Here is a 57,234-nt window from a genome sequence, read left to right as displayed (position 1 = left end):
GAATAGTTATACTCTTTCTGTTTTTCCTAGTTCCTGTTTTTGTTTTTTTTTTTTTCCAAAGCAATTATAAGCAAAATGAGGCTGGGGGAAGGGGGTAGAAGGATGAGAAACACTTTTTAGAGCCTACCACAAGAGAATCTGAGCAGCACACCAGGTCTCAGCCTAGAATCCTGCAGCCCATTTTGGTAATCTCTTACCTGAAGCTGAATGAAAGGACAGGTTCTTCAGTTCACAGGATAGGAGGTGGCTGAGAGACCTCCACATTTGTGACAGTTCAGCCGAAGGGTCCTTACAGGAAGGTTTTGACATTTCTTTCAAACATTAGAACCCTATCTATTGCAAAACAACCGTGAGTTCCAAGCCCTAACCTGGGATGTGCTCAACTGCTCTCTTTCAGCAAGGAGAATGTGTCCCTACTCAGCTGTTATTCCAGCAGAGGTTTGTGGCAGGTGACAGCTGTGTTCCAGGCTGTTCAACACCTGTCCCAGGACACCTCTCTCCTTCGTGCCATGCAAGGAAATGAGCTATAGTCTGCACAGAAGTGATATAACCAAACTCTCATCTTCTTCTTGCAAAAATCAGGTCACTGACCCGATCAAGGATTTCTAAGTCTCTTCAGGAAAGGGATAATTTGCCCTCAAAATTGGTCAATATCTCCTTATGAAAGGCTGCTTGCTGTACATCTATAAAATGAGGACTGCCACTGCGTATAGGACGTACGACAAAGAACCTTGCAGGCTGAGTCCACTAATGGCTTTAAATGAGGTATGAGACCCAAGTTTGATCTCTGAGAACCGACAGCCAAAGCTAATTCCACATCCAGTGCTCTCAGTGCTCAAAACCCAAAATGTCCAGGCTTTGCACATTTCAGCAAGCATTTCAAATTTAATAGGCAGCACGTGACATTTCATTGAGATTTTGGTGCTACTGCAATTTTCATTTGTTAGGAGGTTTATGAGATATTACAAAACAGAAGCACAAACATACATTTGGAAACTCAGCAGACCTAATCCAAGCCATGAATATGGGTTTTCTTCTTCCTTTTCCCTCTCCCCCACCAAAGTGGAATCATAGAATTGATGTCACTGATGCACTAGAACTACAACAAAATGAGCTGATAATGAGGAACCTTATTTGTAACATACTGTAATGCAAATAGTTTCTTGTCTCTGATTTGCTTTGCCCCTTATTTTGCTGTTGCTTTTTTTCCCACCAAAAATAGTAGGCAGGGTTACAGTATTTTGAAAGGTATAATAATCCAAAACATTTATTTACAGAGCACTGATGATGATAGCAATACACTGAAGGGGTATGACAAATGTATTACATTACTCTGTACAAAGCCCTGGAGATGTTCCTATTTGTTTGGAGACTTGTTATCATTTTCATCACTGAAAATGCCATAGAAGTCTCAGGTACATTCAGATAGGTTTCTCCTTGCAAATCAGCAGGAAAACAGACCTGACAAAGCAATGGGCAGAAGAAAAAGAAACGGGAGACAGCAGTCTCGCAAGGAAGCAGTACAAAATGCTTTCTAGGCTCTTTGTTACAAAGGACAAAAGAAAGAATTCAAACCCAAAGATGTCAGGCATCAGCAATAACAAACACAGGCAGCATCTAGGGTATTAAAAAACGTCCTCATTTATCCACTACTCCTCAACAACATTTCTCCCTATCCCTGGGGTTCACTGGAGCTGCTTCATGCTTGTTGTGCTTGGATGGCTGCCGAGAGACATTCAGTGTTGTTGCAATGCTTTGTTTATCTGGTTTGCTGGTAACATTTTACAACTCTTATCACGCTGTTCAATCCAGCTACAACTGTCTAAACCTTGTCTTCTCTAAACCAGCTGAGGTCAGAAAGGGAAAGAAAGCACAGCACATGTAGCCACTGCAGTTAGCCAGTTTAGCAAACACAGACATTAAGCAGGGATTCCGTTGTATCAGCCTGTAGGTTTAGCAAATCCCTCAGCATTTCAAAACAGCAGGAGAAACGCTATTAGAATTCAATTTATTTTTCCAGAGTTCCTTAAATCATAGACTCCGCATTCTTAGGATGGCTTCTGCCACGGATTGGGACTGCGTGCTTTTACTTTTTTTTGTTATTATTTCCTTCTATGAGTTAAGAATTGTCAGCCAGGTACAATTGGCAATTAAAAAAAAAGAGTTACAAAAATACAGGTTTCTACATTCAAACATCTGAAAACAGCTGCCCTGGGGGACTACAGAGCCTCTGCTACCCAATATGCTTTCAAATAGCAATATCATCTTTCCCAAAGCACAGCTGATTAACTTCACGTTACTAAAAGAATTATGCAAATTAGCAAAGTTAAAAAAAAAATAATAGCACCCATAGGTAAAGTCCACCTGTCTTCAAGAAAGCATTCAGTGTATGGCCAGATCCGTTCACCTTTCATACATTTAATGCTTTGGCTCTTGCTAAGTATATTAACCTGAATCATGTCCCAATTTTTTTCAGTAAATTTCTTAAGCGAACATTTGAGAAACATCTGTGACCGTTATTCCGAATAATTTAAGCAAGAAATTATTCATTTGCATTTCAGTCAGCAAATTGGCCGTGCCTGGAGACTGAGCTTCTTTTCATTCTTGCAGTCAGCCACGTGCATGTGGCACACGATGGGCTGCTTTGAAAGGACCGTAAGATCATAGAATCATAGAATAACCTGGGTTGAAAAGGACAACAATGCTCATCTAGTTTCAACCCCCCTGCTATGTGCTGGATCACCAACCAGCAGACCAGGCTGCCCAGAGCCACATCCAGCCTGGCCTTGAATGCCTCCAGGGATGGGGCATCCACAGCCTCCTTGGGCAACCTGTTCCAGTGCTTCACCACCTTCTGTGTGAAGAACTTCCTCCTAATATCTAACCTAAACCCCTCAAAGCAAAAGCACATACTTTTTATAATGCTGAAGCACCTTGCAGGGGGATGGATTCTTTTTTTTTTTTTCTTTTTTTTCTTTTTTTTTTCTTTTTTTTCAGATCTTGAGGCACATTCTTACCCTCTTAAGCACACACAAACCCTAATGCTTCAGGTCTAGGCAGTGCACACAGGGGCCTATGGGGCAATGCTTCTAAAAACGACCAGCATAGTGACAGCACACACATCCTTCTGTCATTCTCAAGATGGGTGAACCAGTAACCTTGAGTAAGAAGGTTATATTTCTCAATTTATCTATTTACTCCATCTCAAGAACCAAAGCAGAAGGTCACACACCGTTCATCTGATCCTCCTGTCTTATGCCTCGTAAGTTGAGTACAGCAGCAGTACAAAATAGCCACTTCTTTTGTTTATACCTTCTCAGGCCTAAGAGGTTCAATAAATCCTATCCTTAGCTGTTTGGAATTTACAACTTTTGTTACCAACTTCATGATTTATCCTGGGAGATGGCCACCTGCTTTTCTTAAGATCAGGCAACACACATGCAAACAAAATAAGCTTTTGTTTTCTACAGTGCAACAGATCCACACACACTGAACATTCACTCATTTGCTTCTTTTTTTATCCCAGCTTCTTCCTGTTGAACTTCTGTTTAGCTTGTACCTGAGTCCTGAGCTTCAGCAACGTATTGGCACCCTGAAGTATTCCTGCCCACTCATCAAGCTTCTCAGTTACATGGAAAACTATACTACTAAATAGGCAGCTTCCCATCTCCACAGTATTGAATGAAAAAAAGCAACCTGCAGTTTCACAGCCAAGGTATTCTTAGCACATCATTTGACAGAAATGACATAACGGTTCACTACTAAACATCCTAATAGATGGTTTTGTACACGCAGATCTGAATTTGCAGGTGACCGCCTAATTGACCGCTCGTTTCCCTTCTCCTTCTGCGCCGTTTCTTCCTGCTCTTGAGCCTGTTGAAGCCAAGCCTCTCTGTTGCCTTCAAGCTTTCAGGAGCGCTTGACGAAGGTGTTACAAATGAACTTCAAATGAATTCATAACCCACACTGGAGTAAAAACCCAGGCTTCTAGCTGTTCTGTGACACCCTGGCTTGGAGGCACTGGTCCTGTGCAGCAGCACAAGATGTCTGTTTGCACAAGGCAGCTCAAAGGGAGCTGCACTCATCTCATGCAAAAACCAGGCAGCAATACCTGGGCTTTGTGCTATCATGCCATCTATCTCAGCACCATAAAGTACATGACCTTCCTGAGCTGTAAGTGCCTGGGGCCCTTTTTCTAATCCTCTTGGCCTCTATTACACAAGAGCATGTGCTGTGTGCTTACCCTCCACCCCTGAGCATGGCAACACTTCTCCATGCTCATACATGCAGGGTCCCAGTACATTCCCACAACTCTCCGTCTCATTGTCATGCTTAGGTTCCTCAGGATGGTACAAATGAGGAGGGGGAAAACAGGCTTCTGTAGATCTGAAGAGGACTGTGGGAAGGATAGGAAGTTTTCTTTTTTTTTTTTTTGGCTGTGGATCTAATCTAGTCTCTGTGTATTGCTTTAGATGTATAGGAACTTGTAAGCACAAAAATTATAGGATTTACTTACAGCTAAAATGAGAAATTTATTGAAGCATTAGGAAACACTTGAAAAAAAAAGAATGCATTTATTAAGCCTTAAATTTCACTAAACTTTGAAGGTAATATTTTTCATTAAAGATGCTCAAGGCAACTTCAGAAACGTCTGCAAAATCATTCGACTCGAGGACGAAGCAAGCAGCTTTGTTTGTTGACACAAGCATGCAAGAGGCAAAGTGACAAAGAGAAAGAACAGAACAGCCCCAGCTGTCAAGCCCACGGATAGCATACAGCATGGGAAAGGTCACTAAAACATGCTGTAAATCCACTGCAGCACTGCCAGGCCATCTCACCCTGCTGAAGCTCAGGCACAAAAACGTTGCCTCCAGGGCCAGCTGATACTTAACAGCCTCCTGGATGACACCAGAACTCATTTGCTCCCAAGCCATCTTTTCTTCCCTCCATCCCTACTTTGCCCTCATCCAAACACAGGAAAAGTCTGGAAAAAGACGAATCTCAAGCCACGCTTTTATGAGCAACCAGGAAAAGGAAATTGGGTATTAATTTTTTTCTTTCATTTTAGCCCCATTATAAATGTACCAAAATCAGTCCAAAGTCAGCCACCCTTGTTTCAGAAGACCTATGACAAAGGTGGCCCAGGGCTCATGGCTCACGGCATTACCATGACTGGGAGGGCAGAGCCAGGTCCCCATCACTGCAATGCATGTCAAGTCAAGGCCAGCAGCCCCTCACTTCCATGAGCACGAAGTGTACTTAATACTTTTAAATCATCTGATTAATCAGATAGAAAAATCTGTTGCATGGCTGGGTAGTCTTCAGCTCTAATTTCATATTCCATGGTAGTTAAATGTGAAAATCCTTTTATCATTTACTACAACCCACACTTAACACTTTGCCTTAAACACTAAGACTCGAATTTCAGCCAACCCCTCATAAAAAAAAAACAGCAACTCTGCCAAATTCCCATCCACGTTCTTTGATAGCAAAGTAACAAAGGTACCATAATTCATTCGATATCATTCTTTTCCTGCTAATGTTTTATTCAGACCGAGCTTCATTAATAAAGATGAAACTTTGGATTCATGATTGCTCCATGTTCACAAAACATTCAGGCTCCTTTACATTGTGGTTAAGCATGAAGAATTACTGAGCACAATTTCCTAAAAGAAATCCCACATACCAAAATTGCATATTTTGAATTTTTAAAATTCACTGAACCAAATTTCACAGAGTGAATCCCAAAGTCTGTTTGCCAGGAAAGCACAAGCCAAAAATGGAAGTCGGGGCCTTCTGGGATAACAAAGAAGTTGGACCCCAACGCGCACATTCTTCCCATTAAACAAGCCATTAGATACACATTCACAGAGTAATTTGTTCTAAAAAAAAATGCAGGTAATTTCCTGCATTGTAATTTCCCACAACCACTTTCAGTCTAATTTTTGGCTGCTCAGACAGCACTGGAGTCACAGTTAAGTCTCTTTTTTGTTTGGTGGAACTCAGCAGTGACTTTGACTTCTTACTGGACAGCAGGCAACAAAAATTAGCCCAGAACTCAATGATTTTCACACAAGTCCAAATGTCTCCACAGGAAAAAAAACATACAAAGACAAGGATGCTTTTTTAAAAAACAAAAAAGAACAAAACTGATCCAAACTCTGTTTATAGCAGTACTTTTCAATGCCAGGAATTGGACCGTGGAACGCAGGATGACTATTGACATACTTGAGAAGCATTTTTAACACTGCACATGACAACAAACTATTCAGTTCTCTTCTGTATAAGTCAGCAGAAACGCGGGGTGATCCGACACGACGTGGCAGCTGCAAATTTAAAATGAGAGTCACAGTCTAAAGCCAGAACAAAAACATCTCTTGAACTTCTGTTAAAAAGAAGGAATTAACGTATACACCGCACACGCAGACAAAAATCTTGAGGTTTTCCTTATTGCTCTTACACAAGGCCGTAAGCAGGTAAATGGCTGGATCAGAAATTAGGTCAAACATGCATTTCAGCAGGCATGAAAGTACAGGAAATTCATACTAACAAAACAATGCACTGCATTACGTAACACGGGATGGTATTCTGCTAATACAGCACGTCATTAACACCAGATAAACTCCACTTCTGCCTGTTGTATAACGTGTTATGCACTGTGGTATTTTAACCTAATTTCTGGTTGCTCCTTCACACCGCACTCTCCATGTGGGGATGAAGAGGGGCAGTTTTCAAGACAACTTCTCTGCAGTGCAGAGAAACCTTGGCCTCAAGAGCTCCAAGGGCAGCACAAGGTTCTCAGAGCACCTCCCAGCTATGCTATGTACTCCTGGTATAAGCATGAATTGCTACAGGGGATAAGGCAGCAGAGGGCTGTATTTAGTCACTTCCTCAAGAGTCTATGAAGGCAAGAGTTCTTGGTGAACTGGCTTTTCTTTACATAATAAGCAGTGTAGCGTGGATGTCACCAGAAACCTGGCTGCTGACTGGGAACAAGAGATTAACACGTTCACAGACGCATTCTGGAATTCCTGTCATTCTTTACTGCAACCAAACCAAATGTGCTGCTGAGAGATGTCGATGCATTACAATTCTCATAAGTTCAAGGCATACTGCACATCACCTTGCACAAAAAAAGACACTGAATTTGTTATCTGAGGACAATGTTGTTGTTTTTTTTCTCTGCTATGAATATATATGACAGTTCCTCTCCAAATATGACCACAGGTATACCGTAACAATTAAGCACCATATGTTTATGCTATCCTGCGATTAACAGAAATTAAGGAAGAAAATGGTGGTGTGGGAATGAGGAGGGAAAGAAATCCAGCACTAAGTCAGAGGTATGTTCTTGAAATTTCTAGTTGAGAATGTTTACTGTGAGCCAGAAACAAAATCAGAAAACCACCACCATCTACAAGGCCAACCTTGGCACTGTACAGTCAAAATTGTGTTCTCCGTTGTTATAATACAAACTTGAACAATCTCTAACTAATTACTAGGGAGAGCACTGGGCAGACAAGTCACTCTTCGGGGAGATTACACATAGGCAACTGCTCATACTTTGCACTTGCAAAAAGAACCAGTGCTAATCAATAGAATTTTCTGTCTTAGTAAAGGCCTGCTATGTGCCTCTCAATCCGATCCTTAAATCTTCCAGATTTCAGCATTCACACTTAGCAATTCACACAGAGCTCCATTTAAGCTACAAACAGTACTAACTAAATCTAGCGGAGCAAGGCGCTGCTGAAATGCAGGTTCAGGAATTTGGCTCATTCTGAGTAGAGAACTGCAAATAAGTGGGAGATTAGGACATTCATAGGTGGATAGGGATATTTCCTGTGCTTTTTCTTCATATCTGTCATAACAAAGACCAACATTCATATGAAATGTGGCAAAAGGTCTGCATTATGCTCACCTATGCATTTTAACACCAGGTTGTACATGCAGTACAACCAGCATAGCCACACTGAATTATGAGGGACAGCACAACCCAGGAGAGGGTTCGGCTGACCTGTGTTCTTCTTCCAGCTCTGTCACTGCCTCTTACACAAACTGCACAGAAGGGTCCATGGTCTGTTGGCATGGTGAGGCTTCCTTACAGCAACTTCTTTTTCACACCACCCATGGGTGTGCAGCTGTATCTCCTATGAGATAGGGAGGCAAAATAGGTGTATATTTTTCTAAAAAAAAGTAAGAAAACCCAACCTCTAGAAGAAGAAAAGGAAGAACAATTTGCTGCCATTGTCCTTGCAGGAAGGAGTCCTAGGACTTCTCATGACCCACTTCTTCACTAATGGCCATGAAGGCCAGGTCTGCAGGAAGCCCACTTGCCAGATCAGAGGTAAAACAGTATGACTGATGTTCACCATTCAGAGCCATTCTTCATGTGAAGTAGGTTAGGCAGAAATGTTTGGCTGCGTTGTTAAGTGCTCCTCCTAGGCTCACTTTGCTTCCCTGCTCAGAACCTCCTTCAAATAGAAGATTCTGGAAGTGTCACTTCCCCATAGCTGAAAACAGTGGGGAAAATCAGACATAGAGGCAAAAAACCACACACCACAGAACCAAATGACTGCTTGTAAAATGTTTCCTTTTAAAAACTATTGTACAACCTCCTAACTTAGTTTAATTAATGTGCAGCTTAAAACATAGAAAATGTCTTACCAACTAAATGATTTCTGTTTTACAAGTCTCCCCCTCCCCCCCAGTTAAAAAATAATATGTGTGGGTTGGTATCGAACACTTTTCACAGAGTCACAGGCCAGTTTTCCTTCAATTCTACGTGGAGCAGTTCTGATTTTCAGCTACCGCGGTTAGAGAAGAGCTCATACTGCATACTTTACAGTACAACCAGCGACACAGATGTCTTTAATCTCATAACACAATAAAAACTGCCATAAATTACAGTCCCTTTGATAAAATGATTATGGTGACGCATGCAGTCCTTCTCATTGCCATTACCATCTGGACATTACTGGACATAGGTTTCTCCACTGGTGCCGAGGGCTGTGGCCAGGCTGGTGCACCACCATCTGGGAACAAAGTGTCCTGCAGTCATCGGCCAAAGTTTCGGTGAATTGTCTCACTCGATACCACCACCACCACCAACCCAACCCCTGGGTGAGCAACCCTGGGGCAGCCCCACACCCCTCAGCCGCATGAGATCACCGTGAAGCGCTTGGAAATGCATGACATGTTGTGGAGGACGATGCCCAGGAGAAAGACCAAGACGCAGGCCACCAGGATCACAGTGCAAACCCCCGACCAGGTGGAGCTTTTCACCACGCCTCTGCGGTCAGGATCCTCCGCACCTGCCTCTGCAGGAAGGCCACCCTGCAGCGGCTGCTGCTCGGCCGGGATCGTCACCACCGCCAGGGACTTCTGCTGGCTGCCGGGCAGGAGGCGACAGCCGACGTCTCCCGGCAGCATAGCCCTCTCCTTGGAGAGCGGCAGGGGCAGCATGTAGCACCCATTGCTGGGGAGTTTGATGAAGACAGGGGTGTGCTCAGAGGTGTGGGGGATGGCGATGACGGCGATCACCTCAGGGTCATCGGGCAGCTGTGACACGGAGTAGCCTGGCGGCAGCTTGGTGATGCCGCGGCACCAGGGACACCGCAGGTCCTTCTGGCTGGTCCTCATCTGCTGCAGGCACACCGAGCAGCACGTGTGCTTGCAGTCCAGCAGCTTGGGCCGCCTACGCGGGCTGTAGTAGTTGAAGCAAATCTGGCATTCCAGCAGGGAGTCCTGGGACAGCGTCTCCATGGTGGCTGGCACGGCGCAGCGAGGCACCGCCAGCCTGGTGGGGGTCTGGCCACAGTGTCCCACGGCCACCTTCAACCGCTTCTTCTCAAGAAGGCTGGCAAAAGCACAGGGAAACCTCCAGCTCTTCAGCACCTGAGGCAAACAGAAACGTGAAACAGTTGGTTACTGACAGGAACGTGAGGAAACACAAGCCTGGCTACAGGTGAGTGAAAACTAGAGCTGAATTTGTAAGGTGGCAAGAGAAACAAATCTGCAACTCTGAACAAGCAGGTATTATTCTGTTTACCAAACCGGTTGTGATAGCCAACATTCACCCTCTTCTTTCAGTTATAAAATCACTATCAACCCTTCAGACTTCTACTCATATTTATGCCCATGAAAGAGCCACGAAGCAGGTCCTTCAGCATCCACCTCATATTTTCAGAACTTTCTTCCAGCCCTTTCTGCACTATAACAATTATTCTCATTTTGCCCTCTAAAAACCTGATGATTTTTAGCTATTTGGCCCAACCACTAAGTCTGCATGCAAGGTGGAAGGAAAAAAAAAACATTTAAACAGATGCATTTCCACAGGCTCCTGAAGTTCAAATGCATACATGAATGAGCAACCACCTAACTACATCGAAACACCCACACTTATGCGCAACAGAAAGGAAGGGCAAGTTCTTCAGTTAAATTAACTGTGGGCTAGGTTAGACGAACAGCTTGTGAAATAAACCTCATCCCTGACAAAGGCATCCCCCGAGGTGAAAGGCTCTGCTGAGAACCCAGGACTGCAGCACATCATGGAGAATGCACAGCACTGAAAGCAAGCTGCTGTTGACCCTGTTCTTAGCCAGTCATTAAAAAAGGATTCCTTGCACTTCCCCACTTATTCCTTACAGCTATGCAAAAAGAGGCAGCTGTGTTTACTTCCACAGCAAGTTGTTTAGCCTTGTTTGATTTCAGCCACTCCAACGCATGGTAAATACGAAGGAGAGATATTTTTACAACTTTTTGCTCCGCCTTCCTCACTCTATTTGAAGAAGTATCAGATCAAATTTGCATCCAGATAATGCAGGAAAACAAACCCAAAATATTTGCGTGGGGACCTTTGATCGTCTCTTATCACAACGTTATATGCAACAGAGTTAACACCACAGCTGTTGGATGATTTTTTTCCCTTCCACAGTATTATTTCTTGTTCTTTCCTCCAGGTCATAGCAACTGGGGGGCAACATGATAATCAATAGGTGACACCAGAACAGAAATAACGTCGTTCAAGAATACAAACCAGGCATAAACATGGGGTATGCAATGCAGGGTAGGCCTCTGGACTACAACGTCCCACATCCTGCCAATATTTGAACTGGGAAAACAAAATACACGTCATCTCTTCAGATGCTAATGACTTGTCACTGGTTGGCAGTGCTGGCCCTGCTGCTGATTTTGTAACAGCAGTAGATTTTGGCTCACAAAATGCTTCAACAAACATGCAGTGACAACCCTGACTCAGGAGGCAGCAGGGACTGAGGTTATGAAAACTGGAGCTTGTGAGAAAAGCCATGTTCCAGCCATGGGAATGAGCCTTTTGGGATACTCTGTCTAAGACCCTGGCCAGTGTGAAGCCTGCACAGGACTGGGACAAGATGCCCAAGCACCAGCTGTACATTGCACAAGGCATTAACAGATACCCCACATGCAGAAGGAACCACACACTGCCATGGAGGAGACTCTGCATTCACAGCTCATGTGCAGGCTACAACCAAGAGAAAGGAGCAGAAAATGAGGAAAGGACTGATCTTTTGCATCACTATCTCCACATCCCTAAGGCAAAGGCAGGCACAAGGAAGACTGGAAGAAAGAATCTTCAAAAGACTGGTATGCACCTGAAGAAGGAAAATGGAAGAGCCAGGTACCTCCCAGCTGAGAAAGAGTAAGAGGGAAAGGCCAGATTAGAAACAAATTACAGGAACTCAGGAAGGGATCGCCCAAGTCACCAGACCCAGTTTTCAGCCAACCACATGTGATCCAGCAATTTTATACAAATTCTTCACAGTCATGCATTCTCTCTGACAAATGAGCTCAAACATTAAAAGATGCAACTCCAAAGTCCTAGGGATAGCCCTAGGTATATGCAAAACTGTTAAAAAAAAAAACTGTATAATAATACTGCAACACTATTATGAGAGGTAGAATATTATTATGAGACCAGTGAAATTCTCTGACCTGACTTAATTGTCACCTGTAACCACTTCTCTCCTGTTACAGCGCTCAAGTAAAACTAGTTTCTATTGATCTTCAAGCAATTGAGATCATTCTCGTTTTTTTCTGACCACCTATCCTTGCTCAGGAGTTATTTATTCATATGCTATCGAGCCCTTCATCCCTGTTGCAGTGACATTCTTAAGGCAGAAGATCAGTGCTAGAAGAGAAAGAAGGAAGATATTCAGAACTGAAAAATGAAATTAAAGTCACCTCCAAGCAGAGAGTGTCCAAGAAAAATGAAAACATTCATTCCAGCAAAAAGACCTTGGCTGGTCTGAATGCTAAGTAATGGTGTGAGGCATTTATCCAAGAGATCCAAGTTACAAAGCACTGGTGGTACAAACAAAAAGAAACAGAGTGGAGTCAGATTGGAAGGTATGATGGGACCTAGGACCTGCATGATGTTTGGGCTCAACGATCCTTGCAGGTCTCTTCCAGCTTGGGATATTCTATGATTCTTCGATATATCTGCAGAACACACTGTGACCATGACAGCTCCATTTTGATCTGGTGTTAAATCAAAGAAACAGTCGCTTCCAACCGTATCTTAGAGTTACATATTTAATTACAAATACTGTTGTGAAGAGCAAGGCTGCATGGTGCATATGCCTATTTCAAATCACAACATTTCTTTCCCCCAACGCCTCAAGTAACAACCAGAGATATATTTTGACTGATCAGTGGTGACATCCTGTAAGCGGAGACTAGTATGATTCGTTCAGAACATGTCTAAGGACAAGTTAAATGGCAGTCACAGCCACAAAACCCATTGGTCTTTGCAGATGCTGATGAGGTTGCCTTTCCCACAGCTCACATATTTAGTTTGGTGAGTGAAATGCAACTTCACTCCCAACCACAATGAAGGACATAGAAGAAAGTCAAGCCATCACCTACAGTAAGAATTAAAGCACACGGTAACTATCTGCTTCGTTCCACCACGTGCGGTTAGAAAGGAAAAAGCCACACAAACTCTCTTGGTACTTCTCTACCACTTTATTTCAACATCTAAGCAAAGAGTTAATGCTGCAGTAACCTCCTGGATGGAAGGCTGAGCTGTCAGGTCTGTGATCAACAGCTCTGTGCTAGCTGGAGGTACTGAGCTATCACAAGTGGGCACCTTGCTCAGAGCTTACTCAGATGCACTCTTTCTGGTGCTTTGAGCCCAAAATCCAAGAGGCAGCCAGGCTTTGTGTTTGTCACACAGTGGCAGCCACAGGGGCTGCTGGTGCAGGAAAACTGTGGGGAAAAAAAATTCAGGAAAGATTCTGTGGGGCTTTAAGAGAGACAGCGTTATGTATGGATGGATATGGGCATGCATGTGCAAGGAAAGGCTGGGGAACATGACATTCACTGAGAAAGGCAAGTGCAACTGCAATTAGTAACTCTGCCTGGTGTAAATCTGACAGCAACCAGAGCTCTTCAGTGCTGAGATCTATCTAGTAATACAAACAAAAATTAACAGAGTATGAAAAATGCTCCAAAATTCAAGTATCAGACAGGTGCAGCAGCAGCAAGGAAGTGAGAGGAGACAGACCTGTAAAGCAGCATCAGGAAACTCCCCTGCCTACCCCTTCATCCTTACTGCAGCCAATTTCCAAAGGGCTGCTGATGGCCAGTGCAAGGAGAGATTAACACACAGTGATAGAGACTGCTCTCAGGAGAAGAGAGACAGGGAAGAACCTGAGAAAATGATGAACTGCAGGTGGCTCAGAGCATGACAGCTTGCCCACCCTGCAGATTGGGGCTGCCCTCTGAGGAGTCTTAAAGATTTGAGAAAATACCAGATGACTCGAGAGCAACACAGACACAAAGCTTTGGAGAATAAACCATGGCTCTCAGCTGTTTGTCATTCATGCCATCTGCTCTGCCAATACCTTGTCAGAGGCTGAGGCTGGGTCTCAAACTCTTTTTTTGGGTGATGCCAGGCATGCTGTAGCGCTTGCCTCCTGTTTCCCAAGATATCAAAGGGGGAAAGGGCATTTGTTGCAGTTCTCTGCTTCTGAACTCAACGCAGAGAGGTACTGCACAAGGCGTACAAAAGAAGGTTTCTTCAGCTAATGCAACACAGCTACAGGGAGAGGAAAGAGAAAGCAAAGAGGTTTGATTAAAATTAGGTTTGCTGCAAAGAATGTTTGCACAAACACCAACTATAAAGCGACCAGAAAAGGCAGTTATTTTTGGAAGCCGGTGCAAAGACGGACATTAAACATCCACTGGATGTGAGATGGACTAGTTCATGAACACAACAATGACAAATCACTGCCTGTTAACACAGTATAAGGACAGCCTCAATGACTAAGCAATGAAAAGCACAGTCTTGAAGGGATGCTGCCTCTACCAGAGAATGAAGAACTATCTTCACACATATTTCTAACTTATTAAGGCTCCAAATTACACCAGCATGAAAGCCACAAAAAGATACTTAATAATGCCCATGGAAATTTAATACAATTCAAAGAAGGTTAAATATTGCATCATGTTGTTAAAGACTGGCTCCAGGGCACGCTGGTGTAGTTAGCTGATCACTGAAAGCCTCGAAAACTTTGCACATACTTATGCATGTGTTTAGGCACGCCGTGCTTGCTGCATGGCAAGGTTACTAACAGACATCTAGCAAGGCAGCGCGCTGATGAAACTTCACCTTTCTCAAGGAAGGTTCATTACACAAACTCCCCAAACTCATTAAGAATTCTGTGACAGTATTACTGTCTATGATTTATGACGAAGGGTTCAGGTGCACTTAGGCTGGAAAGGAGAGGGAGGGGCAGCACAGAGGGGAACTAATTGTAAAAACCCTCTGCCCACAGACATGGAAAGAAATGCCTGCTACAGTCACTTAGAACTGACTGTGAAAAAAAAAAAGTGAATAGAAAGAACATAATTAATATCTGGTTGCATTTCTGCTACAAAACTCAATATCTATGGATGTTTTCAGCAGATTTGTGTTTATACAAAATGTGTTAGGACTGTTGCAAGTACCTAGGACATACTACCTGATTCTCTTTGAATATCCTTCACTAAACGATTCCATTTATTTTTAGGCTGTTCTGTAGCACTAATTACCATAGAAACTGAAACAGCACAAAGATTAATTAATTTATTCAGCACAACACCCTTGTTAAGAGAGAAGTATTATCATTATTATACCCTTTCATCATCTAAGAAAAGAAGCACAGAGAGATGAAGTAGTTGGTCCAAGGTCATGCAAACACCCCCCAGGTTGCCTCAAAGCTCCTGGATAATTTCATCCCAGCTCCACTTCTCACCTCATGAGCCAGCTAGCAGGGGTGGAAGACTCTAGACAGATTCTTTTTTTGCAACGGAGAAACAAGGCTCAGAAAATCACCTGATTCCCCTAATTGCTCCTATGTGGCAGCATCTCCATGTCCTGTCCAAGATTTTCTGTTCATTGAACATACCAACTATTCCACAGACCATGAAAAATATGAAAGCCTGTAATGCAAAAGTTAAAGCATCTCCGCAGACATCATGCAAACTGCAACAGAGACAACACCTGCATTTTGAGGAACATAAAGTTAACAATAAAACAAACAAATTTAATCCAATTTTCTCTTGGGAATTACTTATTTGCCAGGCATCTTCTGCCTAAGATGGACAGCCTACACCCACTATCCTTTCCATTCTGTTATTCACAGTTGTACAGAAATACTGCAGAGCAAAAGCATTTTAATTTGACCAAATCCTTAGCCAGCGCATGCTGGCATTGATCCTTTAGCTTTACTCCAACCCTTGCCAAGATGACAACTAGGCATACGTACTCCCGGATGTGAAGAGCCACAGAAAATAATGCTGAATGAAACTGTGAAATATGAGCCCGCAACATCCTATGTACTTGTGCCAGGGGAACCTGCTCTGGATGATCTCAATAGCAAAGACTAAACAGGACAGCAGCTGGCCTCCCTCTCTGGCACTGAGCACTCAGAAGTGGATCACAGAGCCTGGCTGCTAGGTGTCAACGCATTGCATTCACTTCAGGAATTGCCACCAGCCAGCCCTTTCAACAGAAAGCAAAGACATAAAAGCCACCACACTACTGTAACCAGTTGCAGAAGTTTGCATTTTCGGAGCAAAACCACAACAGCTGAAAATATCAGCCTTTAGTGTTTTCATATAAACAGAGAGAGACTCATTTGCTGTACAGTGCTCCATCTCACCTTACAAGCTCTGCTGCTCCCTCCTTTTATCTGCAAACTTTGACATGCTCACATTCCCCAGCTCCAAAGACCTTATTTTGGTCAAATATGATCAGGATAAGCTGCACTTTGTTCCAATAGCAAACACTACTCATCACCCATAATATGCCTTGTCAGCAAATGATGAGTACAGTTTTTTACTGCTGAGTCAAAACACTACAGTCACGCTCACCAGAAAGTTTCATGCAGTGTTTTACCAGAGGAAAGGCTATTTGAAATCAAAATATTCCTGACTATTTCAGGCACATTTCTTCTGCCCACCCAGCCCTTCAGTAGCCCTCCTTCCTTGCAGTTGAACGTGGGGACCAGACCATGGAGCCTGGCCCGCACCTCACCAGCTCAGAGCTTCCAGGTTAGCAGCTTTTTAACAAGGTGACAAGCCAAGCTGCTCCAGAGCCATAGGTCCCTGAAACTCCCAGCCTGGAAGAGCACAAGAAATCCCTGTATGCACAGATGCCCAGCCAGAAAGGTCTCGTGAGGTACTCCTCCTCATTTCTGCTGTCTGGAAGTTCTCTTCCTGCATGAGGAGTACATTGACAGGATGAGACCTGACCCTGGTCATGAAATACCTCAAACCTGGAAATTCTCCTGCAGAGGATACTAAAGTGTTCCCTTTCAATTTGAAAATGAACAAAAACTCCAGGGCTCAAAGCATCTCAAGTGACAGTGCTCATTTTTGCATTTCATTCTCACTGTAACTCTGGCAGGGCCATTAGCACTTTATCAGTTTTCTTGGCTGCTCTTAATTATGCCTGACACACTGGTAAACCCTAGGGTGAGAGGAATTAAAAGCCAGGTTTCTCCACCACCAAGTGACAAATCCATTTGCCACTCAAGCTGACATCAAGAGGAATGGGGGCGGGGGCCCAGAAGAAAAGCAATCTTCTCCTCATTCCCTAACTAAAAGCCACAGGGTTAGTCATCGATGGCCAGGACACATGGAACAGATGGTTGGCAAGGACAGATTTAAAGTATCTTCCCTAATTTAAAGCGATGTCACAAATTAAGCCACAAAGGCCAAATTCCACAACCTCACAGCTATACGCAAGCAAAGAGCAAAGCTTCTCTGTGGACATTAAACTTGTTCTAAGTAACAGTTTTTATTCACAGTGCAGCAGCATCTTTCCAAAAAAGATTTTCATTTGTGGCTACGTGATGAGATTCTGTGGTATTCAAAATGTGGAGGGAGAGAGACCACAAAGCAACTGATCACTTAAAATGACAAATTTGTTCTCCCATTACAGCTTTATGCTTCATCTGCCATTGATAGAATTTGCCTGATACCTGAAGAGAAACTTAATTAAAACATTCTTCCATCCCTCCCTCCCCTGAGAATCTGCTATTAGCCTTACAAAATACCACCATCCAAAAAAAAAAAAAAAAAGTAATTTTAAATAAAACTCAAATGCTTCTCACTGATACAGGTCAGTGGGCGCCTGACTGGAAATCAGCTTGAGGTAGTGTATTAAGGCAGTCAACTATTACAGAAGTGAATGGTGCAGCTCTCCAAGTAATTTTTGATAAAATCAGGTCAAAATCTGCCCGCATATTGGCCCAAACAGAGGAAGACAGAAAAGAATCAATATTAGCATTTCATATGCTGTTTATATAATATGAAATCTAGAAACCCCATTTCACGCTTACCTCAAGCAACTCTGCTCTGTGTTTCTGTCTCATACACAGGACCCACAAAGTGTGACTTCCTGAGGAAGCGATGCTGAGACCCGCACTGCTCAGCAGCCCCAGCCATGGTGCTGCTCCCGAGGGCAGGGCTGGACTGTGTTTTGTGAGGGTGTGGGTAGGGGAGGTTTCTCCCTTTGCTTCGGCAAATAACAGAAAAAAAGCAAGACATCTAAGGGAATCAAAACAATACACCCTTTTACATTGAAAAGGATGGGATTAAGCAATTGGAAAACATCGCATTAGAAGCCTCGTAATAAAAAGGAAGTTCTCTTCTGTCCCACAGACCCCAAAGAAACAGAGAAGGGTTTGAGGGAGACAGCACTGAGAGGGGAGCTTTATGCCTTTTTACCTTTCTCCTGAAATGTATTGAGCAAGGGAGTAAAGTCCCCCCTTTACCAAGAGAAAAGGTGCAGCAGATGTCATAACACAGAAGAATGACTTCCAAGAGCTTATCTTCACAAGAGAGCAGCCGATAGCCAGCAAGCACGGCTTCTCAAGGTCAGCCACAAAACGCCATTTCCTAATGCAGACAAATTGTGATCTCCATGCATTCGCAGCCTCTGATAAGTGTTACAACTGTCCCAGGTCACAGCACTGGTCATTCTAGTTTGCAGACTACACCAGAAGGAACTGGAACCAATCCAAAGACTTCTCTTTTATTAGAAACTAATCATTCACCCCATAGCACTCCTGGCAGCTAATAATACTAATACCACATTCACTGTCTGAGTTTTGGGAACAGTCCAACACTCACTGCAAATACGGATCACAAGCAGAGGTAGGCCAAGCCCAAGCAGCCTACATATTCATGGTTTCCTATTTCTAGGTGATCTGTTTTCCTGGTATATATCAGGAATATGTATATATATATATATCAGGCATATATTTACTCTTGTAAAGTCCTCCCTAAAAGATCTGGCATACTAAAGAGAATGAATAACTTTTTCCAATAGTTTTCCAAGCTGCATGTTCTTCTTCCTATAACTACAAACACTCCACGAGGTCTGGAGCAGCCAAGTAATGAAGTGAATGATCTGACATTAGCCACTGAAGTTAATGGGATGACAAACGCTCTTGAGGTCAGTCGTACATTTACATATTTACCACGCTATCCATCAGTATAAGTAATACAGAGAACTGGCGTCAGCAGCCACAGGCAGACCACTAAATCTCTAAGTGGCAGAAGCCTTCACTCCTTCTTTACCACCCTGAAAATGGGCAACCCGGGAAAACACAACCCAATCTTCCCACAACAGCTGCAACTAACCTGACTGGTTGCATGTAAAGATTCAAAGCCCTGGCCCCACCAGGGAATATTTCTGAGTAGCAGGGAGGAAACACTGATGCCAGGAAAGGTTCCTGGCTCTCCCCTTCATGCCAATAGACATGGGCATGGCTGTGGGAGAAAGATTTTCATGGATGGTCTTCTAGGATGAAGCCTAGAATAAGGTGAGAGAATCTGTATGTAGTCTCGCTTTGCCTCATGTGAACCAGCACAGTTTGCAAGATGAGTCACCTTGCAGCTAAGCAGTAAGGTACCCTAGAAGCCAACCACCATAACTCAGGTAGCAACTGGGCCTGTCACACAACCCTCTGAGGTGGGCTGAGCTCCCCAGAGACTGAGCACAAAGCTGCAGAGCTGCCAGGCTCTCTGCTCTGACAGTTATGCCACAATGGAGACTGGCCATCAGCCACTCAAACGCTCAGGCATGGGAAAATAAACTCTTCTTGCTCGTGCTACTCAAAATCTGTTTGCTTTCCTTCACAGAGATGGTAGGTATTCAATCCCAAGAGCCATTCACCTTCTGTAGCTGCAAGGAGTTTATCAGACCTGCCAAGCTCTGTCAGGTTGTATTTCGTTCTTTACAGAGAGTTTTGAAGTTCAGGCTAGACATCACCCATCATACTTCTGCCAGTCAAAGTCTGGCTGCTTTAGAGACACTCTGGTGTGAAAAACACTCCACTTGGCAGCACTTATCTAACAGTATACAGCATTTACTGCATGAAGGAGTGCAGATGCTGAGGAAGGACGGTGTTATGCTACATTAGAGCAAAAAATCAAAATGAAGCAAACTGTTTTGCTGCTTAATTTAGGGCCTAATTCTGCAGAATTATCTTTGAGAACAAGCAGAACACAAGCTTTGAGAAGATAACGAGCACAATATTGCTAATGCTCAAGACTTCATCACAATCCTGATTGTACAGAGCAACGCCGAGTCCCTTAGGCTCATGATTATCAACAATCAGCTCGGTATTCAGCAAAAAGCTTGAAAACATCAACTTCAGAAGCCCCAGACTCTGATTAGCTAGAACACTCAGAACTTCAGTCTCTATCTTGCAAACCAGTCTCGTGATTCCCTGGGACTCAGAATCTGAGTTACAGCTAACTAAAGAAATGCAGTTTCAAATTGAACAAATTCATCGGTGGTTTCAGATCAAATTAAGCAAATACTTTCTCCCTGGGCAAAAACAGTAATTTTCATTAACATGTCAACTCATTTCAGCTTTCATTTCATTTGACTGTTTTCCTTCATAGGAAAAAAATTTTTACCTAGGTAAAGCAAAGGGCAAACAAAACTTTTTGCACTGACTCTGGAATAACTTTTTCTTGCTGTTGTCAGCCACTGAATGAGACAGAAGTACCATTTACTCACACCACCCTACTGCTGAATGCAAATATGTAAGTCAGACAATACACCATGTCTTCTTTTTCCTTCCCAGCCTAGGGAATGCGAATGAGATAAACACACCCAACTGTTAAGCAGTAGTTTCATAACTGCACATTTGCAAAGAATCCTTCATTCTGGCTCAAAAATAAAAACCACAACATGGGGCATTTTCATCATTCCCTGATGTGATCAAAGCCTGAAGACTTCTCTGTTTGATGGGATTACTGGTTTTAGAGGTGTTTCTTACAGAAGAGCTAGAGGATCTTGATTTGGAAAGGCAGGTAGTTCAGAGTCACGCTCATCCCAGGAGTCTCAAAAGCACATCCTAAAAAGTTATTAACAGCTAATGAACACATATCAGAGAAGCTTCACCACATACATCCAATACATATTACACGCAGCATCACACAGAACAGCACTTCTAGCCAAAAAGGTGCCACTTGGACTGGTGGAAGAAAGGAGGAAAGGCCAGAAGCCTGTTTTCTCACTCTGTAAAGTGCAGCATTGGAGATGTGGTGTAAGAAGACATGTATCTGTGCAGAATTAAAGTAAATTCCATTCAGTTAAGATCTTAATTCTATTTTGTTAAAGCAATACCTGCGTGCCGTACAGTGGTGTATGAAACACTGGAAATGTCAATGCCTACAGCCAAAGCAATGCCACAGGAACCATGCGACTTACATCAGTTGAGGTGTAAGACTGAAACTCAATGTGACAAAGCAGATGCGAGACATGTTTCTTCTCAATTATGGAATCAAGTCACATTTAGGATGAAAAATACTTCAGCTCTGAACCCAGGTTTGTATCGTGCCACAAACCACAACATCCCTTGCTTTCTAGCCAAAAGAATTTCAGATCTATTTAGTTCACTGACACCACTGTTACTTTTTACAGTTGAGTCAGCATTGTCCTAACTTTTGCTTAAGTAACTTCATTTGTCAAGTGCCTTCATTCTAATGATTACTCCTTTAAAAATCAAACATGTGCTCTTTTTTATGTCTCATATCTTGTCAAAAAACAGCATCTACTGGGAAAATCATTTTCTGAACTTTAAACCACTCCTTCATATAGTATTCTGGAATTTAAGCAGTGCAACTTGTGCTGGATTCTTTTGCACTGAGTTTGCAGAACACCTGACAGGGTGAGCTCCTTGCCAATATGCAGCATGACAACTTAAAAAAAACAATGTAGGCATCAATACAAATAGTTAATACTGTTATTACTACTAACACCCACGAGCTCTGACGTGAGCTCTCATCTCCTAGAGCAGCTGCTTCTAGAAAACAGAGCTAAGAGAGCAAGAGCCAGCAGGTGGCACTCCAGAATACTCAGCACGGAGCAGCAAGGCTTGCAGGACCAAGCAAGCCCGTTCAAATCAGCTGTGCCAGCGGCTTCTAGTTCGGTTTGGATTAAAAACCATCTCCCTTTCTCACTCCCAAAGAGCAGAAACAAATGCTTCCAGCCCCATCTTTGAACACCATGACTGTGCTGGATAAGAGGAATCATGTCTGAAAGCATAGGGCACAGCACATCCAAAGTGGTGGGCTCATGGCTTGCCCCATAAAGGGGAGAGCTCCCTTTGGGCAGGCTGAGACACTTACCCATGCTGTGCATGGAGAACTGGCAGCCTTCTTCTGTGTCCTACTGTTCTCCTGAACTCCTTCAAACAAGCTGAAATAATGCTGCCTTTTGCTGCTTTAAAACAGCAACAACAAACAACACACCCTAATGATTAAGAAACCATTCTCCCTCCTGTTTATTTTTAGCTTCCCCTACACATACAAAAACATCCACAGCCTTGCCTGCACAGCTATGAAGCATCTCCACAGATGGCTCCTGGAGGCACAGCGTCGATTCCCACCCTCCTCAGAGCCCTCTGCCTCACCCCATCGCTCACACTCCTCCTGCAGCAAATTCAGTCAAACTGACACTTCTTCCAATTAAATGCTGACTGGCAGGAAAGCCTCTGTCTAGTATCCCTCATCAGCCAGAAGAAATAAATCCAACTCAAAGAGCTGTGGCTCGCTCGGTCTTTGAGGATCTCATCTAACTGTAAGAGCAATTAGTTTGTTTTGCTCCTGGTTGAAAAGCTCCCAGTCAGTCTGTCTTAAAAACAAGGCCCTTTAAAACACCACAGAACTAGGGGAGGACAGGAGGACGTGGTACCTTTTAACCTGGGAAGATCGTGCTTTTCTTTTAGAAAGTGAAATTTTAAAGCCAGTTGTTTTGTCCAGCTCTAGGTATCAAGCGTAGCAGTTCATTTTTAGAGACCTAATGAAATGACTCAGTTGACAAATATACCATTTCTACACCATCCTCCCCTGAAAAAGTTTAGAGTCAAAACATTAAAGGTCATACAACTGGGTGGGAAAAAAGCCTGTGTTTTTATCGGAAGTCCTCATGAATTTCTAAAAACTATACAAATACTGAAGATATTCATCCCTCATGCAAAAAAAGCAGACATTTTTACCACTTATACTTTCTTTATAGGCAAATCTGTACCATGGGATCCTTCTATTTATGCAGAAGTAGGAGAAAAGTCTGTCAGAAAGTAATTACTTTTCCTCTCCTGTATTTGTCAGTGGATCTCTAGCACCCTCCCCCACAGTCTGACCCCAGACATACACAGACACAAAACTTGAAAACTTTAAGGTCATCTCTGTGGGTACGAGCAACGCATAAACCAAACAAAACCAGGCAAAACAATGTGTCCTCCTTGAAGAGCATCCCCAATCAATGCCACGTGATATTCACTGTGTTTCTGGAAATTCATACATACCTAGAATTAACTCATTTCCAGCAAGCAGTAACACATACCATTTTTCTTGCTGGTCACCAATATTATCCAGCTAAAGAAGCAGGATTCAGCTCAAGGTCCACGTATCACACACACACCACACAGTCTGCAAGTATCTTTTGCCACACTAGAATGGGCTGATGACAAAGGAAGAGGAATAGGGCAACTGTTCTTGCTTACTCTGCCTTCCTAGCAGCTATCCCAGTGTGGATTTGCTTCATAAAATATTAATCTGTAGAAAAGTCAGCCATGAAGCAGAGCTGTAACCCATACCAATTTTAAACACGGAGCAGCAATGAAGCGTGTAACTGTCTGGTGATTATCATGAGACATCAGAAGTACTTCCAAGTTAGCAAGCGTTGCAGTTGTTGCTGTAAGAACTTACTTGATCTCCGTTTCCATGGCTCTCCCCAAGCAGATGGATGTTCCACTTGACATTCCACCCACCTGATGTGGAAGCAGAACTCAGGGGTGCCCAGGCTTCTCTATGCTCTCTTTTCGGTACAACAAACTGCATTCTCTAATGAGCAACCTCTCTTGACAGAGGAGACTGCAATTAACGTGGACTCTTGGGAGCTTTCATGTTCCCAAGCAGCAGAACATAGGCAAATGGTGGCAAGCGGGTTCAGCAAGGCACACAGAATTCCCTGGTGCTGACTGCAGTCAATAGAGATAAAAACAGCCAATCTTTTTGAAAGCTCTGAATTTAAATTAAGAAGAAAATATCATATATTTAATGGAGCTGAGGGACTAAAGAGGGAAGAAATATCAGAACAAAAGCTTCTTGCTTTAAAGAATATCATTCTATCCACCTATATTCTTTTCACAAACAAGCTCAGATTTTGCAAGTAGACTTTCGGACTCCTTAGAATGAGAGCGGTGCAAGTGCAAAACACAGCTGCTTAGCTGGGAGTAGTGCAGCTGTAATGGAATTAAGCTGAAGACCTTTAAGAAAAAAAAAAACATTTTTTCATTCCTTTATGTCTGATTGCATAAGGCCTCTAAAGAATGCAGTAAAGGTCATCAAAATGCACGGTCCTTTCTTGATAGAAAAATGCCACTGTATATTTTTTAAAATCACACAAAAGAAGTGAGCGCTAAGTGCCAGAAACCAAGACCTTTAAAATTCCAACTCAGCATGATATTATGATTTATAATTGTGCATGTATAGGTTACAGCCACCTCTGTATTTCCCTTCATTTAAAAAAAGCAACAGTTTTATAATCTTATTAAAGGACAAAGTTGTAGATTCTTATCACTTCATTAAATTGCCAGTGCATGATCTTTAATTTTTTTGTTCCTGTTTCATAGCCACTCATTAACATAAAAAGATAAGAACTTATCCAATGGGCCAGAGTGAGTTTCAGCCAGTAGAAAAGAGTGCAGTGGAGGAAAGTAACCCAAGCATTGGGAAAGATGAGTCAGGCTCCTGAAAACACAGAGTGAGGTTTTGTTTGCTTTCTTAAAGGGAAGGAGTCATGTTTTCAAACTTTTCTCTATGATAATAATGGCTGTATTTTAAGAGATGTGAGGTTCTGAAAGAAACCCATGATTATCGACACATAGGCTTTGACGAAAAAGTAGCAACACATCTACCGGAGTTACAATGGGATTCTTCAAGGACTACAACAGTAATATTCCTGTAGTCGTGTGGTCATGCTTCCATTGCTGTTCACCACCCATGTTTGGGTCATGCAGGCTCCAAACAACTGGACATAAAGATGAAAGTAATGTCACAAAATGGTACCGTTCCTTTACATAACTTCTTACCAGCGTAAGACTGTTAGCAGCCCCCTACAGCCCCCTACCCACTCTTTCTTGGGCCAAGGATGTGGCTGCATCAAAGAAGAGAAGATGCAGACTCTGAACCAAGACTCCGAAGTGGAAGATGGTGTGAGGATATTTCCCTAAAACTATTTCTGAAGATGGGCATTATTTCCTCTTAACATTTCCTTATATAAAATGTTTTTCACTGGATTATTTTGCCCATTTACAAGCATATTCAGGAACACCAGTATGATTTGGTTTTGTATTTTACATATATACATTTATTATTATTTTCATACAACTTAAATAATCACACAGATTCAGCAGGAAGATAAACAGTCTACTTAAAGCCTCATTTCTATGATTCTTTCAAGTCTGAGTCCAGTCCTGGCAGCCTTTCTTTGTGACAGTCATCCCCACACACGAAGCAACTGTACAGCACTGGGCTAAGCCTCTTTCACAGTAATTGTTCTCAAGAGGAGATCTGGGCTAGGCTTTTACCACACATCCTCCCAGTGGAGAACAGGTGATCCCACAAGCAGCTCCGCTTGCAGCAAACACGATGTATGTGACAGGCTCTGTTTGAGAAGAATGCTTCACCCTTCCCAACCTCTAGAGAAAGAAGAGGGAGGCTAAATCTCAAACAACTCAGCAAAAGCTTTCAGAAAAGGCAACCACTAGATTTTTATAACGACCTCAAAATTATCCTGATGCGTCCTAGACTTCTTGATCAACTGACACTCCCATTCAACTTCTACTACTTGTGTGGTTTTGGGGTTTTTTCAATGGTAGTAGCACAGAGAGAGTGGCAGGTTCCAAGACGTTTTAAGAGGTTTCTGAAAGACAGAAGATACTGAAACTGAGAGAATGAGGAGATCAAGTTGCTGTACACCTCAAGACTTTTAAAAGGGTCATTTTTTTGAAGGGGAGTTGCTGATTAGCCAACTGTAACGGCAGTAAGTGGCCTTGTAAAAATAACTGACTACTTACTAAAAGCAAATTTGGGAGCAATACTACTTGAGTAATTTCTTACCAAGTGGCTATTATGGACCAGCTTTTATCTTCTAGACATGTTTAAATTTCATACATTGCCTACTCTAATAGACTGAATATATACCAGTAGGCCACAATTACAGCAACCACAGTATTTCTGTTGATTTCTATTTTGGCAAGGTAATCTACCTTGTTAAAAGAAAAATCTGAAGTTTAATATGTAGTTTGAGCACATTCCCTTTGCCAATCTCATTCTGTTCAATATGTAGAAATGTTTCTGCTAGACTAGCAAAAGGAGTCTTCAGGCAAATCAAACCACCATCTCCTGCTCACTCTACTTAGACCTTAAAAGAAATTCCATTATTCTGCTGTCACGTTTGTTATTGTAAGTGCCTAAAAAAATGGTATTTTACTCTTGAAAATTAAGCCAAAGTTCTGATTTAAAATTAGTCAAAAGTGAGTTTTAAGGAAAACACGGATTTTCAAATGAATGCCTTATTGAAGGAAATGAATAACTATATTACCTGTACTAAAGAAAGAATTGCCTTTCTACTGAATAATGGAAATTCGGCAATTTGTTTTCAGATCTGTGAAACACTGTCCATACTAACACAGGGTCTTTACATATGGGATGACTTGGTGATTCCAATCACCAAAACAGATTGGATTTCCGAGCAAGATATTATCTCCAACAACCATCTCCAACAATGGGCAACTCAGTGTGAAAAGAAGAGATGCAAGTCAGCCACAAAGCCAAGCCCAGAGGGAAGGAATGGGAAAACAAAGCATGCCAATTAGTTCCCATGGGAAATGGTGCTAACATTCCTAAACCCAGAATGTTCCATCTGATTTTTTTCAGTTACGGGTGATCTGTCTTCCATCCATAAACTGAAACAATGAACTTTCTGACAAAACTTGGATGCTGTAAAGATTTCCGGAAGGCAATGTAGGGTGAATCTTCAAACTAGCTGTCAAACTAACTGAAGAGGCAAACAGTTTCACCCTATTGCTGCTCAGAAGGCTTTTTTTTTTTTTTTTTCTGTTAAAGGAACGTTCTTAAGGCTACACATTCTGACACAGCAACATATTCTGACTCCATCCTTTGTCATACAGTTCTTCCAATTTTTAATCTAAAAGAACACTACTACACAGGACTGAATCTTTAAATCCTCATTCATCAAAACTGCTAAAGGCTTTATTAGGTTGCACCAGCATGACAGAAAGACCTCGATCTGCAGCATTCTATAGCCCCAGTGCCTGAGCCTGAAGTGAAACAGAATTAGAGGGACCCGTGGCTTCTGCATCCTGCAAGCAACCAATCTCATCAAGGAACTAGAATATTAATGGCTCAGGGCTTAAGGAGATAGTAAGGCCAAAACACAGTATCTCCTTGAATGTGGGGAGAAGTGGTCCCCTTTCATCATCTCCAGATCCCAATGTAACTTACTGCAATGACAGAAAGGTTCAGAGAATTACGTACAAACAAACTAGCTTAATAAACCCCATTATTTCAAAATCGTTAAAAAATCTAGAGTATCAGCATTGCTGACTACCTGCTCTCTTCAATGGTTGCTTTTCTTCTTACTCAGATAAAAAGAAAGATGCCGAGCTTCAATGCAGGTGAAGAAGCAATCCATGTCTAGTATGGGTCTGCCACAAAACTGGCTCACCCACATAAGGGGCTGGTTCCTAAACCACAATCACCTCTCCAAGAGGTAGCCAGTACTTAGTCTTCCTCAAGGCAGAACATTAGGCAACAAACAAACAAACAAACAAAAAACAACAAAAAAAATTATGAATCAGCACCTTTACATATATCCTAAAATCAATGACCTCCTATCCAGTGGATGCCTCAGCAGGATGTGAGGAAGGTAACAAAAAAAGTAAATCTGCTGCCAGCAAGCTTAAGTTCTCTGCAAAGATTACACCACCATTAGTTAAAAAATAGAAATAGGGAGCACTACTTAAGAAAATGTTTAAAGATACTTAGCTGCAGTACTGGGTTTGCAAGCTGTAACTCAGGAAGCATTTCTAACAAGAGTGCGCTGGGCAGAAACTGGTCTTAATACAGCCATCAGTGCAAGTCTCAGCTTTACTTGCACCAGGAGAATTTAAGCTGGTCTAAATTTAGCACCAAATATTTGTTCTCTCCAAGTTAATCTTTGTGCAATACGGTGAGAACTTCCCCAAGCCAAGTGCCAGAGGAAGATTCAGTAAACCTAGACAAGAACCTGAGTTCTTCTCTACTCACTGCAGAAGGAAACTTTCATTCACTAAGCATCAAACTGACAAAATAATAATATTCTTATCCCTTCTCCCAGATGAATGTTTTAAGTACCAGCAATTTCAGCAGCTCAGCAGAGCTCTGCCAGTGCCTCCTGCTGAACCCATTCTACTTTGAAGTGCATAATTCAATATTCAGGTCAGAAAGGAAAAGTGAGTATGAGGGATGAGAGAGACCTGGGTTCCTGTCCCTGCTCCAATGAAAATTTAATTATTTTCTATTAAAAATTCATTTGGAGAAGAGCTAGAATCCAAGCAGTCTAACAGCTTTACCTAGAAAAAAATCCATGACCCAAGTGCCACCAGAGGTACAGCCCTACTGTCCTCTGGGTGAGCACCTCACCTCACACAGAGAGTAACCACTAGGCTCCTTCCCTGCTTGCATCTGAGAAGAAGGCATTGAACTCCAGAAGAGAATTAAAAAGAGCAATTTAGCATTTTTCCCTGCAATAGAAGGAGGACTGGAGACTTAAAAGAGCTACTTTTGACTCTTCCTTGTTGAAGCCAGCCTACATTGCTCTCCATCTGAGATGCTGGCTTTTCAAATCCCACTTCTGGAGCTCCTTTCTCCTGGCACTGCACCAGCAACATCATTATCTGCATTCCCTAGGCTAAGGATCTGGAAGCTTGATGCTGCTGTATTTATGGTCTTTTGTGTATCTAGTCTGTCAAGAATGTTCTCGAGTTACTTTGGTGTTAATTTTGGCGTGATTAGTGTTACAAGTGACAATCAACCCACCACAGCTTCATCTTGAGCATCAAGTACTGCAGGCCACTGTCTACTGTTCCAGATCAGCTGAAAGAAGTCAAGATAGCGCAAGGACTCAAATCCTTAAATAGTCAGAAGAGCTAGCAAGTATACAGAAGAAAACTGAGCTATTCAGAGGTATATCAAAAGCAGAAGGAAAAAAACTCAGCAATTGTCTGGAGCAGATGACATACATAAGCATCCAGCCAGCCAGGGGCAAGGCAACAGGAGGGAATGGAAGGAAAAGAGGAACCCCGGTACAGCTGCTGCAGTCTCTGGTGGTAAAGAGTCTGCCCTACGGATGGTCACCTTAAAATCAATGCTGTGTTATGGCTTGTAAAAGCTAAATGCGCGCAGCTGTGGCCATCTCGTCCACAAACCCCTGTCCGTCTGCACGTGAACATAACTAAAACTTTTTTCAAAACAAGTTGCTGGGTTTTTCTGTTCTTCTTCTGTTTTGTTTTGTTTTTAAATCACTTGTTCAGCTGCTGACACCAGTGTTGCCTTCAGCAAAAGCAGCACGCAAAGGACGACTTCCCAGACAGCTTTCCCTATGTGACACAAGAGTAAATAGGAGGGGCATTTCCATTACTTTCTAGAAGGAGATGAGCTCCTACTGAATACCTGATTCAGGCTCTAAGCAATTTTCACCAATCACTTGAAAGTTAAATAATTATCCTGTTTAAAGAAACCTAGCAATTATATTTCCACCCTCCCCCCCCCCAGCAACTACTGCTGTTGTGACAATATTCATCTTGTCCATGATGACTATTATCTGCTGTATAAATATTGATGATCTGAGTAATTGCTGTTCTGTACATATGCTTCTCACAGATATAAATTTCTCTGCCTGAAGTAGGCTGCTGACAAAGTGTTTTCCTCCTTTTGCATGGCAATGAAACATTACTGGAGGTGCCACTGAGAGTTGTTAGACCAGGGGGAAAAAAAAGAAAAAGAAAAAAAAAAGCAGTGAGTACCAACAGCCTTTGGAGCGGAGGCAACAAACATTCTGGAACACAGTTGTTACAAGGAATGGCTGAAGGAACTGGGATCATTCAGTCCAGAGAAGAGGAGGCTCAGAGAAGACTTTATCACTCTCTACAGTGACCTGAAAGGAGGTGATAGCAAGGTGGGGGTCAGCCTCTTCCCCAGGTAACAGCAACAGGATGAGAAGGATGGCTTTAAGTTGTAACAGGGGAGGTTCGGGTTGAACACGAAAAAAAAGTCTTCTCAGGAAGTGGTGAGGTATTGGAGCAGGCTGCCCAGGGAAGGTGGAGTCATCGGCTTTGGAGGTGTCCAAGAAACATGCAGATGTGGCACTGAAGGACATGGTTAGCATGCATGGTGGGGATTAGGTAATAGTTGGATTAGATGATCTTAGCAGTCTTTCCAATCTTAAGGATTCTACAATTCTGTGAAATAGTGTTTGCGCAGATTGCTAAAACTGAGTAGTCCCAGAGAGAGACAAATTAGCTGCAGTGGCATTCAGGCAGCTTAAGATAAGCTTACTTAGACTGTGCCAAAACCAGATGCTCCTTCAAAGGCCGTGAGTTGTGCTGGCCTCCAGATTGGCTGCTTACTGGGAACCAGTGCTGAGCAGGGCATGAATGCTTCTAAATGTGCTGCATACAACGCATTGTATCCAGCCAGAGGCTTTCTAATAATGGTGGTACTCATTCCCAATTAATAGAGAACAAGCTGTTTGTGCACTGGATGATGAATGCCACCTCTGAACCCATGCCTGCAGACAGCCATCACGTCAAACGAGTCTGAATTGCTCCTGAGGAATCAAACCCCTCTACTGGGATACCACAGACCTGCAACACATTCTTCTTGCTGCTTAAATGCATTTGCCAAGCAGATGTCGTGACCAGTCAGGGAGTCTGGCATCTTCTCACAGCCAGCCAAAACAGACACCCCACTGCATGTGCTGCATGATTTGCTCACCCTGCCTCACAGCCTGGCAGCACAAAGGTCTGGTTGGTTTAGATGGGGCTGCAGCCCAGCCCTACAGAGGCACAAAGTCTCATATCTGAGGACTTTAATTTTGCCCCTGGACTTCAAAGAGCCAGCAGCATAGGGGGATTTAGGTTTTCTTAGTGGGCACCGACCTCCTAGGATATAAAATTCAGAGTCGGAGCCTTTTTACTGAGATTGGGAGATCTTTTCAGGCGCAGCAAGGTTCACACCAAGTTTCCTTGTAGCACAACTCCGCCCATCCTTTGCACAGTATCTGGAAATTAACACTGGACAAAGATGTTAAAAAATAAAAGTTCTTTTCTGACTTACACCTGCTATAGAAATTTAAGACAGAGATTAGGGAGGGTGCAGCAGCCTGCAGAAAACAACCCAAGGAAAACACTGGGCTCCCTGCAGGAGCTGGAGACCAGGGCAGGAACAAGAGGAAACAGGGTGGATGGGGACAGGGAAAAGCAGGAAGCCAGGGCGAACTCAGATAACGTGTGAGCAGAGTTTGGAGTGCCTGGAGGTGGAGAGAGAGGAACTGAGTGTTTGTAATGAGCCAAAGAAATAGTCTGGAAGTCTTACTTTCTTTGCTGCCCTGTTCAAGCAATTACATAATAAGCCATTATACATAATCATAGCTGCCACTTATTTATATATACATATATTACATGCAGATGAACAGACTCAACTCAAATATTTACTAACACTGACACAACTTATCTTCTCCCTGTGACATCAAGTGTTAAGCCGTGCAATTGCTCAACACAATAATTCCCCTTCTCCCTTCTGCAGCTTCTTTGATCCCCTTTCCTCCATAATTTAAACAGTGCTATGGGGATTAATGCGTTACAGTCTTTAATGACAACTGCTGTACATCTTGAAGGGAAGTTGCTTCCAGCAGGAAATTAAAGGTTGAACTCCTACCAGTAACCCTGGGCATGCTTAACTAATGCTAAGCCACATAACATAACCTAATTAGTACAACAGGTCCTCTAAAAGAAATCCACATGACCTCACTGTCAGTTCTTATACTGAGTCATTTTGGAAACCAGTTGAAACAGAGCCCTGCATAATTCCCCACCATCAAAAGTGCACTGCACTGACTGAATAGACTGGATCCTAGCTACAAAAGCCAGGTAGCCTCCACCCTCTCCACTGTTTTCCCCCTTCTGTTTTTACAAAGCACAATTTGGTGGCCTCCAGCAAATATTCAGCCCTACCTAAGCACCTTCCTAAAGTTACATTTCCCAAGCCTGTTTTGCCTGAACACAGATCAGCATCACATAACCTGCTTGCACACAGAATGCTCTACTGCTAATGTAAATTATTTTGCATGCAAACACAAAAAGTAGTGTGGGCCAAGCAATTGTCCCACTCACAAGCCCAAGCACTTGGTACTCACAAGTTTTTACAGGTACATGTTTGAATGCAATGTGCCCACAACATTGAAAGTCCTGTTAGAACACCTTCAGAAACATGATTCAAATCTTAAGTGCCGAGTTTTCTGAGTCACTAAAAAGTGAAATCAAATTTCCACCAAATAATGCTCTATCTCCTAGGTAGTGATTAATCCCAAGTTTTGTTCTAAAATCTCCACAACTTAATTTTGCTATGACAATCACTGTCCAACATACCTTTTCCAGCCAATCTGGAAGGTGAAGAAATAAAACCCCAGAACACCACAGCCACATCACCAAATGTCCTTAGAGAGGATGCAGTCATAGTTGCAAAACTGCAGCTTTACCAACTCGCTGTGTTTTCATCAAGAGAGCTGCTAATTTCATCACATCTGCACCAAAATTGCTATGTCCACAAAAAGAAATGCTTTGCTGGGTTCTTATCCTGATAAAGTATCCCTCGTGGAGATGTGAAAATGCAATTTCACTGTAAAAATAAATGCAGCAGAGTTAATCATTTCTTGCACTTGCCACATGGCCATCTATTTTCATTGCTTCCAAGCATCCACTGCACTCTCAGAGCTTACAAAGCTAACAGTGTGTGGGCTGCAAGACTCAGCTTCTTTGGCTCTAGGAGGTGCAGGACACCTCTGGCCTCTCCCTCTGCTACAACCAAACTATTCTGCACCAGCTTTTCACAGGAAGGGAATTTGCAAGAAGAGATTTTGCCAGTATCTGGAGTTCTGTGCTTTATAAGCTAGAAAATACAGCCAAAAAAAATGATGGAAGATGTATGCACACTATCATGATCAAATTTATTTACATGATGCACTCCTGAAGCAAACTACCACATACTAAATACATCACATGATAATCCAAAGAAAACTAATAAGCTGTTTGAGATACCAAGCAATCTCCTGAAATTGCTACAACTCCTACAAAGCAGTTTCTTCCATCTCTTTGGTTGCAAAAGGTATCAGCAATCTTACAACAGAAACTGGCAAAAAGGGGAAATTTACAAAACAAGTCATATAACACAGTTCACAAGCAGTTGTTTACTTAAGTGTTTAGCAGTTTCCTTTTACAAGGCATTACAGAACTGCAATTTGTATTTCTTTCTGCTTATTATTTTCACAGCCCCCGAGTGGTGTGCGTTTTCTTTGTCAGCAAATGCCTAGAAGACTCCCAGTCTTCACTTCAAGAATATTCATTCAAGATCCAAAGAGCCTGAACACGTCTACACTGACATGAGTGAAAAAGCCACGCTTTCCTGGTGTGCTACAGCCAATTTACAGTACTCTTTTCAGATGAAGCTCATCTTCATTAACCTTAAAAACTTATTTTAATAAGGCCAGTAGGCTTCTGGCTGCTTGGGAGGCTCTGAACAGAGAGAGCTATTGATGGGACTCACTGTTTTGGATGACTCGTATCACCAGTCCCCTGCTCAGAGGAGGTCATAAAAGACTGTCAGGACATCAGATGTTGAGAAAAAGGATGCATTAAAGGAGTAAAACAAACAAAAACCCAACAAATGGTTACCTGTTCTTCCCGGCCTCTTATTTATTTTGCTTCTCGATAGCAAGAATAAAAAACAAAATGTTAATGATGTCATAGAAGCAGTTACTTAATGCACAACTTGCCAACAGTTTTGCTTTCAAAAAGTACAATCAAGGGGTTTTTTTCCTCTTGGAAAAGATGTACTTAATACAGAAGCTCAGCATTTCTGTCACGTTTTACACTACTGAAGCATTCAAAGGTGGTTTCAACCCCACCTAGATGCTTGCGTACATTTCTCTGCATCCACTCCACTGCATGAGCAAGCCATGCAGAAATAAAACAGGATCTGCTTGTTACTGTGCAGGATTGGATTTGTGCAAGGGGGAAGCCAGTGCATCTCAAGAGCATGGAGCATGTCACACCGATGACTTCAGCCCCTGTGAGAGAGGTGCTGGCTTCTGCTTAGAGCTGTGCATTGCAAATGAAACAGATGAGAGAAGCTCATGAATTGCGATACTGGGACAGAGAAGCAGCAGGCAAGCCATTCCCAGCAACACATGGCACAGGACTGAGCTAGGAGCTGCCCACATCTCTGGTACTAACTACTATAACATAAGTCAGTGAACTAACAGAAAAAAAACCACTGGGCACTGGCTGTGTGAGACTCTTGACTAGTTTTAAATCGACCATAAACATTCTGGAGTTAGAAAAGGGAATGGGCAGGAAAGTTGAGAACCAAGCCCACATTTACATACCACCAGAACACAAAGCAGAATAACCTGCAAAGCTACTAACACCATTTCCTCATAGAAGTAACTTTTTCTAAATCACTGCAAGAACAAATAGCGTTGAAGCACAGGACTTGGCCCTTTGATTTTTCCTGTAAAAATAAGAGTATTCCAATACAAAGGCAGCTACTCATCAGTTCTGAATGGATATTTAGAGGGTAAGAGAAGTAGGTCCCTCTGCACTTTGCCTGCCCTGCAGTACTTCACCCACCAGCAATGACACCAGTGCTCAGGAGCAGCCAAGCCTCTGGGAAGCCAAGTTACCCCAACGAAACAGCTGCCTTTGTTTCCTTTAGAGAGCACAACAACTAGAATTTTCCAGCTTCACTACCACCCCGGAAGACAATAAATGAAGTACTAATGAAGGTTCAAACAGCAGAACTCATGAATTACACACATATACAAAAATCCCTTCTGTTTGATCCCAGTCATCCACAGGTCTCTAACTATAAACACAGTCTACTGATCATCTCCTCTGTAATGCAAATAGCCATACTGGCCTCTCAGCGAGCATCTCCCAGGCTTACACAATGTGCCCTCAGCCCACACAGCCCCACGTGCAGGAGCTGCTCCATCACTCGGAACCAGCCCTGTGTGATAATGCAGCACACCTTATGCTCAGCTGCAGCTGGCAGCAATATCACCTTGTATTTGAGTCCAAGCCTTCCCCCAGCTGTCGTAACACCTCAAAAGCACATCCCAAGCTTGTCTGTCCCCAGCTAAGCAAGGACCTGCTGGATATGGAGAAGAATAGGCGTGAAGACCACACCTGAACAAGCAATGTGTAGCTGCAGTCACTGATGTTAGCAGACCAGCCACAGCAGAACAAAGAAAACAGGCTCCCAAGCATCTGCAAGCAGCACAGCTCCAGTTCATTTCTATACGACATTGCTAAGAATAAAGTCTTGAGGAATTTAAATATTCCAAACAGCAAGAGGAATGGCTCAGCACCGCGTCCTGCTGCCATGAGCCCTTCCCAGCACAGCTCCAGCAGCAGCAGCTCCCCGCTTAGCTGATTTGTTGGACATCGAATGCCACTATCAGCAAGTTTTTCCCATCTGAGCAGCAAGTGTTTGTATAACAGAAATCCTCCTATCAGCACTGCCAGCTGTGGCTGACGTACAGCCACCGCACGCAAACCCACCACAAAATCTTAACATCCACACAACTGCTTCGTGCCTGGGCTGACACAGCACTCAGAGTATCAGCTACGTTGCCTCCCACAGCAAGCAGGCTCCTCAGTATGCTGCTCTTCCTAATTACCTCAAAGCATTAACACGCCAACCTGCACCAGGATGGGAAACGCAGCCAGAGGAATTCATCTCTAAACCTCACCACATGGATTGCAGCTGCTGCCCTGGGAAGATAAGTGGGGGAAAGAGGGAACTTGCCACTGCTAAGCGGACCCAGGACCTCCTTCCAGGGGACAGAGGGAGGCAGAGGGCACGGAGCTTGAAAACCAGCATGCCAGGGCACTCGGGCAGAACACCTCCAGCCCAAATTAATCACTTTTAGAAAGAGTCCACCCAACACCTGAGCACACACCTCTTACATAACTTGACCTGCAGCCGATGGGAGGGCTGCTTAAGTGCCAGGACTTGCCAAGTTTGGGTCTTAAGAGTCCATGCTTCTGGACGGGACCTTCTAAAAAGGTGCCTCATTCTCTCAGCTTTTTATTTACGAGAAAGCAGGAGGGGGTAAGTGGAAAACATGCTGATGCTTCCTCCTCTTAATTAAATTACCTACATATGTACTTTCTCAAAATAAGTGCAATTAGGGCAAATTAGGTTTTAAGAAACTCAGCAGAGTTTTCAATCCCAGAGGAAAGAAGGGCTAGGGAAAACTCCTACCAAGCAAACAGTGTTTTTGTTAAAGACTACAGAAAATCAAAATTGGATGAAGAATGTTTTGGTCCAATTCTAGATGAAGCATACTCCAGCAAAACTGCTGTCCGTGAGAAAACCTCACACAGCACACAAACATCTGGGTTGTGTTTTTGAGCCAGCATTCACCAGAAGTTAGCTATCTTGTGCTTAAAATTCTGACCTGTGCTTCTCACAGGTTGAGACAGTGGTTCATCAGCTGGGACATCATTGCATCAGGGATGAGGCAAGGCAGTGCCTGTGCCAGTAGCTGGCATGGAGCATGGAGGAAATTAGGACCCATGGCACCCATCCCCAAAGCCAAGTGGCTCCAGCATCCTGCTCCTATCAGCAGAAGTGCAAGGTGCAAAATGCAAGTCCACCACCTGGATGCCTCATGCAGGCCTGAGCATTTCACCACCACAGGTGAAGTAGGAGCTGCTCAACATAGCCTCCTTTTTTCTTCTCCTTCTTCAGACCTGATTGACTGTCTAGACACAGCACACTGCCATGCAATGCAACTGAAGACTGAAAGCACCGGAATGAAGAAAATAGACTGGACCAGGCTTTTTTCTTTTCTTTTCCTTTTGTTTTAAACAATATATTGCAGTCTACATCAACAAACTCACAGAAAAAAAAAAGAAAAAAAAGAAAAAAAACACAACAAAACAACTTGATCTGCCGTGCACCTTAGAAGCTGGCTTCTGAAAAAATCCAGAATGCAGTTAAAACATGGATTCCTTTTAAGTTTCACTTCCCTCTGCAATTTTATAACCGTCTCATCCATCAATTCTGAAAGAATATTAATACTGGCATCAGCTGGCTCTCCACCTCTTCTGCTGAGCCAGCTCTCCCAAAGTCCTGTCCGTGCCTTTCAGCATCCAACCAACCACAGACACACTGAGGAAGAGGAGAGGGGGAGGCAGAGCTGGAATTGAAGGGATGCCAGCAAGGCACATCCAACACGGGGCCATGCCACAGGGCGTGCCCATGGAGCTGTGATGACTTGTGGTGCCCAAATTTGCCCTCAGAAGAAAAACACACACAAATTATTCAGAACAAGGCTGCAGCAGAGATCACCTGAAGCCAACGTGACCCTTACTCACACTCAACCAGATCACACATGCTCATGGCTGCCCTCCAGGCTGGAGGTGGCCAGGTCAGTGATGTGCAACCTTTTTCCAATACACAGAACTATTTCTTTTCCCCTCTGAAAGCTGTGTAGGTCTCTGTTTTGACACAAGCCATTTTTTCCCCATTACCTCTCCCAAACTCTTCAGACGACATCCTTGGCTCCAAAACCCTGCAGATCAGAGCCAAAAAGCAGTGCTATGCTCCTTTGAGTACCTTTTTATTTTTCAAATAGGTAAAGATCAGTTCCAAAATACTTGGACTTGTTCACACATAGTGATAGTGCCGGGAGAAATGGTTGATGCCAGTTTTTAATATCTATCTTATTAATTAATTAGTAGAGACGTACAATCTGTCAAGTCATCCAAAACTTTTAAAGACGCTCTGTCATTCTTCTATTATTCTAATTTGACATGTTTCTTATCTGTCATGATCATGATTAATATCATAAATTCCCAAGAACACAAGTCTGAGTTTAAAGTCTTTCTCATCCCATTTTGTATCACTGCAGGTCAGGCTGGCCATTCCAAGCCCAGCGTCAGTTGGCAGCTGTTACTTTCTTTGCTGGTATCCACTTTTCTTCATCTATTTTAATGAAACATAAAAGATCCAAGAGTGTAAAGAAAGCCAATTGTTACACTCATTTCAGCATCATCAGAATTTCTGCTTCTTCCTTTCTTACTGCAGTGTGAGGTTTATACCAACCTTCCTTTCCCTCCTCTCCTCTGAACAAAGCTCTAGGAAGACATTCACTGTAAATTGGTCAGAATAATTTAAATACAGGCCAAAAAGCATCTAATTGCTGGATCAGGCTACATGTTATCTCCAGGAAGTGACTGGGATGCACCAGTTTGCTCTTCCATTGAAGCCCAGTCTCTAGAACCTACATCCACATACCCCCCCCCAAAAAAAAAAAACTAAAAGAAATGTAAATGGCCAGTTTTCCTCACTCTTCTATGAAGCAAAATAATTTAAGCCTCATATTCAGACCTATAAAACAGCATATTCACCCAGGCTTAACAGTAGAATAAACTAGATGAGATCAAGTGAAGCTACATACAAAGAAACACTGAGAAACAGGCAGAGCACAGCATATTCTTTAAGTAGAAAGCTGCTTCACAAAGTTGGCCTAAAGCAGCCATTTACCCCACTGCCTGATCTCAGAGGATGTCCACAGCAACAGCTGTACACTAAAAGCAAGGAAGATTAATCCCCCAAAAATGCTTCACTTAAGGTTTTGGACTGGCCTTTATCTACAGTCTGAAAACACAAAAATTCTAGATCTAAATTTCAGTCAAGATGGCACACAACCCCTCTACAGTATCTAGATCCAGGACCTCTGAAAAATTATAGATGGCACTGGCAGCACCAGTGGAAGTGCATGGGCTACAGCTGTGGCACCAGCAAGCCAGAGAGGCGGAAGGCAGGAGTTGTAGATGGATAGGATCAAAAGGGATAGAAGGGGTGAAAACCCAGGCAGGAGGAACACAGGCAAGTCAGAGAGGAGTTGGGAAGCAGCAGCGCCTTGCCTTGTCCATCCTGAAACAGAACCCAGGCCAGCAAGCTTCCCCAGCACAGTATATGAGCTGCTGAGCACTTCACCCCATTCTAACAATTAGTACCATCCAAAGCCAACTGGTGCAAGCTACTAGCTCATGGATTAGAAATTAATGCTGCAGCCCAAAGGTCTAAGCCCTGTGGATGACCTGGGTCACTGCAGATTCATGTGACAGGTCAATTTTTTTTATTTATCTCTCCCATTTCCCTTTGTCCAGCTAGAAAATTACATAAAAGCTCAGATGCGTTAGATTCTCAATACAAGGTCTGTGAACTTTGAGCATGCCAAAATTAAGAGGTATCAGGAGAACTACCTCTACAACCTTCACCCAGCTCCCGTAACACGTCTTCACTGATGACTCTAATTCTAAACCAGCAAATCAGCTTCTGTAGGCAAAAAAGATAGGGACTGTGCAACAAAGTGACAGCGGTCCCTCAGACCCTGCCCCACTCAGTGGAAGCAAAGAAGGTAAGTGAACAAGGCAGGAAAAGAGAGACAACTTTACTTGCAAAGTTGGATGCACCACCTTGCAGGCAGGACTTGCCTTTCTCTCACATTAAGTCTTTGCAAAGTGCTCAGCAAGTCACTAAAATCAGTTTTTCCTTTCTCTCTGCAAATCCAGTGCATCTAAGGCTGCCCTGCAAGAGTGCCAAGAGTTCCAGCTCCAGTCAGCTGTCCCTGTGTTTCTAGCAGATGAACTGCTACATCATGGCAGGTACTCTGGGATGAATGAAAAACAAAAACATCCGTCAGCATCATTTTTAGGCAGCCAAAAATTGAAGAAGTTTCCATCATTTGAGCTCTGTGTGCTCTTTCCCTCCATTTCTGAAAATGAATGCAGTGCCAGCATCTGAGATGTTGCAAGAGTGAGAGCTTCCCCGCCTGCGAAGCCCCCGGGAAGGAACTAATAGCACTGCTCAGCTCGAGGTTTGGGTGGGGTGTAAAATAAATACGTGGAGATGCATGCAGAAAGTAAATGGGGAAGAGAAAATGAATTATGCAGTAATTACCTATCCACTAAAAGAGGGACTCTGAAAGGGAAAAAATGATGCAATTACAGAATTAAAGATTGTATCATAATGCAGATGCAAAGGGGAGCCGTGTAATGTTAGTTCTGGCACTTCCTTGCTTTTGTCCGCTGGATTTTGTAACCTCATTGTTCTCCTAATGTCATTATTTTGTAAGTAATTTGAATGCAACATAATTACGAGCTCGTATGTTTATATCTTTTCATCATTAATAACGTGTGGAACAACCAGCAGACTGCTCTCAGCGTGACTGATGCCTCCAGCAGATGGCTACGAATGATTCTTTTTTCTTTCCCAGCTATCAGAGGTAAAGAGCAGGGAGGAGAGAGGGACATTTCATATTTGAACTTCATGCACAAACATTTGGGGATTTTGGGGTTGCTTCAGATGAGGAAACCAAGACTGATACCAATCAGTTGCTCTGAAATGAATTGTAACAGATTGGATTTGAAAAGCAGAAGCACGGAACAGCTCATGTGTTTTGCCCAAGGTCAAGATGAAAACTCCCAAGGCCTGGATCCCAAATCACCCAGCCGACAGCTCCAAGCCTCCGAACCCCTCCCACACCAAAAGTTCTTTAAGCATAATTACCGCTGTTAACTGCAGGTCAGGGAAGAAGCCGATCACCTCTAGGCTGTGTTTGCTGGTGAATGCTGCCAAAGAGCAACTTCTGAGAGTGTGTCATAGAAAACACAGCTGCAAGCAAACATTATGGTTGTACGTGCTCATCCTGGACGATAAGCCTTACATTGTTGCTGGTTTGTTTTTATGTGTGGTTTTGTTGTGTGTGTGTGGTTTTTTTTTGTTTTTTGGTTTTTTTTAAGTAAATTACCCTGTGCACCTCGGACTTCAGGCTGCTTGCCAACACATTTCTCAGAGTCGGACGAGTCTGGCTCACCCTGCTTCATGAGGGAAAGCAGCTGCAATAGCAACAACCTGACTTGCTTTATTTGCAGATGATATTAGCTGACGAGAGGCAGTGTGTCTGATGGCACACTCACTATATAGGCTTTGTGCTTTTAAAAAAACTCTATTTGTCTTCGTATGCTCCCATACGTAAACACCCCCTCCTTCTTTCTTTCTAGTATTTTTACCTTGTCTAGCAGGTGCTGACAGCAACTGTCACAAGCTTTGCACGCTGCTTTTCCTAACAAAGCAAGCTTTGCTGCCGTCCTTCCTTGCCCTCAGAGCCTGGGTAACCTGGAGCTACCAGGTCCCCAGGTTCAGACAGAGCCCACAGCATCCCTCCCCAGCTCTTGGCATAAAACCTAACGCAGAAAGCATCACTAAACATGTGCAGCTAACTCAAAACATCCAATGCTGGTTAACACAAGCAGGCAGGGATGTGGCAGCAGCAATGCTACACCTAGGGCTCCTGTCCCAGCACTTTTCACACGGAAGCTCTAAGGCCAGCACCCTCAGAGGAAGGACTTGCACACATCTGCTGCGAGCCCCAGGCTTGCTGTTATCTCTCACAGGTGTTTGCTGTGTCACCTCACTAGCCACCGCTGTGTTGGGGGAAGGACAGAAGGACCTGCAGCCCTCCTGCACAGTCTGGTGCTCTGCGCCCTCTGTAACCCGCCATGGAGTTCCAGCTATACAGCTTCTCCTTCCATCTCACTCTGACAGCTGCTTCTAATCTTAGCGGCACAGCACACAGTCTGGAAGGCTGTTAGAGATCCAGCTTAGCCCACTAAGGTGATGCTTATGGTTCTGACATCAAAGATGGATGCTGGAAGTCTCTGAAGGGCCACTCTGACAGTGGGTACCTAACAGGACACACTGTCGGCAGGAGGAGGGTGCAAGGGAATTAAGCTTCATTCACTGAAGCTATTCTGGGAGAAACACATGGCACGGAGTGTTGTCTTCAGGACAGTCGAATCACCACTGAGCTCAACAGAGGTGACGCCTGCAAGCACCCAGATAATTGCAATGCTATTGCACACCCCTGCCAAAGTCCTCCCTGCTCATTCCACTCAGTTTCAAGGAGCCCTGGAGGTCACACAGCAGGCTCCTACCTGTGGCCACCAGCCTTCTGTCCCTCCCAGGTCTCAAGCAGCTCCTACTTTATGAACCAAAGGGCAGCCATGCTGAGAGGAAATGCAATTTGCAGGCCCTGCCTGCTTGAGGTACATGTCCTCTGCCCTCCCGCCCTCCTACTGCACTACTTCACACCAACCCCTGCCATGGGGACCATGCACACCCTACGGCATGGCCAGGCTTGCACGGGTCCTGTGTTTGACCACTACAAGGGCAGAACAGAAAGTGGCCAAATCTCATCTCTCCCCTTCCCAAGACAGCACTGCTTTGAGGATTTCCCATCTATCCAGCCTCTAGTCCTACCAAGAGGGACTTAAAGCAGCTGCTGGGGCTCCTCACTCATTGGGATCGCTGCCAGGGAGGTAGTCCCATCCCAGACCTCAGGTCCTCACCTGGGACAGTCATATCGGGCAGCAAGACACATCACGGTCCCCATGCTGGTGACCTACACCAAGCCACACCACGCCACACCAAGCCAGTGCCTGTAGGATGGGTAATACTGCTGTGGGTGGAAAAGCGGCTGCTTGGAGAGGGGGAAAAGGCCTCGCGAGCTCAGGAGACTCCGGAAAGCTGGGAGGACTGCCCTTGACACCTCTTGCAGCTCCCATGTCGCTCCAGAGGGCTGGCTTCTCTCTTCCCTTCCTTTGCAGGGCCCAGAAACAGCAAAGCTATTTGTGGAGAAAACAGCACCAGCACAGCAAGCAGGCAACTCTGGGCTGACCCAAAACAGCTGCGGAATTTCTTCAGAAGCTCTGCATGCTCTGAATGAGAGGCAAATCCACCCTCCAGCCCACTCACCAGACAGAGGCAAAGCCTAAGAACAGGACAGAATTTAAGGCATGCCAGAATCTCAGGCTTTGGGAATGCATTGTCCACATTCTCCACTAAAGCACAGAGCACTCATGCCCCATATCTACCATCTTTTATTCAGAGTGTACATCATTTACTCAGCTGAACAGCCACGCTCAAGCCAGAGAAATTACTTGCTCAAATAACTGCTGCTTGATGCAAGGAAAGGCTGTAGGGCTGCCTGACATGTAAATACAGATATACGGTATATAAAACGAATAAAAGGCCAGAGCCCTTGGCTAGACCCTAAAGTCAATGCTGCGTGCAGAAATACAAATCACTGGGTCTTTGGTAGAGTCACACCAACTGATCACCTATATCACATGAATCACTGTAGAGATGTATCCTCCAGGCACGATCTGCTGATTGGGGTCATGGTTCGAAAAATATTTCAGTGACTTAGAAAACTTAATTCTGCTTGAAATCCTCCACAGAACTCTAGAGAAGCAGCACTGCTCCTTCCTTATATGCATTCGTCCCAAGTGAGGTCAGGTCCTCCATTCCAAACCCAGCAATGACATGGCATCTGTTCCAAGCACTGTGCAAGTACAAAAGATGCACAGTTCACACCCTGGAAAGCTTATGGAAGGCAGCCCTCAGCTTAACATCCCTGCATACAAGCTTGCTTGAGCATATCACTCTTCAATTTCACCAGGACGATGAATATGATGAGTTAAAACTGTGCTGAAGCCCCCATAGGGCTGTGATTGATGGAACTCCCACTCCACTCCATCAAGGGGTCAATGCAAGAACCCTGAACAGAGCCAGAAAGAGGCACTGGAAAAACACACAGAGGGATTCTGGCAGAGCTAGAGACCCACCGAGTCGAATGGGGAGCGGTGCCCAGAAGCCTCTACCTGCCAGCTCCCTGCACGCTCTGCTATGCTGGAGCCTATCTGGATGAGTGGCTTCTTCCAAGCTACTTCATTTGCATGTATAATTTAAACACATCATATTAAGGCAGAAATAACATTGATTGTCCCGCTGGCATTTCTAATCTGGATGTTCAGCATCACCGGCCACTGCTTCCAAGAAGACTTTGCAACACGTATAAAACTTGGACCAGGTGTTGCCCTAACAACTTCTCTCCCCCCAAGTCAAGGAACAGCAAACACCTTTTCCATTTGTCTCCACATACCTGGCAAGCTGTGCAAAACCTCCAATAGACACATCAGACTTAAAGCAGAGATGTGAGCTTTTGGGCCACGTCACCAACAGAAGCATGTGCACACAAGGAATTATCTGTCCTGGTGATACATCAGTGTCCCCGACAGCAATGGCCCCGAGTCATCCTGACCCCATACGCCACAGTTAATGCTACATTTCACCCCTTGTGCAGTTAACCAGAAGCTCAAACCCAATCCCGTTACATAGCCAAGAACAGCGTTTCCAGCAGAAGGCTTTGTTTCTGAATCTGATTATCATCGTGCTGCGAGTTCTGTGCTAGCTCAGACGCAGCGGGCGTTTCAGAAGGGCTGTGACCTCTGTCTGGATGCAGGAGGCTACCAGCAACACCTTGGTGACACTGCAAGTCAGAAGGTTACATATATTTTCCGGCAGCCTCAGGCAGATCCAAAACCTGAGCCAATCTGTATTAAATAATCTCTGAAAGATAGTATTAAAAAAAAAAAAAAAAAAAAAAAAAAAAACATGGACCGTATCTGCGAGAAGAAGAGTTTCAATGAGGAAACGAGAACGGAGAAATTACAGTGTTTATAGCTGCATTAATAGGACCTTATCAGAAGCTCGTTTGCTTTGCTCTCCTTTTATTTTCCTAACACATACACCTATGTGACAGAAACACACGCCCTGGTGCCTCCCCGCCTGACGACCTGAGGCATACCCACGCTTCAGAAGCTTCCCAAGAAAGTCTCTCCAGCCCGAGCCGGCATGTCGGAACTGAGCCCGCCGATGGCTGCAGGGCTCGGGGAGCCGCTCGGGAGATCCGCGCCGCGACCGGAGCCGGGAGGCGGCATCTCCGTCCGCACCGAACTCCGCGCCGCTCTGCGGGGCCGGGCTGCGCGCGGACCCTGCGCTAAGCGACAGCTCCCGAGCGAGCGCCTATCCGCTCCGCTAACTGCCAGCATGGGAAGGAAAGGGGAAGGAAAAAAAAAAAAAAAAAAAGAAAGAAAGAAAGAAAAAAAAAAGGAAAGAAAGAAAGAAAAAAGCCATAGACTCCACGTAGATTACAGCGCGGATAACCAAAAAGTCCGCAGGTGACCCGCTTTACCCGCTAGCGAGGCGCAAGGACGAGCCCACCCCGCCGATGCGGCGGGCGCTGCCGGGCAGCTCTCTAAGTAACCTTCGCGCCCCGCCGCCCCCGCGCCCGGCCATTACCTGCACCGCCGCCTCCCTGCTCGCAGCCCGCGGCTCGCACCGGGAGGCCGCGCCGCTCCGTCCTGCCGCCGGCGAAGCCGGGCGCGGCGGCCGCTTACGAAACGCGCGGCTGGCTCCGGCCGGGGCGGAGGAGCGGCGGGCGGGAGGTGTGGCGGGGGCGACGCGCCCACCCCGCCCCGGCCGCCCCCCCCCCACCGCCGTCCGCCGCCTCACCCCCTGCGGCGGCACCGCGGCATCCGTCGCGCCTCGCGCTCCGCTCCCTGCCGCCCGCTGACCTTGCCGACGGCCGTCCCCGCCGCCGACCGCCCCGCGCCCGCCGCAGCCGGCGCCCTCGCCCCGGCAGCCAGCGCCGCCCCCCGTCCCCCGCCCCGCCGGCTGCGGGGCCGAGGCGGGGCTCGGGCGGCGGGGAGCGACGGAGCCGCCTCGGCATGCGTGCGGCCCCCGCCCGGGGGGCGGCCCGAGGGGGCGGCGTGCCCCCCGCGGCAGCTCGGCCCGAGGGGTGGCTGTCCGGCCCCGCCGGGGGGGATCGGGACGGCTCTGCGGTTTGACGTCCTGCCTCGGGGCACGGCGGCGGCACCTCAACGCGGGGCTCTGCGCCCTCCGGGGCTGCCGAAGCCCGTACGGGGCGGGCGATCCGACGCAAAACTTTGGCCTCGGAGACCTGCGGTCCCAGCTCCGGGCTTGAGCCTGCGCCACTGCTGCACCTTGCTATAGGTGTGCGCCCAGCGCTGTAGGGAACGAGGCCTCCATTTTGATGGCTACATCAAGGCCTATGTCTGCCAAAGAGCACAGGGCTGCTGCCTGCAAAGAGAACGACCCTATCTCCATCAGCAGTAGGAAGAAGTGTATGTGCCTTCAGGCATCGCACATGGAGCAGGAGAGCAGATGAGAGGAGCGACAAACCTCGTTCCATTTGTTACGGCATTGTTCTGGGGCAAGCAGGTGCCCAATGTGTGAGAGAAGAGTTGCAGGTCATCTTGGTGTGACAGCTCCATGAAGATGCTGGCTGTAGAGGAGGCAAACCTCCATCATGAGCAAAATAAGCAGGTTTCACAAAAGCTGAGCATCCTCCCCTTCCTTCTCCCTGCTCTCCCCTACGTGGAGCTAATGGCCAAACTGAGTTTCAAACTGAGCTACCACGTCTTAGCATCTATAGCACACACACAGTTATGGCTCCAGGTGCTGCCATAAATACTCAAAACTCAGTTACCACTCTCAGGATGAGCATTCAGAACAGATTTTCAGATCCTGCAGTCTTTCTTAGATCAAAATGTTCTCATCAAATAATTGAAAGAAAGCTGGAGAAGCCACGCAGGCCCAATTCCCCCATCAGGCCTGCCCCCAAAGTACCAGTCATTAGCATCTCTAACTTCTCATCACTGATTCATACCACAGCCATCGTCTCAGCACACACATTTGGCTTTCATTTCCCCATAAGAGGCTGGCAGGGTGGCTCAAGAGCTGTCAGTGCTCCCCCTGCTCTACGCCCCGCTGCTTGGGATACAGCACACAAGATGGCCACTGCGGGGGAAGGATCTCGTTGCAGGCCTGGGCACTCAGCTGCAGCCATGCTTCTGGCTTGGGGTAGGTTGTTGGTATGGTTAAGGAGCAAAGGTGAATTTGCATCACCAGTTTGTATGACATCCTGTTTCTGAACAGACATCTCAGGTTTTGGAGGTGTACGTGCCTTGGTGTGCCAAGTTACCTTCACTGCTCAGGTCAGCTCCCCTTTCCTCCCTAGAAAGCAGGTGGCAACCAAAGCAGCACTACAGCACCAGCTCTCCACGGACACAGGAGAGGAAAATGCCTCACAAAATGGAAACAAATGTCTCACAAATAGCAGATGATGTTTGCCAAAGAGTCCCTGGACCGTACAGACATAGAGAAGGACCATAGAATCAGAGGATGGTTTGGGTTGGAAGGGATCCTGCATCCCACCCAGCCCCCGCCCCAGCCCCCTGCCATAGGCAGAGGTATAGCCTACCTAGAATCAGCCTGTGGCCTCATCCAATCTGGCCTTGAGACCACAACTTCTCCAGGCAACCTGTTCCAGTGCCTCACCATGATAACCCACCAGGCAGTGCCAAAGAGCACAGTGACTTTGTTAATTATTTTACCATTGCTGCTGCTGTGCTTTTCTCGCTGCAGCAGAGCCCAGCTGAGAGCGGGACACCCTCATAGACCCGTCCCAGCCTAACATACAGCTGAGAGCTGAGTGCTTGCACACCGACATGCAGACACAGCTCTGGGTCCTGAGGGGCTGCTGTGCATGCCGAGATTCTAGCATCTGACTCCCTCTGCTGAATGGGATTAAAGTTATGTATGCACACAGTTCTCGCAGAAGCGCTGCCAAATAGATACAGCAGACAAAGAGAAGGAGAAAAGAAGCGTAATTATTCCCAGGAGGATTCTTGCGCTGCTGGTGTCATCCCCCAGGCTGCACCTATTATGAGAATAAGAATCTGTAGATCTCTAGAGAAGAAAGCTTAGAAAGTTCTCAGCAATAAGCTTAAAAGAAAGGTAATAAGAATACAGCTTCAGCTTGCTCCATACAGTCCATGATTATAAACCTCTGTTCACAAAGACTCAGATTTGTAGAAGGCAGCAAGTTCCTTGGCATCACCCTTTTCAGTGTGTCTCTCATAAAAACTGCATGCAGTGCATCATCCAGTGTGGGGGGCACCCAGAGGCAGAGTAGAAGTGGTCCTGTGCTGCATTCTGCTGCTGGCTATTATGCTCACCTATTTTGTGGTGTTGAGGAATCCTTTTTTCATCCAGAAGTTTCTGACAATTTTTACATACATAGCAGGTGTAACAGTGAATTCTGGAGAATTGCTCCTGGACGTGCTCACTCAAGCACGGCTCATATTGGTGGGGTCCTGAGGAAATATTATTCATGGGAACAGCTGAAGAAGTCCCTAGAAGTGCTGAAGACCCACAGCAGAGGTAACTTACTCCTAGTTTCTGCATTACGATCACCTGAGGGACCTCTAATAGGCCATATATCTGTGGGAGCTCAGTGTCAAACTTTCCACTCCAGGCAGGAGCAAGTCACCAAATAATCATAAAGCTGAACTGGAGCAAGTCACCAAATAATCATAAAGCTGAACTGGAGCTTGCAAGTGTTTTAAAAATAATCAGCACACATGGGATTCATTCCTCTTAGTTTCGGAGCCCATGGTGTAGAATTAAGTCATGTTCCCAAGGTTTATTCTGTTACTAAGAGGCCTAGGATTTTTTTTTTTATCCTAGTTTCCTCAAGAAACAAAGTTTATATTATCATACTGCCCTACTTCCTTTCTTCCTCTTTTCCTTCAGCAGCTTTGGAATCTTTTGGCTAAACTGTCAGAGTAGGAGAAATCAGGGTCAGTAATGCCTTCTCTTTCTTCTTTTTTCAATCACCAACAGGACAGAGTGAAGAAACTTCTCTGAGCCCCCCCAAACAAGAGGCAGGGAGGATTTGGCTGCTCTCTGCTCTGTTTGGCAGCCAGCAAGCACACATGCACAAGGTATGTAACCAGCCTTCCTAGCACCCACTCCTCATCTAACATCTGTCAGTGGAAAAAATGAAGGCTGCTACGGTTTCAGACCTCTGAGGCCAATGGAAAAAGAATGTACTTGCCATAAAATCATTGCTGAATCTGGGTCTTCAAACCTCCCGCCTTGCATGAAAGCTTCACTAAAGGCCATTGCCTAAAATTGCATGGCAGAAATACAGCCCATGGAAACTGTCATCCACTGGTGAATGCAGTTCTGTCCCCCTGGTCACATGTAATTGTCACTTCTCATTTGATACCCTGTGATAAAACCATGAGGAATATTTTGGCTTAAAATCTCTTCCTTACAATGTTATTTTATTGCACTTTTGAATATTCAGCAGAGTGAGTATTTTTACAGATTGCTAACCTGAAATGAATGTGTAGAAAGGTTGTGTATTCACAGTAATTCAGTTTAATAAATTGCTTTGAGCCCCCTAGAATCACAGAATCATTAAGGTTGGAAAAGCCCACAAAAATCATCCTGTCCAACCCATCACCACCGTGCCCACTAACCATGGCCTTCAGTGCTGCATCTCCCACTCCCTCTCTCTCAAAAAATACAAATATCTCACCAATTAAGATGAGTCCTCTCCACTCTGCTAACGCCAAAGACTTCCTGCTGGAGATGGTTAATCTGCCTGTCACAGAAGCGTGAAAATGAAATTCTGTATTCACTTGCAACCCATTCAGCCCACTTTTTGTCCTCAGGTTACGTTCAGAAATTTGACCGATGATCTTCTCCTGTGCTGGTTTGAAAACACTCATCTGTTATCTGCAGCCTTAAAAAGGAAGATGCATAGACATCTTTTCAGCACAACACTTAGGGAAGTTGCTTCTTCAGCTGCCTCCTTGATCACAGGAGAGCTGTCCCAGGAGGTGATTCAGAACAGGAGACCAGCTTGGATGCTCTGAGTCACCTTCTGCCTGGGTTAATCTCCCTCCACAGACAACAGAGGGTAAAGGCTTCTTGAACTCATATGCTCAGAGATGGGCAGCGTAAATAGCCTTTCAGTGCACAGAGCAGTTGGGCATACTGATTCATCCTCTATCTCCATGAAAGTGATGACTCTCCCTAAGTTTTCTCAGAAATCCGCTGACCCCGTGTCCCACCTCCTGGGTGCCAACAACACCACAAGGCTCTGGATATCCTGCACAGACATGCCTGCAACAGGAAGACCACCAGCTTTCATCAGCAGAGGAAGGGACCTCTGGAGATCCTCCTCCCAGCCTACTACTCAAGGCAGGGTCAGCTATGCAGGGTGCTCTGGGCCGTCTCCTGCTGGATTTTGAGCTGGATTTATTGCTAGTGCAGAGTGCTGGATAAACAAACTAGTGGTGCCACCACAGCAGTTAATCTCTGCAGTCCTGGATATTGTCTTTGCTGCTGCAGCTCAATAGATGTCAAGAAATGAAAGAGAAAAGAAGAGTTTAGGAGCTCTGGCAATTTTCTGCTGAGCTGCACTTTTCTCTCTCCTTGCTCCATCACTAGGTAATGCTTAGACAAGTACACCAATACGAATCAAATCTTGATCCTTCATTTTGTACCATTCATCAATACAGAATCATGCCTGTATCCTCTCGATAATTAATAAGGCACTGTATATTAAAGAAAAGAGCAAATATCTGTGTGAAAAAATATTCTCACATCAGTGAATTTCAATTACCAAAAGTCCTGGTGTGTTTTTTTTTTTTTTTTTTTTTGAGCCTTTTCTGTTATCCAAAGCAATGTTGAATTTGTTTCCGGGCATTGTCTGTATTGAAAGTCCATTAGTCAGGCAGCCCCTCATTCATCCATGTTAATTCACTGTCCTCCTCTGAAGTAGCTGAGGTTTAACAGAATTACTGCCTTCATATACAACGCAGCACAAATAAATAACAGGGAGATATTTCATCATAATTTAATAAGTGCAACAACTACTTCATTCATTGTTTGTGACTTTCAAATCAGAGCATTGTGATGCTCCTCTGGCACCAGCTTGCAGCAAAATAGATAGTTCTCTTGCTGACAAAAAGCTCCATTAAAAAGAATGTTAAGGTAGCAAACACTAGCATTCAAAATCAGGAAATGGCTGATTGTGTAAGTCTCTCTTGACATAATCATACTCTTCAACAACATGAGTGCATGCTGCTTTCCACATGATGCTGGGCTCCCCACCAGCTCGGTGGGATCTCAGTAGCACAGTTCTCTCATTGTACTCCCCATTGCCAACCTCCCTAGTCACCCATCCATATGCCACCACTCCCAGCTGTCCTTGTTGCCCTTGTCCCTGTTCTCCAGCTCTGGGGTCTCTTTATGCCTCCTGGCGTGACCTCCTAGTTTTTTTTGACAAACTGTTGGCCACATGTCACGCCAGCACCAGTTTCCCACCCCAGCTCCCAGACCAGGTTTCTTGCAATCCATGTCTTCACCCCAAATCCTCAGCCCCAATCTTTCCCTCTGTACTGCTTAAGTCCACCTATTTATGTCGCCTGCAAAAATCAAGGACACTTCCTTCTTGCTGTTTTGGGTCAAGGAGATAAATGTTGTAGGGTTGAGGTCTCTGTGCCTGTGCCAGCATGAAGAAGAGTGTTGGCAGAAGCCTTCTACCAAGTCTTTGAAGCCAAAGCACCGTCTCTGCAGAGGAAACATCAAGCAGATGCCAAACTTGCAAGCCTCTACCAGGTCTGTGCAAACTGTGATTTTCCAAGGGCTCATATCTTGGCTGAATCTGAATATTTTTCACAGGAGGTACAAAAGAGACTGCTTGGAACTAGACTTTACACATATCTTGTCACTGGCTTCATTAAGTTCCTGGCTTCCTACATGTTCCATGAGAAAGATGTTTTGGGAAAAACGTTCCTAGAAGGAGTTGAATGGCCAGAAACATCTCTCTAGAAGCAAACTGAGGTAGTCATCTGGCTTGGAAAATGTTAGCCCAAAAGGTTATGGTTTAAATAAGATGAAGAATATGCAAAAAAAAAAAAAAAAAAAAAAAGTGTTGCAACTCAACTCAGACTATAATTAGAGCAAACTGAGTAAGAGAAAGGTTATTTTCTCTAGCCTAACTCAAGTCCCCTATGTATTACCCTAAGGGTAGTGTGAGTCCACAGTTCACATTACAGGTGTTGCGAAGATGAAACCACGCTGTAAATGCTCTAAGCATAGTTCATTATCACCAAACCACTCAGCCAGCATTGACTTTTACACCCCTTGATTGGTGTTATAAAGTCATGGTTACTTCATGTTGAACACTTGGCTCACATCCCACAATGAAAGTCCAGCGATGATCAAGGGAGACAGACCTTTATTTAGCAGAGAAAATAAAGTGGGATGTGGAAGTCTGCATGTTTATACAGTCTTATTTTTTCCTTTGCCTGCTGTCACATGCAGGAGTAGCTATCTTGAAGCACACATAGCTGAGCAGCATTACTCACATGGCTAAGAGTTAACAGGATTAGGACCAAGGGCTGAAATTTCGCTGTGGAAGCTGAAGCATACATGGGAAAACAAGCATGCTGGGATAGTGATGTACTCAGCGCTATCATGGCAGCAGTGAACACACTTCATCTTAACACTTCCTGAAAATGATATCATTTATAATTAACACTGCAGCTGTGGATTCATCGCCATTTAAAATGAATTGAGTAACAAAGCTCTTTAAGAAATCCCATGGATTTTCTGGGATAGACAATATGGCCAGTTAAGCATGTGAAAATGAAGTCAATATTTATTTGTTTATTATTGGGACTGCTGAAAAGAAGACTATCCTATATATGCATTAGCAGAGGAGATGGCACTGCTTGTACCCAGGAATGCATTAAACATTATTCTGTGCCTGTGAGAGATCAGGCTCCTGTGGCTGAGGCAATTCCTGCCCAGTAGTCTTTCATTCAGGGCCTCTCCCTGCAGTCCTTGCACCCCTGGAAGAAGTTAGAAGGATTTCACCATTGTAAAATTTGAAGACAACAGGACTATTTATGCAAACAAATGGCTCCAGAACCAGATCTGCCAAGGCAGGGCTGCTCAAATCTAGGTCAACATATACAGCTTGTTGCTTCTATATATGTCCTCAAGATCTTTCCACCTCCTGACCTGCTGAAAACATGAACCTGGGAACATTTAGGACCCCATCGCCTAGGAAGCCATCAGGGCTACAGCAGCACAGGCACCCCTGCTGGTATGGCTTCCACCTCTGGGACATCCAGAGTCACAGTAGAGCCATGTGTGACCTACAGCAGTGATGCAAGCACTCTCTAAATTACTGTCTCTTACTAGCCTCGTTTAGTTAATACATGACTTTCCAAACAACTTAAGTATGGTCAAAGAGGGAATAAAGTTCTTATCGAGCTCATAGGTGATCTTGTTAAAAGTCACTTGCCTAGAGCTCCTGTACTCCAGTCAAGTTTGCATATGCTTTCTGGCACAGTGCCACTTAAATCACAATTTAAGATTGCTGCCAGAAAATATGTACTGAGGTTCCTAGTTCAGACCTCTGGGCTGTGAGGCTCACATGATCCATGTGTCTGATGTCAATCCTGTGAGATGTCAACTTTTAAACATGCCTCTGATTTAAAGAGAGTTGTTCAAAACCCCCTCTTTACTCCTTTCTTTAAGGAGAGCAAACCTTCTTAGAAGTCTGGCTGAAGAATAGGAAGACATGGCTGAAGAGCAAGAAAAGAGACCCGGCCTCATTTCTGAAGTCAGATGGGACTTACTCCCTGTAATCACTAGGAAGCTTTTTAAAAAAATCACTGTGTTATTGTTTGGACTGATAAAAGTTATCAGCGAGAAAAGCTTTTCTTATAAATACCATTCTAGGCTTGGAAAATCCTCCCTGTGCTAAAGGCAGAAAAGGTTCAAAGGCTTTATCTGTCTTTCTAAGAAACCACCCACCAATTCAATTATCTGCCAAACAAGTTCTCTGAAGAGTCCAAAGGGTATGCTTGGACACAAGCCTCACAAGGGCAAACCTTTCAGGGCCGCACCAGTGCCCTTTAAAACCAGTAGAATTTCCATCGACTGCAACAGGATTTGCACCATCCCTTAAATGAGTTACTAAATATCTGTTAGAGGCCATCTGTCTGCAAAGAGATGACAAGGAAGGTTATGGAAAAGGAAATACGTCTCTCTTCTTTGCAAGGAAGGCTAGTCTGATTTGTGGTTATTTTATAACAATACACTTATTTCAGCATTAATAATAATAGACCAACCTGCAGGAGGAGTTCACAGGAGAGAGCCTGCCTGGGGGTTGTAATGAAACTGCCAAGTATCCACTAGGAAGGCAGTGGGGAAGCTGCTCAAGGCAGGGAGGCTTTGGAGAATGCTTCTTTAAGGCTGAAGTGCTGAAGAATGTTTTGCCCATTCATCATCCTCAAAGAAAAGTGCTTGGCCATGCTCCATGGAGGGAGGGGAGAACACAGCAATTGGACCCTCAGCAGACACCAGGGAAAAATAATTCAGAAGGAACATGAATAAATAAAATAGAATTTGCTAGTCTTAATATGGCTTTCTTCATGCTCTCTGTTTAACATTTGAATTCTCTTCCAACCATTTTCCTTTTTTCCACTAGGCTCTTCCTACAGCTTTCAGAATTTCTTAGCCCCTGTCTTGCATTCTCCATTCCCTGTAGCGTCTTCATGTTCTTCCCATATTCCCTTTTTTTTTCTTTTAGTTTTTCTCATGGGTTCTCTCCATCCTTCTCTTCAAGTCCTACAATCCTATCTGCATCTTTATTTGCATCTTTCCCCTCCACTGCTTATTTTTCTACTCATTTCTCTGTCTCTCTTTCAGACTTCTTTCCAAACCTTCTTGACATATCTCCACGATGCTTCACAGACCTCCAAGCCTCTATTATTGTGTCTTTTCCCAAGCAAATGTTTCCTTTCATTGTTATTTTCCCAGCTTTTAACAAAGAAAAACCCTTGACTCCAAGCCACTGGCTTTGCTCAAAGTACAGAGCTGCAACGACCCTTTTCCAGAAGCCTTCCAGCTGTTTACCAACATCCCAAGGGCAGCAACCCAGTTAAGGAGATGTGGATCCTCGCAGTGAAATGTCCTCTGTGGGAGAAGTGACAGCAACATACCAGCATAGATCATGTCTGCCCGAAGCTTATTGGAAATAAGGACATTGCTAATTAAGTTACAACTATAGCAGTCAACACACGCTAGGAAATTCTTTGCTAAAAGGCTCTGGACTGTGAGTTGAGCTGAAAGCTGCAGGCTCTGGCCTTTTGAATTATGCGACATAGGTGTCTAAAAAAAAAACAAACAACCAAACAAACAAACAGCAAATGTGATAAAAGAAAATGGAGAAAGCATGTTTAGGCAAAGTTTTCCAACACTAGGTTCACCTAAGCATGGCAGAACTCAACTGCATCTTAAAATCAAACATAATGATGAGAGACAAGCCAACTCCACTGAAACCTTCCCCTGCTTGGGATTTCACCTTTCCTATTCATCGTAACTGCCTACAGCAAGTTGAGCTGCTCTCTGTGTGAGATTCATTGGCCCAGGTAGCTTTGATTTGTTCAGCTGTGCCTTTATCGAAGTGAGATCAAGCAGCATCATTCTCAATCCTATTAATTTTTTTTTTTCTTTTCACCTCATACCCCATAATTCATTCCTTCCCTGCTGCTGTGAAGGATATTATTTGGCCTGAACTCTTGTAACCATCTTCCACATCCTCAGTGTGTTCTAAATACAGCACCCTTCCCCAGCCAGATCCAGCTCAGGCTGGCGTGCTCTACCTCTTATTTTATGAGGAAAACGTCTTTGATGTGTGATGGTGGCTCCAGGAGGCTGCCAGGCTGCAAGGGGGGAAATGCTCAGATGAATGAGGAGGATCGAACTGTAAATCTAAGGTGGGGACAGAGCTTGCCTCTGGTCCCCTGCTCCTGCTGCTCTCAGTGCAACCAGTCTTTACCTCACACTGGATTATTTTCGAGCTGTGAAAACAGCTGCAGTTGCAAGCTGCTGCTTGCCAGAGCCTAATATTTCTCCTACCTGTCCAGACATCCCATATAACAAGAAAATGCTGATGGCAGCATAACAAACCTCTCTCTGGGGCTGATGCTTTGTAGCCATGTCTGCAGCTGGAGTCCCATCACAGCCTCACCAGCAGGTTGGTTCCTGCTGACTACATTTTAAGGCATTTCCATGCACTCACAGTTAACTTCTATGTGGCTCTCACAAAGACTGTCTCACATTATCTCTCATGGGATTAATAGGATGGTATGGGTTTTTTTTTCTGTAATATCAGAAGAAAGCCTCAGTTTATGGCCTGGGCGTTGCAAGTCCTGCCTGCTATTTAAACCCAGATGTTTCTGCATGTTTATCAAGATGGATAAGCAGTGACAGTCACTCTGAGTGATGCACCCGCACACCAATTGCTCAGGATGTGGAAGTTACAAATCTCTGTTTATCAGCTGATGGCTTAACCACCCTTTTCCCGAGTGTGCCTCTTTCAGGAAACATCCAGCAGCACAGTCATGCTGGCCAGTGGCTAAATTGCATCCAAATCCTCACCTTCGATGTTGCAATAATGTAGAACTGCAGATTATTTTATTTTAAAATGACATCAGTTTGCTCCTATCACCACTGTCTTCCCCAGGCCCCCAAGCCACAAACCAGCATCCTGGACAGGTATCCCTGAGTCACTAAGGTAGGAGACACTCACCAGCTCTAAGCATGCCTTTCCTTGAGTGCTCATGGGCTGGCCTGAGGTGCTTCCACGAGCAGATAGCTGCCTTCAGCACCTGATAGCAATCATGGCCTTTGTCTGCCCATCCTCTCCCACCTCTGAGTCATTAGGATTCTCTTAAGGTTCTTTGTCTCCTTATTTGGGTGTCTTTTGACTGTAATCCCGCTCCTTGTCTTTCGGCTGTCAGCTCTGAACTGCTTAAGTTTTAGTCTGTTGTTCTGACTTGTCCTTTTTTTGCCCAGCCCGAGTCCCTGCCAGCTGCGTGCAGATGTGCTGCAGAGGTGATAACCTGCTCGACCTAGAGCTTCCTCCGGCCACAGACGAAAAGTGGGGAGCAACACAGCAAGTACAGCCCCCCCGCTGAGCTGCACTCCTCTCTGCCCCAGCCCTAGAACATCTAC

The 57,234-nt window shown here is 44.5% G+C and overlaps 1 protein-coding gene across 6 annotated transcripts; it reads right to left on the bottom strand.

Moving 5' to 3' along the window:
• Nucleotides 1–8,838: 8,838 nt before the first annotated feature.
• On the bottom strand, nt 8,839–45,951 carry RNF152 (ring finger protein 152). 6 transcript variants are annotated; one of them, XM_090137049.1, is made up of 2 exons: nt 45,891–45,951; nt 8,839–9,894 (listed from the first exon to the last, which is right to left on the bottom strand). In XM_090137049.1, the coding sequence occupies exon 2, from the start codon at nt 9,760–9,762 to the stop codon at nt 9,151–9,153; it is 612 nt and encodes a 203-aa protein (XP_089993175.1). In that variant the 5' UTR covers nt 9,763–9,894; nt 45,891–45,951; the 3' UTR covers nt 8,839–9,150. The 6 variants fall into 6 exon arrangements, with proteins under 6 accessions (XP_089993175.1, XP_089993174.1, XP_031445111.1 ...); XM_090137048.1 differs by having other exon boundaries at nt 45,829–45,935; XM_031589251.2 differs by lacking the exon at nt 45,891–45,951 and adding an exon at nt 45,616–45,760.
• Between the last annotated feature and the right edge of the window lie 11,283 nt (nt 45,952–57,234).

This window comes from Phasianus colchicus, chromosome 3 (genome assembly GCF_987193195.1).
Source record: "Phasianus colchicus chromosome 3, bPhaCol1.hap1.1, whole genome shotgun sequence".
In the NCBI taxonomy this organism is placed as follows: domain Eukaryota; kingdom Metazoa; phylum Chordata; class Aves; order Galliformes; family Phasianidae; genus Phasianus; species Phasianus colchicus.
This window is presented reverse-complemented; position numbering and strand designations above follow the sequence as displayed.

Excerpts from the sequence above, each read along its gene's own strand:
- RNF152 (XM_090137046.1), bottom strand. The coding sequence starts at position 23,705 with ATGTCTCATGATAATCACCAGACAGTTACACGCTTCATTGCTGCTCCG. Across the intron at positions 9,895-23,645 it reads CTGCTCCGTGTTTAAAATTG|GTGCTGAAGAGCTGGAGGTT; the intron begins GTATGGGTTACA and ends TGTTTGCCTCAG.